Source organism: Strongylocentrotus purpuratus, unplaced genomic scaffold, assembly GCF_000002235.5.
Source record: "Strongylocentrotus purpuratus isolate Spur 01 unplaced genomic scaffold, Spur_5.0 spur5_scaffold_1, whole genome shotgun sequence".
Classification (NCBI taxonomy): Eukaryota; Metazoa; Echinodermata; class Echinoidea; order Camarodonta; family Strongylocentrotidae; genus Strongylocentrotus; species Strongylocentrotus purpuratus.
The window spans coordinates 46,865,778-46,937,866 of NW_022145594.1; the positions used below are offsets into that span (position 1 = coordinate 46,865,778).

Here is a 72,089-nt window from a genome sequence, read left to right on the forward strand (position 1 = left end):
CCCATTGATTAAAGCCTGTATACATACACAAGGAGGAAATATTTTCACTCTGGACTAAGAGTGCAATATCGCTTTCCTCTGGTCACGGAAACAAATCAATAATCCATTCATTGCATTGGTCAAAGAGAATGCAGGACAAACCGCAGCGCGTCCTTTGTTAATTGACTGTTGGTCAAACTAGGGATGTGATGTTTACATGGCGATCCAATGTTTTCCATTTTAATTAGCTAGTTTCCACAAGGTCTGATTCGATTGATGTCATTCGTGGTATATTATCTGACAATTCTTTTCGACAAATCAACTCAGTGCCAATTTCAATACTAAAAATAAAAGCACATTTCAGCAGGTTCAAAGCTATTGAAACTTCTTTTAAAAGCTGATTTCGAAAATCTTTGCGACCATGTTCCTTTACAACGAATATAGTGCCAGACATGCAACATGTCCTATGGATTCGTGGACAACTTCTTCATTGGGCTTAACCATCCCCGGACAGTATCACCTGGACAATTATCCCTAGGATATATTACCCCTAGTTTGACAATTACTTTCCAGACAAATACGTACCGGTTATCCAAACCCTTAAGGTCACCATCCGGACAACTATACACATAGGCACTTACACAGGACATTTACCACCGAAGTGTCCTAGCTAGGAAACACGCCAGATAAAAGCCAACCTAGCTAGGGCAATAATCATCCGGACAACCTTATCCCATGACAATTATATCACATTTACACACACTTATACCAGAAGAGTATACATTTTCTTACATGCATGCCAATTATTGCCTTGCACTGTAGCTATCTGGAGTTCATGGGTTATATTAAATATCATTATATTATATTATTATTATGGGTGATCAGGTTCGAATACACCGGTCCACTTTCATATTGACATTTTATGCATCCATTTAAATAAAAGGTTCTTCTTTACAACCTAAAGGCTCGCCCGACATAGCAACACATAATGGATGCAGAATGGATTCCAACTATCGTAGTTCATTAATTAATAGCAGATTAACACAGAGTACCTCGTCAATTATTTAGGTCCCCAGGAAAGAAACATTATTAGTTGTATAATTACGTTAGTAAACCGGTCTATTTGCGAAGTTATATCGAGAGGTAGCAGCTGTCATCAAGGGGTACCTGTCGTTTTTCGAAATTCAACTCAATTCATTTTATCAACGATATAAAAATAACATAATTAGATAGAAATCATAATCATAAACAAGGCGAGATATGTTGACATATTCATAAAGTTAACATTATCGTTAGGGGCAACCAAAAAAGAGATCGAGATCTTGTGAACTGGTGCTCCTTTTACCAAATTAACAAATTACAAGTAAAACAGTAATAATGATCACACGCAGACACACCCTACACAAACGCACACCCTCTTTATCTTTAACAAGATAAAGAGAAGGGAAGGAGAAAGAGAGATTACAAGTGTATAGTGTACGTATATGAGGTAAATTAACATTATTGAAAATGTGGAGAGCAAGATATATTTATCAATAAAGTGACTTTTAATCATAGATGAATATTGTTCTATATACTCAAGGAGTTAAAAAATATTGATATACCCCAGCTATTGACCTTTTGTACTGACTATAATATGACAAAATACGGATTCACGGGATTTGAAAATGAATCTTTTTTGAGGGAAAGAAGTTTTAGCAAGCAGTTTGAACTTCTCAATTCTTCGTTTCAGGCACTTTGCTTTGCGCTCTTGCGAGCACGATTGTCCCGTCGCGTTGACGTTCTATCGTAGCCGCCTCTTCATGAATATTCATTAGCCACTTACCGGCCTTAGCAACCGTCCTACACAACGCATACACAATAGGTCCCAGGTCACAGTGTTCACTGATTGCTGTTGGTAGTAACAGGGTGTACAGAGCGTAGCAAAAACCATTCACTCGCCCAGCTTGTAATACAGACCGCGAAACATAATAGTTACACGAGAAACATATATATGTTTCTGTGTATACTTCCTTATATTTCTAGCATTTTATTCTCGATATTACTCTTTTATTCTGACTAGGAGTATAATTTGAACTTCAACTGACAGACGGTTGATTTTGATGCTTTGATACGATATTTTGCTGAAAAGGATAAATAAGAACAGATTTATCGAAGCTTGTTCGTGGGACGTGTACTCGTGTTGACCCGGCCTTCATCGCCAAGCCCCAGCCAGCGAACATCTCAAATACTACCACTCTGCAACGCGGCGTGGAGCGCATTGCTGTCGGGACGTCCTACTAGTATTACAAATTACTATGGCAACGACATAGAACTTGGAGTCTTGACGATTTATAAGGGAAACGCTTTGTGACGTTGGAGTTAAATAATTCTTCGTTTTGTACTCAAAATCTTGTGAAAACAGACAATTTTAGCCAAGATGCCTGCTTCGAGAAGTATAGGAACTGCTGGCAGCATCGACACGGATATTCTCAACATCGAATTTCCAAAGTTTACATGTATTTGTGAGATATGCGACTGTGGGTGAGTAATAATATAGAATATAATAATTAAAGATTTATATAGCGCACATATCTGGCTATAACGACACTCAAGGCGCACAAAAAGATTCACTACTAATATTTGAAATACAACGATCAGTTTGCTTCGTTGTTATCTCTGATACATTTCACCTATTAACTTTATTTTCTGGCGATTCTGTGAAACATTTCCCGGATGACAAATTTATTTCTTCTTTTTTCAAATAAAAATAAGTATTATGATAAAGCGGATAAATAACTAAATATGACAATAGTGTTATTTTCTTTCTGGCATTACTATTACGACTACAGAGCACAAACTATTTGCATCAGGTTGATGAATATTGGTGATCATCATCAAAATTGACTGATTGTCATTATGATAGTAATCAACGACAATCAAATTAATTAATCAGATGACCGAGGCAAGAATATGTAAAGCGCTTAGAGAAGGCATTTTATATCAAGAGATATATATCCAGATTTATCACTATTAAGTGTGTTTATGTCTTGTCCTGCATACAGAATAATACTTGCTTTAGAATTAGATACTTGCAGAATCGTAATTCACTATTTTCTAAATGTACATGATTACTTGTACAATTACTTTGTTTACAAATATAATTTTGTACGCATAGGTAGAATTATGTTTAAACAAACATATGTTTACCATGAGTTTCATATTAATAATCATCATCTGTCACCCGTAAGCCATAATGGGGAACCTGCAGATTATCAAAACAAAACTAGATTAAAATATGTACAATGTTTACCGATACACTTGATTTATCTTAATTGTTTCGATGATGTGCCCCATGCATCGCGTCATGGCATATGCTTGTGCACCTATTTAATAGCTCTATACTCTTATCTTCAGTGGTTATTTGAGAATACTGCAAATACACTTTTGGGATATTTAATATCCGATAAGGAATACTTGTAGATATATACCGATGGGGATAATTTGAAGGTGACATCTTTGACAAGGCTGTCTTATTAAACAATTGATTCTTATTATTCATTAATATCAAACAATGACACATGTACCATGGTAATACAGGTATCTCATACACGAACCACTAATCCTTGTCCACCGTTCGACCGTTAAATAAAGTTATTTAAAATGATTCTTCCCCATAATTCACTCAAGTTGATGGACCTGGTGGTTTTATCTTGTATTCGAACCTGCAAACTCAATGACAAACTTAAACACAAAATATAAACTGCTTGAAAATATTCATCGTCCAAAGTATACCATTCTAAGTAATTCAGACTTTCAGAAAAGAAGAATCTCTTGCAGTCACTGCACGAAGTCTTGATGTATGCCTTTTTATGATATAAATAGCAACAACAACAAAATACCTTTAGCCGAAAGTTGACAGTCCATGAACATTATGTTACAGGGTAGTGGTAATAATATTATTGAATAACATTAAAACTATTAATACGATCATAAAATATTTTGAGAAATCACCTGAAAAGTAATTTCAATACCATGTATAGTTTATTACATACTATAAATTGTATTCGGATATCTGGTTACATAATTATTGAATGTTTCATATTAATGTTAGCATATTGCAATGGGTGTTGACTAATATACTGAAATTGCCCCCACCGAACTCGGTAGCGATGCATGCCCCGATTGTTAAAAATAAAATACCAATAGAATGATCTCCAACATGTATGGGTTTCGTACTCTAAACAAACACACACTGTAACTGGTAGCTAAAATGTTAGTGTTGACTTGTAAATTTGTTTCTGTGTGTGTATCACCAAGTTGTCAGTATTCAATATTGACATCGCCCGACTCGTACACAATCACCGTAGTAACTGCTATAAGCCTTTAAGAAAACACACCCTCAATATGGAAGGGATTAATTATTTAGATCTCCCTCTTTTCAACCAGAAGTAGGAACCTCGAGAAAAAGAAACTAAAATAAAGACAAAAAGAAAAAAGAAATTTAAACGACAAAGTGACAGACAGTTTGTGAAAGTATCATAAAATGTATGCAGTATCGGACATACTATTGGGAATAAGAAGAATGTATCTTTGAAATTAATTAAACTGTATCCAGTACTCTCTCTCTCTCTCTCTATCTCTCTCTCTCTTCTCTCTCTCTCTCTCTCTCTCTCTCTCTTTCTCTCGCTCTCTCTCTCTTTCTATTTCTCTCGCTCTCTTCTCTCTCTCTCTTCTCTCTCTTCTCTCTCTCTTCTCTCTCTCTCTCCCTAGGCACTCCCTATATCCCCTTTCTTTCCTTTATTTTTTAATCTCTTATCTAGCTTTGTTACGTCGCTGTTATACTGTAACATGATACCAATGCTTTTATAGATACATTTTGAAATACAACCTCGAGAACCGTAGTTCATAATGATGTATTTTTTGCTTGAATTATTATCTACCTACAAATTATTTTTAGGCTAAAAAGTAACGGGGTAATAGGGAGCACTGCATGGCGGCGACGAATTGTATCGAAAACATGGAAAATATATGTAGCAGAAAACACGATCACGAAGGATGTTCGACAGCCTTCTTTTAATCGAATCATGATCTATATGTAGCCTACTCTGGCATTGAATAATAATGATGATGTCGCTAAATACGACCCCCCCCCCCCTCTTATTTTGGAATTCGGTCTTTCTCTTCGCCATGTCCGTCGGAAATGTCATTCAAGGCAGATCAAAAGGGTCAAAAGAGGGCACCTGCCCACGTTTCCGTTTCACCTCTGATGAATGCAGAGTTCAAACCGTACAGGCATTCATGATTAATCAATCGCAATGCATGTTGGTGTAGTTTTTACCCTTCACTTGTATTTTAAACGAAAGAATTACATCATTGAATTCTGCTCTATAAGGAAAACGTAGTGAGAAATGATAGAAAGTTATGTAAAACAAAAGGAAAATCAATCTCAAATTAATGCTTTGAATTGTCAACTGATTTTTTACAGCTTTTCTAATCATCAATAAAAAGCTGGTGTTGGAATTGTTTGTCGTGATTTTGTCTCATGGGTTGATAGTCGTAAAGACATATGTCAAATACATGCCGTTATGATCAGGAATCTCGTTAAATATCATAATATTGATCTTAATTTAAAGCCCCATACTCTATATAGAAAACAATGCCAATCGGTGACCATTGGTCCCCCATGATCCTCTTTTTCTTATGTTAATTGAGAGCTGAGTTGATGAGATAACCACCTGTCCAGTGACCTTGCAGTGTGGTCTAATCCCTCCTATAAACTAGTACAGATAAGCTTTAATAAATTATCCGAAATGTGTAGTTGTGATATTTTAAAGCATGATTATCAGCTCTGTTGTTCTCCATAACATATAACGCCATCTAATATGTCCTGCAATGCTATTACTCCGGTTCAATCCTGTCCTAGCGGACTCTTTGAACAATCCACCGTCACCGGCCCGCTTCACGTTGCCTAGCAACACATATCCACCTATTCGACGGACAAGGATGCTATATCAAACTTTTATGTTCGGCACTAGGCCTTGAACTTCGCACCCATATATTGATTTTAGTGATGCTCTCTCTTTATGTTACTGTTGCTATTGACATTTTTCATTAATATTCAAAGTGCGAAATCCAGGCAATATTCGAGTGTAGCTTTTCGTCATAAAAGCGGTGCCGACAAACATGTTGTGTTCCGGAGTCATGTCTGTCGAATGTATGAGATATTTTTAAAAGGCTGTTAGGTCGAGTAGACCTCCCAAGGCACAGAGCATGCAAACAGTAACAGGTGATAACATAGAAACGGGAAAATTAAAAGGAACATAATATATGTTCATTAGGTGCCTAGAAGTCCGGAGTTGAACAATGGAAATTGATTTATGCTATGAAAGAATGCAATCATCATGATTATCAACTCGAAGTTCAATGCGAATTTGTAATCTGATTAGAACACACCATAATCATATGCACAAATATATTTCCATTTATGTTAAACTATCTTTGTTGTGGTCAGTGTGTTGCCCATATATGGACCGATACCTAAATGGGGACATTGCAGTTATATCGAGAAAAGAAAATCGCCCAGCCTCCGCTCCCTTCTCTCTTTCTCTCTCTCTCTCTCTCTCTCTCCCTCTATCTCTCTCTCTCTCTCTCTCTCTCTCTCTCTCTCCACTTAGCTTGTCCGGGGGAAACTTGGAGGATTCGGGTAATAAAAATTATATTCATGGGGAAAAGGCATCATGTCTAAGTGGTCAAATCGGGAGAAATCGTCCCTCCTATCTGACAATCCTGACCAGTACCGTAAACTATTTCTACAGTCATAGCTAAATTTCCTTCTTCTTTTTTTTAAAAAATTCCAGACGACACAAGCATCACCATAACTGCAAGAGGAAACGTCGACCAGCCGGTGCCGACCGCCCATGTGACCTTAGCCACTATCAACAGACCTTCACCGCTTATCCCAATGCTCAAAGGCAGCTGCCCCTCATCCCTCCTGCAACGCCCCGGGACCCCAACCCACCAAGAATGGTGTTCGACACCACACAGCGACACGACTTCATACCGACAGGAGAGATTACGAAGCCTCAGAAAGTAAAACCGGTAAGAAAAATGTTATAATCTTAGCAAATAGTAAATTTTTAGCAGACACGTTTGATTTAATGAGCTAGAGTACATGGTCATTTCTAGCTCAAGTCAAAATTAATTGGTTTTCATTAATGTATAAAATAGTACGTTTACAAAAATTATGAAATCCAGAACAGGACTTGATCACTAAAGAACAATGCATGAATGAGGAGATAGAAGAGCTCATAAAAGGCGAGAGTCTGCTGCCACCAAAAATAAGCTATCGGTAGCAAGAAGGGTGGGGGATATGCAAACCATAAGGGGGGGGGGGGGTGTCAGATCGCTTGATCGCCACAGGCGGGCGTCACCCCTGGTAACGTTCCTTTTCATGAAGAATAATTTCATCTTATTAAACTCGTTCAGAAGAAGGAGGGGGAGGAGGAGGAGGAGAAGAAGAAGAAAAATATCAACCACATCAATAGCAAAAGAACAATTCGTCAATATTCGACTTCGTTACCATATGACATATAATAATTTTAATTCAATATTTCTGTTTGATGTAAACAGGTTGAAAATTACCAGCCGACCAAAGCGCCTCTTGACGGTGAAACGGTTTACAAGGTCACGTACCCCGGTCATACACAGTTTCCTCAGATCAGCCAGGCTCGACCACCGAGCCATAAAGACTATCGGGAAAGATCGGCAAAGTTCGACCAACGAACAACGAACAAGGAAGAATACCGAGCATGGGTAGCAAAGCCTTCGGTGGCGTTCGGGGAACTCCCGTCATTTGCAGGTAAGAAACTGGTATATATGTTTTGGCAGCAATGTGACACACAAACCTCGGCAAAAAGCGATCTAATTTTTATAACAACGCATTAAATATATAAACAAAATGTTTATTGTTAAACAAAACTGGTACGTAGAAAAAGGATGAGGAAATATTCTTTTAAAAGGAATATAAACTTGAGTTGACAGGAGTATCGAATTCTTTTCTATGATTAAATAAAGTATAAGATTTTATCTCTGGTTGGTATCTGCGATAAGTTGCCATGCAATTGATATCCCATGAATCGATGTTAATATGATGTAATATCTTACAATTTTTTTTAAGTTATATTATATGACACTCTAAAATGATCTTTAATGTTGATTTTCGAATTCCTTTTCAGGTTCCATCTTGTATCCGGGTGATAAGCAAGAACTGCAGTCGATGACGCAACAAGACTTCGTAGAGCGACCGATTAATAAATCCGAAATGATTCGGTCTGGAGTTGGAAGCAATATCCAAGTGAGAGAAGGTATGTCATCTTCTAGATCTGTCTTCCCTTTTTTAAATGGTAGTCTTCCGGGACACGATTTTTGTTGCCTTGTCATTTATTGTCCGTTGTACATGAGGCGTTATTTCGATCGGGTAGAAAAATACCTTAATAATCAAAGCTGAAGGCAATGAGCGAATGCGCCAAAATATATATATATATATAGCAATATGTTCACTGATAAAGTTAATGTGCATTTGGTTTATAAACGAGTTAACTCTCACTTGGTGCGCCATTGGCTGACGCAGTCTTACGTCAGGCCAATGCCGCCTTGTGTGCAACCCCCTGAAGTAGTTCAGAGTATGTGTCGTTCGCATAAACGTCACCAATTATTATTACTTCTATTCAGCGATACAAGATATAAAGTATATATCGCGCAAGGAAGCTCTCTTGTTATGTGGCGTTTTGGTTTGATAAATCACAACTCAAAAGAGTGAGTGCCACACCTAGATACACGATTCATAATTTGACATGATCTTTCATTTTCACCTTTAACAGGCAAGTTTGACCATAACACAATCCACAAGATGACGTACAAGGATATGGGCCCCGGTCACACAGCAAAGAACGCTCGTCCTAGCAACCAGTACCCCTCGGCGGCACGGAGAGCAAAGTTCGACGGAGTGACACAGTCTAGGAAAGATTTTCCCGGCTATCAGAGCCAACCGTTACCGCAGAAGCCTTGCACACCGCCTCCAGTGACAATCAGGCTCAGCATGGACTCGAAGTAAGTTTGATTGTATATAAACCATTCTACCAAATAAACAAATAAGTTCCTTTTAAAGAAAAGCTCCGTGAAGCTGAAAAAATGAATGGAAATGTAAACAAAAATATTCCTTATTGTTTAGTTTCTTGATCTTGAAATCGTATCGACTCCCTCTTAAAAACAACAAAATATCTGACTTTATTTGAGATCTCAATTCTTAAGTGCGTGTTGTCTACACGGGATTTCAACATTCGATTCCCATGAAGTTATCACATTTATTGGTAGATTATATGCATGCAAACCATAAGAAGCTTTAGGAAAGTATAACTGTCACAAAATTAATGATCGCAAGTGAAGCTTAAAATGTTAGTTTAAACATTTGAATTGTGGTTGACTAAAGCATAGTAAAAGTTTGTAGGATGCTACAAGTGTCTTAACATAATGATAATGACTATGTAATAATTAATTGCATGTTCTGTTTTTTTCATTTCATTAGAATTGATTTCGTGACGGAGAATACGCATGAGTTCCAAGGTCACGACGTCCTTTCGAACCCTAAACGTGCCACAATGAAGAAAGACTCGGACACTTACAATCCACCAACCATCAAGTTTGCGACAGACTCCAGTAATAAGGTAATTCATTCATAATGATTGTGGACTTGTGGTGCTGATTTAAATCGGTATAGGGCGTGGGAGAAGTTTCACTAACGCTGAAAGTGGCAGAGGGCAGTCAATTAATCGGCGAGATGTCTTAAACAATATTTTGTACACCAGAGTGGTGATTCTGAACTGTCACCATGCAGTCTGTTGCTATTCCGACGTCAATATTACCGACAGGACTATTTTTAACCATGAAAAATAAGCTGTAACTGAGTACTATAAGCGATGTAATTTTACAGGCTCCGAGGTTGGAAAAGTTTTGTTAAAGGCCAGGTCGATATGTTGGCTCTCGGGTCGGCCATACAAATTGAGGTTGAGTAAGGCGTTCGCCTTATCTTTTTAGTGACAGTTCGCCGATGCTTACGCTTGAGTCTTAATCAGGGAAACCATCTGGCTAACATCCTTGTCAAGTCGGAGATATTACAAATGAATATTTAGCTGTAGAGTGCATTTTTTCAATAACTTCGGTTTTAATTAATCTATTGTGTAATTTTCAAATAATCTGTTTTCAGGTGGATTATCGTCCGATCGAAGACAAGTCCGCGTATCTCCAACCCAACCGTCGACCGCACACCCAAGGCGGCGCCCGCTCAGCCAAGTTCTACGACCAGACAACGAACAATCGCTTCTTCCGCAACTGGGGCGCCAAGCCTCGCATTCGCTACGGCGACTTCCACGAAGCGAAGATCTACATCAAACCCCGCGGAAAGATGGAAGTGGAAAGTTGGAACAGTTCAACCTACAAGTCCCTCCCACTTGATGAACCCACGCCGAACTACAAACCTCATGACGAGCCGGTTGAGCGATCAGGAGAGCAGGACTTTACCACAATACACAAATCAACGTACAAAGGACAGCGTCCGAAGATGTGTAAGTCACAACTGTATCTGCTTCAGCAAGAGATGAGGAGACGGAAGGCTTTGAGGGACAGGCAGATGAAGGAAGGAGCGGCAGGAAACATTGGCTTACAAGCTGTTGGAAGGACTGCTCTATCTGGTACTGTCTGAAAACCACATTGCAGTAAATGATATTCTCTGACGGTCAAGCTAGGACTCATCCCGTCGGATTGCTCGACCGTTTTGGCAAGAACACTATACACACATCGGACGTCGAGTAGGATAATGATGATAACGAGCCAAGTGAAAGACACACCAACACTGAAATGAACATTGAAGACGCCACATGGACAACCATTACAGTGATGACGTTCGATTCGGCCAGACAATTCACAGGCATACAAAAGGTGTAGTGTCTCCCCTGTTTGAATATCCGATGAACGAAGGATTCTCGCCATTGTACCTTGATAGTTCCTAGGTTCATGGAATGAGTGTGAACGCTGCTTCTGTTCAGTTGAAACAAAAAGAATTCGTATATTATGCGTCGGTCGATCTTTGATAAGTACTTGACTAGACGAGAAAATGATTTAATAAATATGATTATTAAAACCATACAATGCATGCTTCCCAGCAGCAATATAATTTTACAACAATGTTTTGTAAGAAAAATATAAACCGTCCAACTTGAGGTTGGTTTCTAGAAACACTCTTAGTTGTTGTGGATTAAAATAGTTTTTTTTTTCACACAACAATGAGGTTCGATTTTATATCATTCGTGCATTCTCCAAACTTAAAGTTCGCTGCTGCAGTTGAAGACCTTACTGACCCTGTGGAAGTGTTTGACATGATCGGAACACATTATTTTTGTATTCATGCATGACATTTTTTTATCAAGTAAGGAACATAAGACGATAAGCCAAAGGGTCGCGTTTGTAAGTTGTTCGATGCACTCTTCAACCAAATCCGTCCAGCACCCGAGCTATTATACACATCATCTGTTTTCCAATTAAAAAACGAAATCTGTCCATTATACTCGTGTTTTTACAAAATATGCTTTCACATTTTATTTTTCTGTTGTAAAATTGGTGTTGATGGCGATTCTAATGGTAGCATTTTAGCACAAAGAAATATATATATCTCCTTACTGTTTGAAGGGCTCAGTATTTTCCCATACGCTATGACCATAAGTATTACTTTAGTCACCGGTTTAAGGCTTGTACAGATACGGCGCGGGAATACTGCGGCTCTTTTTGCGGCGGTGTACCGCTGCATAACAGGGATTTTTAGATTCTGTTTAACGTCGACTACCCTTTTAAGGCAATGTGACGTCCTTTTAAGGCACTGGCAGTGACGTCAGATTGCCTTTAAAAGGGCAGTCCACCTCCTCGTCGTGCAAAATCTAAAAGTCCTTAATATCTGAACAAGCCTCTATGTTCTCATTTCTTAGATACGCAAACTTGTAGATAGTTAAGGATGACAGGGTATGATCGCACGTGGTTTATTCTTAACGAAGTTTCTTTGTTAAAATGAAGAAGAGTCTTTTCGCATTTTATTTTCTAGGTTTCTCTGTTTTCAACTTTTTGATTTCTATGCAGTTGAATCTCCCGCGTAATTTATTGCACCGATTTTCATACGGTATATTCCATTTCCATGCATCTGTTTAAAGGATTTCGATAAATTTATCAAATTTTCTATTTGATGAACTTGACAAATACCTGAATCTCTTTTGATCAGGTAGAAAAATATTTACACGTCTTTGCTATTGATTCATTTTCTCTCTTTCGGCGAGACAATTCTATTGCTAAAGTCTTGAAAGCTTGTGTGGGTTTATGAATTTGATTTTCTTAATTGCAAAAGATTGTGTTGACATAGGTGTATGAGCTATGCTGATCCAGTATTTTTTCGGCACAATTTTGACCTTTTTCCACCTTCTTTCTTTCTGCTTTTTTGATGGCTTATATCTATTTTTAGATTGAAATATATGTAAATACTTGATCTTGTATCATCTCAATATTGTAATTTCATCTCATTGAATTATTATTTTGAAAAATATTATATCTTATCTGTTCTCTTTGTTGTTGAGTGTGCGAAAAAAGAAGAGCCAATAAACTTGATTGCACTTAATTATTACATACATTAGCTTCAGTTGGCCAGTATTTTATTACATAGTGAGTTAAGTGGGAATACCTGTTTGATAAGTGACACCGGTGTAGTTGTTGATCATGGTGATGATGATGGTGATGATAGTGATAGTGATTTTGATGATGATGATGATGATAATGAGAATGAAAATGATTTCTGACGATGATGATGATGATGATACTGAGAATGAAAATGAATTCTGACGATGATGAGAGTTGGGATGGTGATACGATAGAGGATGTTAAAGGGATCGTTTAACAATGTTAAATCTGAGATACACGGCCCTACATGTTATCAGTGTCTGTGATATGGTGTAATATTGAAGCCCTAAAAAAAAAATGGCTTCAAAATGATCAAGAAGTGCCTCAAAAAAGTAAAAATCTTTGAGTACCATACTCATTTTCCCCAATAGACTGTAGTGTTATGAAAACCGTCAGGCGAACGGTTTTCAAAATTTGTAATTCCAATCATAAATATCTTGATAATCAGACAGGCGATCGGCTTGTAAAAGTCATGGGTTTCCTGACTGACCTAAAGTTTTATATTTATCATTGCATCATGAGCTAAATCCAGAATTTTGTTTCAGAATCTGAGACAAAGTTACCGGATCCCTTTAAAGGGTGTGTAGCATGGCAAATACTGGTTAACGCCATCCGACTTCTTTTGGACAACTGTACGTAAACGAATGGACTTGATTGGTGGTCATGCTACACCCCTTTAATGGTGATGATATTAAACGAAGAGTTGTAATAATGATAATGATCATGATGATAACGAAGAGTGGTAATGATAATGATGGCAATGATGATGATATTGATGATGATGATATTGATGATGGTGATGGTGATGATGGTGATGGTGATGAGATAGGGGGTGATAATGGTGATGACAGTGACCGCTTTGCCTTAGTCCACTCATGTGGCGGTACTGGGGCGATTGGAAATGGTCGGAGGGGGGGGGGGGGGGATACCGTTTTTACTCTGAAAATAAAATACGAATTTACAAGGCTAGGGCTACTGATTAAGGGATGGGGTCCAGGTGTTTTTTCCTCTTCCCCTTTCCTTTCTCTCTCTTCTCTCTTTTCTCTTCTTTCCACCACACGACCAGGGGGTGGGGGGGGGGGGGAGGGGTTGAGGGAAACGTGCCTTCCTTCTCCCTATTTCCACCGCTGATGTGCTGATGTTGGAAAACGTCTTACGATACCCCCGTTATAATAGTTCATCGACATTCTATTGAAAAGTATTTAACAAGAATGAAGTCAAAAGAGGATGTCGGCAAACTTGTAGCCTCAGTCTACATATATTTTGACTGGTGGTGGTGATGATGATGATAATGATTGTGGTGGTGATGATGAGGATGATGATGATGATAATACGATGAAGATGACCATGCTTGGTGACGAATTATTTTCCTCTTCTTCGATTCTCCTCCTCTTTTTCTTCTTCTCCTTCTTCTTTTTCTTCTTGACTTATTATCATTTCTATCATTAGTTTAATGTTGTTATTATCATTATCATCATTATTATCTTTAATATTTTTTCTTTCTTATCTGTCTGTAAATATTACTATTTTAACTTATTAATTTTGTACATGTCTGTCGGGGACCCTACTGGAAATAAGCTCTCGAGCTCTCGTGGGTTATCTTGTTCAAGCTGACTTAGTTTCATCTGTTATTCTTGTATATTGTATGTTTGAAGCTTGACGAATACAAATAATTCAATCAATCAATCAACGGCGGGTGGCGATGGCGATGATGATGATGATTTCTTTTTCCTGAATTAATTTCATTTTTTTCATTGTCGATTATAAACATAATACAAAATCATACTCAAATTAAAAAATGAAAAGGGAGCTACTCATGTTATCCATTGTCATAAAAAAAATCAATGAGAATGATCCTTTATGTTTGGATTATGAATGAAACTTTTAGGCCTTGTACAATCGTAGTACCCTAATATTAAAGCACATAATATGGAAATGAAGATCAACGAACAATAAACAAATTACATAACAAGGGAGAGATACTTTTTGTTAATTATATTTAACAAAATATGTTAATGGTGATGATGATGATGATGATGATGATGTGTAGGTGGATTATTACAAATTACACACAAAAAACATCATAATAATTTGGGGGAGGGCGGCAAGGAGCTAAATCCATTTTTATCAAAATTGAGCTTTTTGTCTTAAAATACATATTTTCTACATGGGAATAAAATGCACTTTATCACATTCTCAAGTTTCATCTTGAAATAAAATAAAAATTAGCTACAAAACTATGATTAATTCCAAAGGAGCTAAATCCATGAAGAAAGAAAATCCATGAAGAAAGAAATATTAACAAATTAAGCAAAAATAAAACATACTTGGTAGATTTTATTCTAAAACCATATATTATCGTTAAAGGGTAAAACAACTCTAATAAATGTACAAAGATAAACATACATTACTAAAGAGAAAGTGGTAGAATAAAAAAGGTGATTTACTCGAAAATACCCAAAGTGGATTTAGCTCCTTTTTCATATTAAAAAGTTCGCAGTGTTTGCAAGCGCGCCCCCATCGTTCGTTTTCTATACCGTGCACGTCCAAAGATCAAAAGGATAGCATACGAAGAGCGGCACTAGAGGTCGGGGCGTGGCCGAGTCAAAGGATACGTCACACTTCATGCATATTCATTATACAGCGCGCGCGTAATACAAACGCGACATAATACTAGTCATAATGCCAGTGCGGCATGCATGTACTTCTCAGATCCTCATTCGACCAAATACAATGAAAACGATTACCGGTGCTCTCAAATTTAGTCATATTTTGTCATAAAATAATGTTCCGCTTGTGATTCATTCATTCATTCATTCATTCATTCATTTTGGTTTATTGTGTCAAAATTCAATGTTAAAACAGTCGGCGACTGATACAAACAAAGATTACAAAGTTCAAAGAAATAAAGAGAAATTACAAATAATCATGTACATCAATATGGAACGATCACATATTAGTTTAAGGAATAAATTAACAATGATGATAATGGTAACTTCAATATATTGCAAAGATTACAAAGTTCAATAAAGAGAAATTACAAATACATGTACATTAATATGGAAACGATCACATATTAGTTCAAGGAATAAATTAACAATAATGATAATGGAAACTTCAGTATATTTCACATCATACATAAAACAAATCGAACTTACATGGATGAGTGGGTAAAAAAAAGGTAACAAAGAGAGAATGGACAAAGCATTTCATTTCCTTTTCTCGTAATATTTAGATTTTGAGCCTTTACATTTTAAACACAATTAACATAAATTGATAGGTAAAATGTGATGGTGATATTAATTGTGATGTGGGGACATTTTTAACATATTAATCGGATTTACATGTTTTAAAAATAAACAACTCTATACTCAAGGGTGTCGATTTGTATCCGTGGTTGGGGGGGGGGGGGGGATGATAGGTGCCAAAATATTTTCGGCAATGGATCAAAGCAACCAAGAGGTAGAAGTGTGTGGCGGGTTGCACCCCCTCCCCAAGCCTAGCGAAGTCCTTGTCTGAGTGCAATTCCCCCCGCCCTCCCGCACGAAGCGCGGAAGCTTTGACGTTACATTTGATTATTACTCTTAATTCACGTCTGAAATCATTTTCGCCCATCCCACGCGTAGCGCGGAAGCTTTCACGTTTCATTCAATTATTAGAAAAAGAAGACGATTCGTTGTACCATTCTCGACTTTTAATCCTTGTCTGAATTCAGTCCCCCCACCTCCCGCGCGGAAGCTTTGACGTTTCCTTAACTTATTAGAGAAAGAAGACGATTCGTTGTGTCCTTGTCTGAGTGCAATTCCCCTCGCCCTCCCGCGCGAAGCGCGAAAGCTTTGACGTTTCAATAAATTATTAGATAAAGAAGATTCGTTCTTATTTGGGGGGCTAGCGCCCCCAAGCCCCCCCCCCCCACCAGAACGCAAGTGACATAGGCCTGTATCAGCTTTTTAATAAAACAAAAATAAGTTGTGACATAATAATCTTTCTCCAAAAAATGTTTTAGGGAATATCAAGAAATAAAATGAGTGAAAAAAACACCAATAAAGATACAATGACGTGAATTTTAAAAAGGGTGAACGGAAACAACTTAACAACATTAACTACTCTCACCGGGCTCTCATCACTAATTTTTCTCTTAATTTTTTTTGTTTTTTTGAGACGGTGAATTATTGGGGGGGGGGGATATATCCCCCCCATCCCCCCCCCCCCCCGGGATCGACACCCATGTCTATACTAGTAAATATGAAGAAAGTTGGAAATTAAGAAATGAAAAGGGCACCTGTAGAAGATCTAAAGAAACACCTCAAGTTCCGCTCCTTTATTAATGTGTTCTTTATATCACAGACCCGACCGCTAGTGCCGCTCATACGACCTCTAGTTCTGCTCCTTTATTAATGTGTTCTTTATATCAAAGACCCGACCGCTAGTGCCGCTCATACGACCTCTAGTTCTGCTCCTTTATTAATGTGTTCTTTATATCACAGACCCGACCGCTAGTGCCGCTCATACGACCTCTAGTTCTGCTCCTTTATTAATGTGTTCTTTATATCAAAGACCCGACCGCTAGTGCCGCTCATACGACCTCTAGTTCTGCTCCTTTATTAATGTGTTCTTTATATCACAGACCCGACCGCTAGTGCCGCTCATACGACCTCTAGTTCTGCTCCTTTATTAATGTGTTCTTTATATCACAGACCCGACCGCTAGTGCCGCTCATACGACCTCTAGTTCTGCTCCTTTATTAATGTGTTCTTTATATCACAGACCCGACCGCTAGTGCCGCTCATACGACCTCTAGTTCTGCCCCTTTATTAATGTGTTCTTTATATCACAGACCCGACCGCTAGTGCCGCTCATACGACCTCTAGTTCTGCCCCTTTATTAATGTGTTCTTTATATCACAGACCCGACCGCTAGTGCCGCTCATACGACCTCTAGTTCTGCCCCTTTATTAATGTGTTCTTTATATCACAGACCCGACCGCTAGTGCCGCTCATACGACCTCTAGTTCTGCCCCTTTATTAATGTGTTCTTTATATCACAGACCCGACCGCTAGTGCCGCTCATATACGACCTCTAGTTCTGCTCCTTTATTAATGTGTTCTTTATATCACAGGCCCGACCGCTTGTGCCGCTCATACGACCTCTAGTTCTGCTCCTTTATTAATGTGTTCTTTATATGACAGACCTGACCTCTCGTTCTGCTCCTATAACCTGTTGTGTATGGTCATAATTTACTGTAGTATCTTCTAAAAAACTGCGTTCTAACCATTCATTCCATAAAACTTGATAAGATCATGTTTTAAAGTTTTGTTCCCACTTAATTTTTGCTCATTTTAAACATTCAACTACATAAACATTTACATGTAAATCAATTTCAACAACCTAAAAAATAAAGATCACAAACAAATATTCTGCTTGGTTGAGTGTTATTATATTGCCATTAAGTTCACATTATAAAATGGTAATGTATCGCATAGATTATGTATGGAGTTTCTAGACTGAACCGATGAACGTTATTTTTTATGTACTTAACAAAGATTTTGTTAACAAACTTCTCCATCAACTCAAATTTACACTGGAAGAAAAAAACTGTGACCTGATAAAAAATAGAATGTGCTTTACCACAGAACTAGTTTTTAATTAAAAGTTTGTTTTCTTTCAAAGATTGGATCAGAAAAAAATTATAAATATGCTACAAACCCTGTGATCAGGGGCGGCGATCCCGGGGGGACGGGGGGGGGGGGGGACACGTCCCCCCCTCATTTTTTTTAGGGGGGGGGGGAATCGTCCCTCCCTGAAAAATTGAAAAAGTGAGAAAAAAAGTGTATATCAAATACTGACTAAAGACTGCAACAAACTTTTAGGCTCTGGAGGGCCCTAGAGTGCAGCGTTTAGACAAATAAAAATGCAAAAATCTTCTCGCTCCGGAGCTACGCTCCCTCGCATAATATTCTCTAAAGTGTACAGTAAATATTCTAGAAAAGTGAAGTGTGAAAAAGGTATATTGCTTGTTTTTATACTATTCTTTTGCTAATTAAAGTATGTAATTTGTTAATACAACAAAACTTCAAAAACCTGTGAGGGGATAGTCACTTCCGTAACCTCTACCCCTCTCGTTCACTTTGCCTTCTCGCCTTGGCGTAATGATGAGGAGGGGGGCTTGGGGGGCAGTTGCCCCCTAATAAAATTCAAATTTGATTTATTTCTAACTCGATACTGTGATTTACAAATGTTGCTGAAATGGTATGGTTTTTCCCTGAGCTTCTGGGGGCTCTGCCCCCTGGACCCCACCAAGGGTCCTATGGCTGGCCCCTGTTTGCTCATCTGACCGTTATTAAATGCCTAAAACCCCTGAGCTTCATGGGCCTACGCCCCTGGACCCCACCAGGGGCTCTAAGACGAGCCCCTGGATGCTCATCTGACCGTTATTAAATGCCTAAAACCCATGAGCTTCATGGGCCTACGCCCCTGGACCACACGCCACTTTACGCTCCACTTGCTATGCTCCATTTGCTCTACCTAATAAAATACTTTAGCCTCCCCCTCTATGAAAAATGTTCCGCGAGGCCTGCATGTACAATGTTAGAGTGGGGATGCGGATTCCCCCCCCCTCGTTTTTGTTCAATATATACGCCACTGCTCCCCCGTCTCTTACATTTCGTCCCCCCCCCCCGGTCATGAAAAGAAATCGCCGCCCCTGCCTGTGATACCACATACAGTATTGGATTGTACAAATTTAACTTTTTCAGCAAATGACTTTAGTATCAAACATAATATGCCCAGTCTGACAATATAAAATATCAAGTATCCAATATCAAGTATTTCACAACAATAATAAAGAATAAGTAATCTATTTCCCTTTATTATGTTAGCTCCCCCCCCCCAAAGTTCTTATGGCTGGCCATACAAAATATTACAACCCAAAACAAAACAAAACAAAAACCACACAATTATTCACCATCTTGTGTGCAGGGTTGGGTTAAAATATAATCGAGAGCAGAAAGAATGACAGTATCATCTTTCTGACGACGTATTTGGGCTTTTCAATAGCTCATGCTAAAATGAATTTATGGGCTATATATTTCTTAATATATATTTATATTTATATCTATTTTGTTTTCAGTGATATTTTTTATATATATTTGTCTAAACTCTTAAACCTCAAATTACAACACGTAATTACCAATTTGACTATCATTATTTTTTTGATTTAAAAAAACAACAACTAAGAAATGCATATAAAATATATGAGATACTGAAACACTTACTGATGCATTCATTTATAGAGCCAACATCGATAATAAGCACGAGTTGAATACTTGTCGGTTGTCAGTCAAAACAAACTTTACAAAGACATGAGGAGTATAATCTTGAAATCACATCAACACATATGTATAATACTCATGCTGGTTTCTATATGAGCAAAAAAGGAATCATCTTTAACAGCGCTCAATGAAACTATGAAGGGTTTGGTTCAATTAAAAAAAAAAAATCATATTTATTTGCTCTGACATATTTCCCTTTGCTTTTTACAACTTCATAGTCAGGCCCTAGTAACTGATTATTTTCACTATGACATGAATTGTTGAAATGAACAGATAACCAATACTATAACTTGTTCATGGATTTGAATATTATATGTTATTCGATGGAAACTTGAATACATACAAACTCATTTTTTGGTTTTGGTTAAGGGCTGAGGTTGACTTTGCCTTTCCAGTGCTACAGCATCAAAAGGAATTCAGGTCGCTGAAGCTCATAGATTTATATCCTGAACATGTCAAATGTACCACTTAAACATATTTTCATAGATGATACAAAAATGTCCCCACATCACTTAATCACATAATACTGGACACTACTAGTTGCAGGACATATTTGTGTCCAGCTATTGTTATGCATGCTGAGTAATAAAGGAGCAAACGTAAATATACTGGACCTCAGTAGGGACATCAAAGGATACATAACCATCTGTTTTATTAGAATTTGTATTTTTTCTTTAATTCTAAAAAGAAAAGGAAAAAAAAAAGATTCTTGTTGTTGTTAAAAACCTGCATTGTAAGTAATGGTCACTGAACCGATTGATCAATGGCTGAACTAAAATTCATATTAAAATTTCTCTTTTATGATTAAACAAAGTATTTTGGACATCTATCCTCAACATCAAGCTAGGGATGAGCAAAATATAAACCAGCTGTTACATACCGTACGTGTTCGAGTTTGTATCGCGCGCGCTGTATAATGAATATGCATGAAGTGTGACGTATATTTTGACTTGACCACGCCCCCGACCTCTAGTGCCGCTCTTCGTATGCTATCCAGATCAAAATGGCAACAAAGAGTGAGATCGAAGACGAGGCGAGTGCGACCACTCCGGTCGAGGAAAAACCCTCCAAGGAATCGTTAAGTCAGATGGTGGACAGTGAAAGTAAAGATGACACAGATCTTGATCTGTTGTTGGACAGTAAGTGCAGATTTTATTCCCACATGAACGTTAAATCTAACGCTATTTTAAAGGGGCGTTAAGAATCTCAGTCCCACATGCTTATTTTTTCGTTGGGTAGAAATGGTTGGGGTGATGTTGGTTCTGCTTGAAATGCAACTTACACGCGGTGTACACGGAAGCGAACAATAAGGGTTAGGGCGGTCGTGAAGGTGAGGAATATTGCCCGTAACTTTTCTCTTTCCAGGCTTTTTTCTACTTTGGCTGGGCATGCACAATCCGGAGAATTAGAATCTAGATTCTACCCCCCCCCCAAAAAAAAAAGATCTGATAATGATATGACTACGAGTTGCCAATGTGATACGAGAGGGCAGTGTCCACGAGAGGGCACTGTCTCAAGATCCAGAAAGAACACTGCAGACTGGATGTTAGAAGTAAGTCTTTCAGCAGACGAATAATACAAAACTGGAACAGTTTGCCAGAAAATATTGTGGTCTTGGCAACAACGGACAAATTCAAAAGACACATAGCCTAGGCCTAGATAAGCATTGGTGGGAGTATCGCTTCGATCTCCCATGACTCCACTCCTGTGCATGCGCATACACTCAGTAATAAATCCAACAGGCTAAACCTACATTATAGAAGCAGTGACCGGGAATTACAGGCCAACGCCTTCTACCCGTACTTGATGATGATGATGATGATGATTATCTTATGATGATAGCAAGTTAAGTATACCAAGGTGCACGCACAGAGTTCGCTGAACTTGGCGAACTCATTGCTTGCATCTTTTTACACGATTTGTCATTGCATTGTGGTTTTTTCCTTAAAAATATCTAAGTTGTGAACCTTATTATTTAGGTGCTTTGGGTGATTTTGACAAACCTCTGCAACCAGCCACATTGGAAAAACCAGAGGTTGCATCATCAAGTCCAGGACTCAATATAATGACTACATCCAAAGAACAGGAGGGTGAAAAGAAGACAGAAAAACAGACAAAAGAGGTTAGTATCAGTCCTTTATTTCTCGAACCTTCTTTTAAAATATTTTCATATAAGATTTTTTGAAGAGTTTCATAGAATTACTTGAAATTGCAAGAAATTTGTAGATTGAGAGAGCAGGAGAAATAGAGGGAGACAGAGAGAGAGAGAGAGAGACACACACACACACACAAAGAGAGACAAAGAGAGAGAGATACTCTTTATCAGTCTCATTTGATATCTACTCTTCTCTGTGCGTATTTTCCTATTGATTGATGTAGTCGTTTTTTTAATTTTCTCAGGGGCCATATATATCTCTAACTTGTATGGTATTGCTAACTTATGTTTCCCTTCTTAGAGGCCACGTCAGGGACCCGTTTCACAAAGCCTTTTTTCAATGACAAATTACAAAAATCAGTGACAAATCTGTTAATAACCAATCTAGCTTATAACAAAAATTGTTATTGTCACTGATGACAAGTTTTGTGAAATGCCCCCCTGGTAGCAAATAAGGGTGTGTTCCTACAAGCTAGAACACAATATTAGTTTTTGAACAGTCTTTGAGAAAGTCCTCTCTTATCCAATACATATTTCCTTTTTCTCTGTGGCTTTTTATTCTATTGATTAATTGTCTTTCTAGGGACCACAACTCCCGCCCAATCAGGATGCGCTCTTCGAGGCCCTCTTCAATGAGAGCCCCGGAGCCCAGCAGTCCGTTGCGGACTTTGAGAACGTCCTCTCTGGTCTGATGTCTGAGCTTGGTGAGGGTTTCGGGGGAGACCCCCAGATGGCCTCCGAGATGCAGAGGATGTTCCAGACCATGGCCGCGGGAGCAGGAGCAGGAGCAGGTGCAGGAGCAATGCCAAATCCAGCTGCAGGGACTCCTGCATCCACAAGTAGGTATTAGGGCGCTTTAGTAATGAAACAGAAGGCAAAGAGGATGGGAGAATTCACTCAACCGAGATCAAATAATGTATGCAGTTCGGACTCTGTCTTTTGAAATACTGTTATTCTTATCAGGTGAATGAAAAAATTTGTATTGAGGCACTTCACAAAGATTTATACATTCAATTTGGTTACTTACGAAAATGGTCTATTGTACGGCGATACAACTCTTGCGTCGAGTCTAGGGAATGAACGCTATTATGGCTGAGAACGGTCATGAAAATCAACAAGACGGGAAAATTCTGGTTCGCACATGCACAGATTGATTATTTTGCTCGGTTACCCTCGTCTTTGCCTTCCGTCATTTTCGTAATGTAACCAAATTTAATGCATAAGTCTCTGTGAAGTGCCTCAATACAAATTATTTCATTCACCTGATAAGAAGAATAATATTTCAATAGACAAAAATCTGAACTGCATGCATTATTTGATCTCGGTTGAGGGAATTCTCCCGTCCTCTTTGCCTTCTGTCTCGTTACTAAAACGCCCTACTGCTAAACTGATGACCCAATGACCCAACATTTTCTGGAATGGACATGTTCTCTACAGTCAGTAGCATGTAACCAAATCTCTAACTTCAACCCTGGACCAAGTATTATACTTAACTCTCATCCTAATCCTAACACTAAACCTAACCTTAAATATAATTGTAACTCACCCCCTTTTTCTTTTAATCTTTTGATGAAATTTACTTTATTATGTGATGTTTTTTTTTCTTTCTTTTTCTGTTTTTCCATTTTTGATCAAATTGCAAATTTCACAAACATATCATATTAGTTCCAGGAGACCCTCGTGTTTGGAGCTGCAATGCACTTACTTAGATTGCTGTCAATTATGATAATCTTCCTTTAACTCATTTTTCTGCAGCTAGCAACACAAGTGATTCCAACACAACTCAAACCCCGGAGGATGTGACTTCAACACTCACAGATACTCTCACCAGACTAGCACAGAATGCCAAGGACCTACAGGTATGTGCCATTTATTCCCTGATACGGCACCAGTGTCCTTTGGCAAGGCATTAATCTTCATTTGCCACACTCGACCCAGGTGAGGTAAATGGGTACCTGGCAGGAATTTATTCCTTGAAATGCTGGAGCACTGTAATGGCAGCTAGGCTAAAGCCGGGGTAAAAATTAATGTGCCTCGGAATAGAATTTCTTGATAGACAGCGCTATAGAAAAGCCTATAATTATTAGTAATATTATTCATTATGGCCTTTTCGAGAGTGTTGATGAGAATGCCATCCCGTACCGGCACATCTAGCTAGGTATGTACTATCATAACTAGAGAAAGGTGTTTAAGATTGAGGTGACCGTGAAAACCGAGGTGGACGCTATTTCTGGATTCTGAGATGGTAGAAGACAGGGTAGACAATGTGGTGCATTCGCACATCATTAGAATGACGTCCTCATGTCACAGTTCAATATCTTGACGTGCCCTTGAAAAGCCCTTATAATAGAGACTTTTAGATTTGCACGACGTGAACGTGGACCGATACGTGAGACATCCTTTTAAGGCAATGTGACGTCCTTTTAAGGCACTGCCGGGCACTGCCAGTGGACAACTAATCATTCAAAATTGTTTTTCTTTTACCTCTTCTTTGCCAGCAATTTTTTGATCAATTGAATTGGATTTTCTCAGATTACTTTTGATTTTCTTTTAATTGTAAAATTAATAATGAAAGGTCTTCCAAGGGAATAAATGTAACTTCAAGGGTATTAGTTTTTATTTCAGAAATAAGCACACTATTCTTGATTTGAGTACCTGTACATTATTATCTTAGGCTGGAGCTAGTTCTTGATGGGTTCAAATCAGCTCTAGAGCTGTCTTCCCCTTATAATTAGATTTAAGCTAGATTTACACTAAAAAATGAGTACATGTAGGTAAACCCAGACCATCAGTGGGTTTTAACGGATGTCAACTATATCCTAACCAAGTACCCCTCGTAAACATACCGTAAATCTCTGTGTATGAGACGCACATTGTTAATATTATTTGTGACAAGTTCACAAGCACAAATCGGCGCCTTCAACCTCACCCCACAGCAAAATGAAAGTCACTTGTTTTTTTTAAACGTACTACAGTGTCTGCTCAAGCAAAAAAAGAAAGAAAGAATTTTATTTTTTTTAATATTTTTTTTTAGGTCAACCTCATGAGTGAGTTGCCAATTTCTGTAGTGATTTTCAAAGTTTTTCATGTCATTAAAAATTCATAACTTTATTATTAGTTATCCGATTTTGCTCAAACTTGTTTTGATTGGTTTATATAATTTTTCTGCTTCTATTGGAAGTAAGTCATTTTTGGAGTGGACTTGCCCTTTAATAATAGGGGTGCGTCTTATACACGGAGATTTATGGTAGTTTTATTTTGACTGTACAGGAGGGTGGGGTGCCTGATGAAGAGCTCTTGAGATCGTTTGGAGGTATGAACATGGAGGGAGACAACGCTGAGCTCCTACCCATGGTCCAGACCATGATGCAGAGTCTACTCTCCAAAGATATACTTTACCCTTCATTAAAAGAAGTAGTAGATAAGGTAAGCTCTCCTGAGAGAGAAAAACCTGTTCATAAAGACATCCTGCCTATAAAGACCACTTTTCTTGTCTCCTATGGGTGGTCTTTATAGACAGGTTTCACAGTATATATATATTTATATATATTGTTTAAATTCATTGATTGATTTCTGCGTGGTTCATCACATTGCATGATATGATCAACATGAGATTAAACAAACAAAGCAATAGACTGTGAATAGGTAGTTACGTACAATTACAGTAATACTGCACGAAGAAAATTAATTATGACTGTGCTGCATTAAAAAAACATTCCTATTAAGTCATCTGTGATTTATGGTGTACAGATATATTTGTTTATTTCTGTTTTCACTTCAAATTCAATGTCGAATGAAGTTCAGGTTCAATCCAGTGAGCTTGGTAAGAAAGGGCACAAAAGCACACTGACTCGTGACTGATGCCAGCATTTTTGTTTATAAAGATATTTTCTTTATTTTTACTTACTTTTCCACTTGATGAGTCGATGCATACTTCATTACATTTCTAGAATATTTTATTTAATATTTGATGGTGATGAAGATGAAGGGGATGATGATGGTGGTGGTGGTGGTGATGGTTTGATCATTATGATGATGATTGTGATGATGGTGGTGGTGGTGATGATGGTCATAGTTACTTTCTAAAAGGAATTATATTATGTTGCCAGTTAATGTTCACACTATGCTTCATTTAAAAATTCTATCCTATTTGAACAGTACCAGGGATGGTTAGATGAAAAGAAACCCACACTTAGCAGTGAAGATCACCAAAGATATACGGAGCAGCACAGACTGATGTCAGCACTGTGTGTGGAATATGAGGCGGAGCAAGATTCAGACGGCAGTACAGTCAAACAGGAGAGAATGGGAAGGATTATGGAGCTTATTCAGAAGGTAAGGTACATAGTTACGGTGGTGGTGGTGGTGGTGGTGGTGGTGGTGGTGGTGGTGGTGGTGGTGGTGGTGGTGGTGGTGATGGTGATGGTGATGGTGATGGTGATGGTGATGGTGGTGGTGGTGGTGATGATGGTGATGGTGGTGGTGGTGGTGATGGTGGTGGTGGTGGTGATGATAATGATGATAGTGATGGTGGTGGTGATGGTGGTGGTGGTGGCATTGGTGATAATAATGATGGTAGTGGTGGTTGAGGTGGTAGTGGTGGTTGTGATGATGATAATCATTAATGATTGTAATGATGATAATGATGGGGGTTGTGGTGATGGTGATGATGCTGCTGTTGATGATACTGATGATAGTTGTGGTTGTGATGGTAATTATAAGGGTGGCACTGTTGATGTCCGAGTTGGTAATGGTGGTGGGGATAGTAATGATGGTAACAGAGCTTGTGGTAACTATGAAGAGTGGTAGTCGGGTAGTGGAATATTCTAAAGTTCACAGCTTTGATGAAACACCCCCATGCTTCCAACTTTGATTGATTGATTGAACCAGTTTATTGATTTTGTGTAATGTTTGACAAAATACAGTGATATGCACAGTAATATACAAAATGGGAAAAATATTGCGCACAAAAAATACAGGGAAATGAAAATGAAAGATAAAGTTTGAAATAGAGGAAGGGGGAGAAATTTAGGTGAAGTATTCAAATTAATTTTATAACAATTGCACATTATATTTACTCAGGTATGAGAGCCAAAATAATGGGGTGTTTAAAATTCAGATTTATTGGCAGTAAATTTACGAGATATGGTTCTCCAAAAAAACTTTGACTGGGCGTGTCATTCACGTACAGGTACCTAATATCATTGGATTGTATAATTGAAATGATTCAACTCAATTAATATTTCCTCAACAGATGGAGAGCCTAGGACAGCCCCCGGCTGAGATCGTTGGTGACATGGTAAGTGATCTTTCTTTTATACTCTTCAAGAAAAACACAAAATACCGACTCGCTTCAAGATTTAGTTGCGAAAAGTATAGAGGAAAACATCTTGAAAAACAACTCTTCATAATATCTCTGTCCATAATTATTTTACTTTTTGTATCTGTAGGATGTGATAGGGACGGTACTACAGTCATGTCAGGTAGCCATTCTGCTAGGTTCAGAAAGGATACCAAGGGGAATGCTAGGGGGAATAAATGTAATTTGGTCACATCCTTAATGAACTTGTCATATCATATGATAAGGGCTTCATAACACAGAGCCTTCTCTTAAAAAAGAGTGGATGAAAATGCACCATTTCCCATTTGTAGTACTGTTTATACTTCATATTTTCTTCATATTTTGAATGTTTTTTTTTGTTCATTTATATATAATTTTGATATTATTATATGTTATGATATTCCATCTTATATCTTCGTATGTATTGTCATGATGATGGAAATAAAATGTCAATTCAATTCAAAATTACAATGAAGTGAGATCTATTGGGATGTTTTTTAAGACAGGCCTAGAAAGTAGTAATAATACTGATATTTAGTCCTGTTTAACCTTTTGTCTAATGCAATTTTTAATTACCCTGGGATTCATACATGTAGTATCATATTATATATTCATATTCATTATTATATTCATGTTTCATCATCATCCAAACATTTGAGAATATACTCATATTGATCCTGATATCTACACTAATCAATGTTTATCAATGCTAATGTTTCTTTGCTTTATGTTTATTACTTGTCCATACAGAATGCCGGTATGCCTTTTGATGAGAATGGCATGCCACGGATACCGGGAATGCCCCAAGGGGACCAGTGCAGTATTATGTAATCAACCAATCAAACTTTTGAAATGACTGGAGAAAAAAAATCTATGAAGCTTTATTTGATCATCCATGATGATTGGACCATCGGTACTCGAATGCCATTGGTGATCAGGGCGCCGGTACGTAATCAACTGTTGCATCATGGGTAAATGGAATTCCATTATGATAGTGGACCAGCGTGTAATCAAGGATTGCACCATGGATACCTGGAATGCTTTCATATGTATCACATCATCTTTGTGGCTTTATGGTCTCACAGATATAAGATTACCAAAGCTGCACTATGATCATAATCATTCTTGGAATCGGGAACTATGAAAGATTCTCCAAGAAACAGATCCTCTAAAATTTGGGACTCGCTTAGGAGCTGACCAGAGCGAATACAACTAGCCTGATGCAATAAATTCTAGTTAATTGGACACTGTCTCCAAAGCGATGGCATAGAGATTGGCTTTGGCAGGAAAGATAGAGGGAAGGAGGGTGAGAGGAAGACAAAAGATTGCTTAGCTTTAAAGAAGAAATATGATAATTATATAAAACGCACAAAATAGAGATGATTGGTGAGGACTGGTTGCCTACAGGTGTATGTCAAAGAGAGAGAGAGAGAGGATGGGAGAGTGAGAGAGAGAGGGAGAGAGAGAGAGAGAGAGAGAGAAAGAGAGAGAGAGAGAGAGAGAATGGGAGGAGAGAGAGAGAGAGAGAGGGGAAGGAGAGAGAGGGGAAGGAAGATTTCAATTCAAAGAGTCTACCAAAGTACAGGCCATGTTCACATGTAGACTTGCTACTGCTGCACCAGTCGCTGTATCACATGCTTCACAAATTATCCGAAATCTTATCTTAAGTTCTGTTAATGAAATTCCATTTTGAGAGAATGTTGCTTCTGAAGTTATTCTGAATTATGAACATGTATCTGTTATAGCTTCGTTGTTTTGACCGACAAAATACATGTATATAAAAACATATTGGCCCAAATTCACAAAGGAGGATTATCAACAAACCTAGGTTTATATGCGTCATATGAATCGTTTTGACGCATTTTTACAAAACCTTCTTTGTGAATTCGGGCCACAGAGTCTTACTGACATTGCATTCTCTGGAAAAGCAAAATCGTACGTTTAAATTGTAAACTTCATGTTATTCTGGTGGATTGGGACAACAGTCAACTATCTAAATTTGGAATCTTCTGCAACTCATTCAGGCTTGTTCACACGCCGAGTTTTAAGCGCACTTGAGCTTTAATACAACACTTCACATTCTTGTATGTTATACATCCAGTGTTTTGTGTCGGACCATTGTTGCGCGCAGGTACTTTTTTCCATTCCCGTTGCCATTCTTTTACGTTTTCTTTTATGTTTTCTGCCTTAAGTCAGTGTGAAAATGCTTTTCTAGGACTGTTTTTATATTTTCTACCTTACCCTTATGGCAGAGATAATTAATGATCAGTCTTAAACAGTCAGTTTAAGTTTCATTTGATTTTTGGTCTTTTGTTTTCTGTCGTCAGATCCCAAAGAGTATATCTTGAGGTTTGTGGAAGATTATAACGTTGTTTCTTTTTAACCAAATTATGATTTCTTATTGTACATCATAATATATAAATTTTGTATAATGGAAATAAATTATTTTATTGAATTCAAACTCACTGCATGTATCCCTATCTTGTTTGTTCATGCCATGGCTTATTATAATTGTAGATAATATTAGATTTTGAAATGTTAGAATTTTTCATTCCAAAGTAATCTTCTTCATCATATAAAAAGGTCTAATATGAATACTAATTATGTCCCATTTATGACGGAGTGGAATGCAGAAAAGTAAACAAAAAATTGCATATCAAAATAATAGTTTAATTTCAAAAGGAGCTAAATTCATTTGTGTAACTTCAGAGAAAAAAGACATTGTTTACCAGATTTTGTACAGGCGTCTATGGAAAAGTGATATTAGAAGGTGCATTTTTCATAATTGCTCCCCAAATTTAGGTGAATAATTTTGTTGAAAGACGGGTACTTGAGTGAGCAATGTTCTGATATCAATAACTCAATTTCATCAGAAGCGGAATTAGCTCCTTTTGGAATTAAGCTCTTTAAATACAGATTTAGACATGCTGAAAGAAAATGGTAAAACATAACCTGTACTTTCAATGTTACTTTCTGTTTACTTTTCTAGATGAGGCCTAAGTCTCTATGTCTTAGTTGTAGTAATTTTATAATTATAATAATAATAATAATAATAGTGAACATTTATAATGCGCCATGTCTGTCAAAATTGACACTCCTGGCGCAGTTGTGTGAAAATGGTATAATTATGCATTTTTTATTTTTCTACAAATGCCCACAGCAGTGACGACATGAATGCTAATCAAAGAAATGAAACATCACAAATTGGTTATTATTCGTAAGAAATATAATTTTCTGCACATAATGCTAATCAATAGTAATAACAATTTTGACACAATCATGTCATCAGTATTACAGTCGACCAATAGGTGGATAGAATAAGATCATTGGAAAAGTATAAACTACAATAACTTTGTCATCCCTTTTTACATAGTTTGTAAATCGATAATTCACCTTTATATTACAGAGAAACATAATTTTTTTTTCAACTTGTCTGTTTTAGAAAGCCAATTGAATCATCATGATAAAGTTTCTCTGGGGCTAAATGAAAGTGACTCTCCTCTTTTGGAAGTAATTTTGATTTGTGTACATGTACAGCGCTTTGAAACTTGCATCACAAGCGCTATATAAATTTTCCATATTATTATTATTATGAATTTTTTACTAGACCATCTCCATGTACATTTCTCACACACTCGCTAACGCTCCTTCTGTGGGCAATGGTGCAATTGAAATAATATTTCATCTGCAGCGGGTCATATGCATAGTGTAGAAGTGTAGAAGAAGTATTTAAAACCATTCTTGCACCCAGTAACCCAATAGAATAAATCCTGAACCTATACCACATTAAAATGAATAAACATGTACATTTTTTGTTTCATTAATACCACGATTGGAAATACAGCAACCAATATTCAGCTAATAATTATTGCGTCTTAATATCAGGTATCTTACAAAACATATTGTGTATGCATACGATTACAATTTTTAAAAATTCTTTCATATGCAAGATATGTATCATCTTTAATCATAACATAGTTCTTTGCTCACATGATTCATACAAAATTTTGTTCATTTATTTAGTATTATATACCTCACTTAAGTAATCCAGCCATCTGATTGGTCGAAATTGCATTCATAAACTTCAACTGTTCCTGTAAAATTCCCGGTAACCATGCATAAAACATTTAATATTTTTAATAACCATGGTTATTAAAAAAATAGGTCAGCCTCCATGGTTACCCCATAGGTTTACATGTTAAAAAATGGTTTGAGCGATCGAGGATACCGTATGTGTGCGAAGGATTGGTCGGTAATTTCAATACAATTGAATCTCGATCGATCTTACCGACAATTTTATCTTGCATTGTTGACATGAAGACGAAAATAAACTTCCAAAAACAAAAAAACAACATCTGCCGATAGATCTTGATCTAAGTTCGTGCCAATATGCATTGGAAAAGTAAAAGAAGGGTCCGTTTAATGGAGCTTTTGCGAAGCATTCATCACGCCGAAGCCGGTTTCAATCCATTTTAATGTATATATTGTACAAAACTGCCTAGCACGTGAACAGCGCGCGATGGACGAGTGGTGTAAGGCGTTGGTGTAAGATTCATCACTCATTGTACGCAAGAGTTCGACTCTCACCTTCGACAAAAAAAAAAGTATTTTTTATTTTTTATTTTTTAGTCTATTTTTTTTCGGCATATAAAAGTATTAATGACTGCTTTAATATTCGAGAAATAGTTGTTTTTATACGCTCTCGGGAAGGTTACAATTGGGCTATTCCCCTCGGCACGCCTCGGGTAATAGCACAATTCTAACCTTCCCTTGAGCGTATAAAAACAACTATTTCTCTCAAAGCAGTCATTAATACTATAATATAAATTTAGGAAAGAAATTTACATAAAATATCAAAAGAGTAATCTTTGGGAATATTAACTATCTAGTACACTATAACGTCATAGAAGAACCCTGCAAGGTAGAAGCGCACAAAGAAAGCAACACATGATCCAAGTACCTGTGAGGAAGACAGAAAAAATTGTTGTCAAAAGTTTATTTAATGCTACAATTGTCATGAACCTAACCTATAACAACATTTTAATGCAAGCCCTGACCATACAGATGTGGTGGCATAAATTCTGACACACATATTGTTGGAGTAAATGCTAGAGAAAATGTCTGACCACCAGAATGTTATTGTTGTTGAGATTTATATGGCGCTCTTCATTCTTCTAAGATTATCAGCACCACAAACTTACCAAATTAATTACAAGACAAGATAATTCCTTTTTTTAATAGTCTTTTGACTTTTGTGCCGGTTCGTTGTTTTCTTTTTGGCATTGAATATCCGGTTCCAGTCGTTATAATGTTATCTGTCATCCCTTAAATCTCATTCACACATGTACCATGATAAACCACTTCTGAAAAAGCTAACAATGCAAGGTTAAATGCAATACATGTAATGGGCTTCACACATTTGTATCTAATAATAATATTAACTAGATGGAACTTCGATTGCGCGCAATCGAAATGATGCCTCCGTCATAGAGCAATTTACAAACCAAAACAGAAGAAATTTTTCAAATTCAAGTTCAATTGTAATCCATTAAAGATGAAATTCAAAGAAAATCAAAAATATGTCAACTAATGTATCACTAGAAACTGGTAAGCTAACAGATGGCCATCGTACAAGTATGAGGTCAGCTACATATCGGGTGATTTATAAAAATAAAAATACAACCACCTCCATAGCAGCTGGGATATACGAGAGATTCGCCAGAAAAATAACGATGTTTTAATGACGTCACAACAGGGACCAATACTGCCCAAGCAGACAACATCCCATAAAGAATGAACATAATTGCAAAGCTATTATTTGTCAAATTATAATGAGTTTAGTGTATATAAATGTACTGGCACGTCAAACCGATCAAAAGGGGACATGACCCGATTCTGATAACTAAAATCTTTTGCTTGTAAATACACAGGATAGGGGTTAATTAACAATCAAAGAAACCAGCCTTTCAAATTGAAAAGCCCCCGGATTGATATTAAGGACGGCATTTGTTCCCTCTTAAAACGCCGAACATACCGCGGTGTCTGCAGCTGAATATACAATGGCGTCTTATTTTGTTTACAAGCGACAGATTCCTTTATTTTTGTATCGCTGCATTTGTCATCAAAATAAAACCATGCGCGGGGTTTAGAGTGAGGCAATAGATTATACATTTAGCCTGGCGGTAGTGAAGTAAGTGAAAGAACTCAAGAGAAAATGAAAATACAGGCACTGAAAATGTGTGAGATGTCATGGTACATCGTCTGCTTGTGCAAATCATGTCCCTGCTGTGATCTCACACATCTCAGCAGCGTTCGGAGAGCTATTCAGGTGCTATGCCGGGGCTGTTTTTAAGCGTTTTGTAATTTATAATAATCATTATTTCGAATGTTTCCAAGCATTGAATTTTGATAACCTTGTCGAATCAAAGTTTCAACTTTGCAATAATGAAAATAAAGCTAGATTTAAAATCAATGAATATCTACTTAAACAGGTTCTCAGAATATTGTGATTACAAGCAATTTCTCATATACATATATGACCCTTTGATCTTTGACCTCATGACCCTAAAATCTACTCAGTTCATTGGCTCTGCAAGATGTCCCGAGTTAAATAGTAATCCATCTGTCAGTTCTAATGAGAATGTGTTCACAAGCTATTTTTGCATACATAATGAGCCCATGACCTTTGACCTTTGACCTCATGACCAAAGAATCTACTCAGTTCATTGGCTCTGCAAGATGCATACATGATCTAAGTTTGGCAGGAATCCATCAATCTGTTCTAATGATAATGCGATCACAAGCTATTTTTGCATACATAATGAGCCGCATGACCTTTGACCTTGACCTCGTGACCCCAAAATCTAATCAGTTCATCGGCTTCGCAAGTAACATACATGACCTAAGTTTGGCAGGAATCCTTCAATCGGTTCTTGAGATAACGCGATCACGAGAACGGGACGGACGGACGGACAACCAGAAAACATAATGCCTCCGGCTACTTCGTAACGGAGGCATAATAATCTGTTTTTTTATATAGCGCTCAATACACCGATCCAACAATGTGCCTAAGCGCTTCACAGATATATTATTACCCCGGTCATCGGATTCAGGCTTACCCGCACACAATGTGTGCACATTTTCCACTCCCATAACGATAAGTAAACAGGGTGCCCTCGTTCAGTTACTTTTTCTCACCTGATCAAATTCATTTACACAAAATCTTTTTAAAATTTGTATTTGTTTTTGTTTAATTTTTATTTTTTTGCAACAGCATTTTCAATATGTTAGTTTACTGCATAAGGTCTGAAGAAGGCTTTACATCTTCTGTCAAGCAGAGTATCAAGCCTTGTTCAGACCTCATGCAGTAAACTACTTCATAGTTTAGTTTTGTTGCAGAGGGTGCCACACAAACAAAGAAGATTTTGTCATTTAAATTGTATGTTCTATCAAATTTGACACTCAGTTTTTCATTATCTCACAAAAAATTAATTTGTGTAGCGCCCTCTGCGACAAAACTCAACTATCCCTTGAAAAATGTCCACTGCAGCATTTTTTGAGGTGGTTTACTTGTATAATGTCTGAACAAGGCTTTACCTATACTGGGGGTGTTTCACAAAGTTGAACTTATCTCTAAGTTGGACTTAACAATTATGGAAAGCCGTTGGCATCTATGAAAATATTTTGTAAAAGTTTGTTTAAAGGCTTAAAATGTTGATTCAAATCATTCATATTTTCTATTATCAAGGAGATTTCATGTTCTTGATATGGAATTTATAAAAAGTCTAAAATACTTGATTTTTCACTTTTGAATATATTTTATTTTAAGGCTACAAATGGCTCTCCATAATTTTTAAGTCCAACTTAGAGTTAAGTTTGACTTAGGATCTTTGTGAAACACCCCCCATTCTAGCAGAGTATGGAGCCTTTCTCACCTGTATGAAGAGCATGACAAGAACCAGGTTTCTTTCATGCATTGGACCCGTTATCTTCAAGACCAGATTGAGGATGGTGAAGTTACTGCACTCCGTCTCCTCCTTGTCTTCTCCTACTCCTTCTTTAATGTGTATCACTCCAACTAACCCACATACCCTCACTGCTAACCTCCCTACAAAACAGCGAGGAAAAAAGAAGAAAAAACAAACAATGTTACCCAATAATCGACAGGATCTATGTGATTCCTTTCTAGGCCCTGTTTCATAAAACAAGTAATCCACAACAATGTCTTCTCCCACTCTTTCCTTAATGTGTACTATTCCAACTAAATCACATACCCTCACTGCTTACCTCCCTACAAAACAGAAGAAGAATAGATGATACCAATGTTAAAGATAAACTTGAGTTCCGGTAAAAAAATAAAATAAATTTTCACAGAATCAAACGAAACTTACACTCAATGTGCAAGATTCCAAATAAATGTCATTTGCCAAACAATTTTGGTAGAAAATGTATACCGGCTGAGTAATGAGCATAGAAAGATAAGGAAATCAAGGTAAGTAGCCCCGAAACCATTTGTGTAGTCCCATATACATCTTTCTGTGTACAGTGCTTGTTACTTTACCAAGACTGGGCCAAATTTCTTATCATGTTGATGACTCCAGAACCTTCAGTACACACCAATACTTACATGCTACATGATCAACTTTTTCTGATCCATTTCACACCTTTTCTTTCACAATGCAATCGCATGACCAGAACTCATCGTTATCTTTAACCCATAGCCTTCTAGATCCAGGAGATTCCTTCCAGATAACTGTTCTATTTAAAGCTACTGAAATCGTGGCATTTGATTGGTTATCAGCAGATTTTTCACTGATTTTTGTCATTGAAAAAAGGCTTTGTGAAACAGGTCCCTGGTGATTCCTTTCTGGGCCCTGCTTCATGAAACAAGTTATCCAAAACAAGTTACAATAACTGTTATAAGCTACTGAAACCGTGGCTTTTGATTGGTTGAGAGCTAATTTCACATATAAATTTAGCATTTGTTATTGAGAACAAGTTTCATGAAACAGGGCCCTGACGCTTACGGGAATGAAAGAATTTCATAACCAATAGGTAAATAAATGAACACTGTGAAGCTTTCACAATACTTCTCTGAATGCCAATAATGTGGACTCAAAACTTTATTGAAGAGTGCCAGTGGATACATTTTCCACAAGCCAATTGGTATTAACAAATTGTCATGAAGAGTACAAAGTACATGATCAGAAGGATGGCATCCATATTTTTGCATTGTTGGAGACGTACTAAGCCAGGAGCAAGACCCAGAAGTCCCATAAAATAATGTGACCTAACTCTATTTGCTTGAACAGTTGATATAAACTCACCTATAAAGCCAAGGTTCTTCATCTTAAATCTTGTATAGCTCATTCCTAGGGTATCTGTATCAGGATTGAACCTAGAATAAGAAGATATTCAAGCTGTCAAAACACATTCAATAGCACTACACTGTAAGTCCACATCAGACAGAGAACAAAATATATAATGCACAGCTCACCCAACTGTCAAAATGAGGTCTGGATTTCTCATTCATCTTACTTTGCCCATTACTAAGTTATTCTGCCATATCACGTTTGTATGTATCATTATTAATACAGTATTAATACTGATGAGGCTACCCTGTGTAAACAAGACATTTTATTATGATTAAAATCATTTACTTGTAGTATAGAACATTCAGTGTAAATTGATTCTGTGTTCATATTTTCTGTCATTACCAGAAACTGAGATTACCTTTTATCCTGTTGAAGATGGTCTCATTTTCATACAAGGTGCATATTTAATGTGTTTACCGGTAACTAAAAGTTTTATTTCACCTTGTTTCAAATTTAACAATTTACAGTTTTGGGGAAACGTATGTTTGGGAGTAGGTGTTTCACCAGACTACTGCATATTGGTGCAATTCCAATGTTTGGTTAACCTCCCTCCACGCCGTGTACTTACTTTGGCAGTCTATGCCGGGGGCAGGGCACAAAATGGAAGAGCTGAGGGACGGAGAAGACAAAGTTGATGACTTGCGGGATGAAGAAGAGAAGCATGGTCTTGCTGAAGTGACCTAAGATGGCTACCACGGCAAAGGTCATGCCAGCGAAGTAGCAGAAGGTGTCCCCCACGAAGGCCCTTGAGGGATACCTGGAAGACAATAAGGATTGCAGCATGTTGTAACTTATCTTCATCAAGTAATAGATGTTACATAAATTAATTTTAAAAGTTGTTTTGAAGCTGAGCCAAGTCCAAACATCAGAGGAACAAGATTTTGTTCAATTATTTTATTGTTTCCATGAACAAAAATAACTGTTTTTTTTTCTTCTTCATATAAAGTCTTCTTTCAATATCTCTCAAAGCATTAAACAGTATTAGCAAATATACAATAGAACAAACACAAACAAAACACATGTAACAATGACAAGGAATACACAAATATGAGGTAAAATAATAAAAGGATAGAAACCATCGGCTTTTGCCTGGGAATTACCAAACAAAATCTTGTAAGGTTCTACTCATTAGCTGATAGTGTAAGATTGATGAAAGTTTGAAAAAAAAATGATATCTGAAAGTTGTAATCACAATACAAATGGGAATTTAAAATTGGTGAAAAGTGAGTGAGCTTGCTTTACGTCCTAGAAAAATAGGGCAAAGGCAATTAAAATTGCCTTCACTAAGCAATTAACCAACTGAAAACTAAGCCTAAAATAGCTTGGCCTGGTGCTAATGAAGAAATTTACATTATATCATTCCACTGGGATACATTATGGACTTGGTGTCAAACCAAGGATCTCCCAGTACCAGGACCTATGAATACTTAAAGGGAGATGGTCCTGAGTTTCCATGTGTGGTAGGTGATAATTTGTTGACACCAGTCTTGGTGGAAATACCATTTACGTATATACAAGTCTAGCAAACAGCAAACCTGTGGTTCCATCAAGATATAACCGCTAGTCTCCTGGAGAGTCTTCTGATTAGGGAAATGTGAGGTAAATAGGTATGGGGTGATTGGGTAGAAAATGCAGACTGTTAAATAAGGCCTGTTGGTTTTTAAAACTGAAGGCTAATTCCTGGTGATTGACAACACCTGGGGCGGTATTCTGAACCCTGTGTTATCTCTAATATTGTTGTATCTTTGGAGATAAGATAAAGTTGGTATTCTGAACACTGTTGTAAGTTTTGTGTTATCTTTTGTTGTATCTTTTCTCTCATCTCATTGGCCGCGCCTGCGCTCATAGTTTGGTGCGCTTGTAATTGTGCGTATTATTAATAAAGTGGCGTTTAATCCTCATTTGCATATGCGCACGAGAGATAATATGTCGAGATAATTGGTATTCTGAAAGTTGTTGTATCTTTTATCTTATCTTATCTTGCATGGTATTTACAACAATATTTACAACAGGTAGGGGGTTGTTGTATCTTTCGTGGTGACATAATGGCGGCAATATTTCTTGCCCAGAACCGACTTCGTGTCAATAGACGACTTAGAAGAAGATTTTGTGTTGACCGGAAACATCACAGATGAGAACTTTCTAAGAAATTAAATGCTAGGATATGACGATTTTAATGCTCTCATCTTAACCAATATAGTGAAAGCGTGACTTGTCTTCATGATCCACATTCAACAGCGCCTAATGATGACGTGCGTAATAAGCACTCAAATAACTAGTTACGCCCAAGATTAGTATGCGCTAGGCGCATCTTCAGATATGGCATACAGTATTCCTATTGGTTGGCCTACTTATCATGCTTATATAAAACAGATTTTGATTGGTAGGGTCCATACAAATGGGCGTGTCAACAGTGGTCAAAGATAAGATAGAGGCGGTCCTTCAAGAGATAACACAGGGATAAAATGATGTTCAGAATACCAACTTACAACAATATTAGCGCTGTGTTATCTCTGGAAGATACAACAAAAGATAACACAAAACTTACAACAATGTTCAGAATACCACCCCTGTTGTCGGGTACCCGTAGACACTCGGATGGTGTCGATTTCCCCATGAGAGCCCACTACTATAAGCTAACATTTCTCATCATTTATGCTTTTTGATCAAAGCTTGAATTAGATGCTTTCCAACATTCCTAGAAAAACTCACCAATTATGATAAAGGAGAGCCAGGCAGACAGCACAGAATGGCATCATGAAGTACAAAGAGAATAGATGAGCTTCACTCCAATTTCCTAGAAAGAGATCATAATAATAATAATAGTATGTCTTGTTTACCCAGGGTAGCCTCATCAGTATTCATACTGTTCTCTCTGAGGGCCCTGCACTCATATAATTACCCCGGCTTTAGTATAACTGAATGTACCATGATAAGGTGCTCAAGCATTTTTCCTACGGGATAATCAACAAATTCTTGACATAAAGTCCGGAACTGTGTCTTTTCATCTGAAAAGAGAGGCTTGTACTCTCCAGAGAAAGTCAAGTTTTATTCACTCTGTGCCTGAAAACTCAAAGAAAAGCTGAGAATGTAGACCTAAAAGTGATTCTCAATATGTCCCACGGTTCTTCAAGTGGGACGATATTAAATGCGATTGTGCTAATTGATGATAGCAAACTATATTTGAATTGAAATTTGCTTGTCAACTAATTGTTGCCAATTTAAAGAAGAAACAAATCAATCTATGCCTACAAAGAGCAAACTACTTGTAAATCTCAAATTAAAAATTGAATTGATTCACCATTTTTCCTGCATACCTGATAACTGGACGATATTGAAGATGATAACACTGATACAGATGACCGCTGACTGACCGCATTCCAAGCCATTCACTCCAGCCAAGATGTTGATTGCATTGGTGCAGAAGACGGCTAACATCCCCATATAGATGTAGTACAAGACTCCTACATACAAAAGATGGATCACATTGTATATTGATGTACAGAAAGGATAGATAATGAACGGTTAAGGTGCAGAAGACAGATAACTTCCCCATGTAGATGTAGTACAAGACTCCTACATAAAAAAGATGGATCACATTGTATATTGATGTACAGAAAGAAAAGTTGCCGAACATTGATATTGCAGATGACATTTTCAGCTCCGACAGCACTAAAAGGGTTAAACAGTTATAAGAGAACTTTAACTATGATTTCTTATACTGTGCAAAACATTGTTTATTGAGTAGTGACTAGTCATATTCATATGAAGTGTTGTAGTCGAGTGGTTTAAGCACTTGACTTGAAATTCAATGGTCATGGTTCAATCCCCAACACGGCACTAATGTCCTTTGCAAAGGCAGTAATCTTCATTTGCCACACTCAACCCAGGTAAGGTAAATAAGAACCTGGCAGGAATTAGTTCCTTGAAATGCTGGAGCGCTGTAATGGCAGCTAGGCTAAAGCCGGGGTAATAATTAGTGCCCCTTGGAATAGAATTTGTAGATAGACGGCGCTATAGAAATGCCTATTATTATTATTATAGTTATGTATCTGACAAGAGAAAGTTATTATTAATGTTGTTTATACTCTGTACACTCATGTGGACATGTCCCTTTTTGCTGAAAGTTTATCAGATTTAATCATCCACTTACCAAGGTTAATATCATTGCCGATGTATGCATTGAGTGGTTTTGGGACCATGATAGTGGTAGAGCCATAGTTGACGACGTAGACCATGAGCAAGGGCAAGGTCGCCATCGTGGGAAGCTGGAGCTTGTGGCGCCATCTTAGGTCCAAGACATCGTCAGCGAAGCCAAGGAATATCATGCAGCATATAGACAGAAGGGCTGCGATGAACTCTACAAACTGAAATGTTGGAAGAGCAAAATATGTTATATTAAAGATTGTTGTTGAATTTTATTGGGGGGGGGGGGGCTCTTGACAAAAATAATCTACACTTCTAAAGTGTTTCTAACATCAAAATACTTATTAAAGAGACAGTCTGATTGAAATATAGCTCTCTTAAAAAAAATATCAAAGTTTGTAGGACATTTTGGAATGTTTTTATAAAGCTCTATGAAAGTAAAGAAATTAAAAAGATGCACATAGTATCTCTTTTTAGGAGGTTAACAATTACATTTTCTAATCTCTAGAAGAAAAACGGATAATTTTTCTTGTATAAATTCCTGAATAACTTTCTGACAGAAGAACAAGTTTGTGTTCCGTGACCAATTTGGACAATGATCATTTGATTTCATTCATTGGCAATAATACAGTACCATCTCCTTCTATATACAATTCATTTGAAGCCATGAAAAGCCGGTTCACATATACTGCAGGAAACCAAAACGCATGTTTTTTGTTTTTGTTTTTGTGTACTGAAAGAATTGCAAGTGGGGATAGCATAACAAAGGTCCTAGGCATACATCTATCTGTGTGTGTTATAAGATACACAAATGTGAAGCGCAGTTTGCTTTAAAAACCCTGCGGTAACTAACATATGTGAACAAGCTTATAGTGGACATCAAAACATTGAACCCTGATGGACGATAGGTATGTCTTCATCAGCTCGAATAGCAAAATAGCCTGCTATTCCTGATTTGGGAAATAATCCTGAAGTTACAAATAGCATCTTCATCAGCTTGAGACTCGACCTCCAAATTTGAAACTCGAGCTCAGGTAATTAGCTCAAGATATTTTGCTCAGCGTTCGCGCATAGTGCAAGTCTTCGGGCTGGTGAAGATGCACCGGACAAACAGCGGGATATTTTGCAAACTAGGCCAAGATTTCTTGGGATGATCTAGACCAAATATCCCGCTAATTGCAATTCGGGGCTGATGAAGATGCAAAATTAACTGGATAATTTGCGATTGGGTTAGTTGAAATAGCGGGATATTTGGCAATCTCGAACTGATGAAAACAGGCCTATTGAATGCTTACCCTGTCATGAGGGAAGTCTTCTCTTGTATCTGATTTCCACATTCTCCAGAACGGAACGGGGATGAAGAGAAACATGACAATGAGAAAGACAGCTCCGGTGATCACTCCAAGACCCTCGGGACTAAAAGAAAACAGAGAGTAAGAGTGAGCAGGTTTTTCAAGATATGACAAGAAATGGAAAGGAAAATAAGGAAGGGGGAGAAGAGCCAAAATAGAGAGGCAGGGGAGAACATCTCCCTTGAATACAGAAGTGATTTTACTTTTATTAGTCTTTCCACATCCTCCAGAATGAAACAGGGATGAAGAGGAGCGTGATGATGAGAAAGACAGCTCCGGTGATCAGTTCAAGACCCTCGGGACTAAAATAATAGAGAAAGAGAATGTGAAAGTGATCATAAGGACCCCGTTGCACAAAACTTACCATTGATGGTAACTTAGCCATCAATGGAAAATACCATGGAAACCTAGATTTTGATTGGCTGTATAGCCCTGTTTCCATGGTAGTTGTCATTGATGGCAAAGATACCATCAAGGGTAAGTTTTATGTAACAGGCCCTCTCTTTTCAGGATATCATTAGATTCAAAGGGTGAAAGAGGTCGAAGCAGAGCAATGAAACAAAGTTGATGTGGAAAGAATGTCACATGAAGTAAAACCATTTCCACATCTTCCAAAATAAAGCAGGGGTGCTGAGAACAAGATGATTAAAAAGACAACTCCAGTGATCACACCAAGAACCTCAGGACCAGATGAAAAGAAATAGAGAAAGAGAAATAGAAAGTGATGAGATCTTTTCAGGATATCATCAGATTCAATGTTTTAGGACATTCCACTGCATTAGTCAGACCCATGCTTCTTCCTTCTTCCCAAGAACCTATAAGGATTGGAACAACCTCCCACATGACCCAGCCCAATACCCCTCTCTTGATGCCTTCAAGGTCATCTTGAGTGGGATGCAGACGCATGTCTAAAAGACTGGGAATGTTTTTACTTACACATGTATATATGCACCTGTACAACAAGAACAAAGCATTAAAATGTGGAATAACAGGATATGTGAAAGTATCCACATATACACACACAATCAGTGCGTTTATCTTCATCACCTTGAAGCAGCACTTACACTGGAAGAAGAAGAAAGTGTGAAAGAGTTCAAAGCAGAGCAATGAAACAAACTTGATGTGGAAAAAATCTCACATGAAGTAAAACCGTTTCCACATCTTCCAAATGGTGCAGGGATGCTGAGAACAAGATGATAAAGCAGACAGCTCCGGTGATCACACCAAGAACCTTGGGACTTACAGAAACAAGATAGAGAAAGAGACATTGAAAGTGATAAGAACTTAATAAAAGATATCTTGAGATTGAACATGTGAAAAGGAGGATGAAGAACAAAAAGAAAGGATGAAGGGGAGAAGACCTCCATTGAATTAAAAGGTAAAACATGGTAGAAGAAGAGCAACAAAATTGAAGAGCTTAATTCCAAAAGGAACCACATCCACCTTATTGATACCAGAACATTGTTCACTTAAGTACCCGCCTTTCAACAAAATCATTTACATAAATTTTGGGAGCAATTATGAAAAAATGCACCTTCTAATATCACTTTTTTATAGACGGCTGTACAAAATCTGGTAAACAATTTTTTTTTTCTCCGAAGTTACAAAAATGGATTTAATTCCTTCTGGAATTAAATTCTCCAAATATAGAAGGAGAAAGTATAAGGCTCACACCTTCATATAATGATGAAAAATAATGGAGAAATATGTCATCTTAATATCTTTCAATCTTAGATTGATAGGCTATTAAGATATTCCCTCATGGTTTGCTCTGATCAGTGGTTTACTTTTTGTTTTAATGGGATCGTTTAACAATGTTAAATCTGAGATACACGGCCCTACGTGTAATCAGTTTCTGTGATATGGTGTTATATTGAAGCCCTAAAAATACGGCGCTTCAAAATGATCAAGAAGTGCCTCAAAAAGTAAAAACCTTTGAACTGAGTGACCGGTTTTACCATACTCATTTCCCCCCAATAGACTGTAGAGTTATGAAAACCGTTTGGCAAACAAAAAATTTGATTTTGATTTCCAATCATAAATATCTTGATAATCAGACAGGCGATTGGCCTGTAAAAGTCATGGCATTCCTGACTGACCTAAGGTATATAATTATCATTGCAGCATGATCCGTAAGATAAAGTTACCGGATCCCTTTAATGGTTTGACCCTAATGCACTTACACTTTCTTTGGTTCTTGTCCCTTTGGTATCTTCTTACTCATGTCCTTTCCGTACATGTCAGCTGCGATGAAGAGATCATAGAACCTTGGGATGAGACGCACAGTCAGGACAAAGGCACAGATAGACATCGCAGCATTGATGTACAGAGGCCAGTGGGTTATTTGCTGTCCTTCCATCTGAATATGGTAAAAAGAGAAAGAAGAATGCACAGATACTAGAATTACTTTAGAAAAAAGGGTTCTTAAAAAGCTCATGGAGCATTTTGGTAAGCCCTCATCCCCCCCCCCCCCCAAAAAAAAAGGATTTTTTTTTTTTTCTTCTTCAATATTTCTTTATTTTATATGAGAAAAAATGAACAAACAGACATTGCAGTATTGATGTAGAGGGGCAAGTGAGTCATCTGTTAAAGAAAGAAGACAGAGTATTCATTGAAAAGGTCCTTAAGTCACATGTAGACTTCTGCCTTCTCCAAAAAAAAAGAAGAGTAAAAAAGAGTCAATGTTTTCTTTATTTTAGTAGAGGTAAGGCACAGACATATATATATATATATAGCATAGAGGCTGGGTCATTTGTTGTCCTTCCTTCTTCTTCTTCTTCGTTTAGTATTATTTATAATGGCTATTGGTCAAATTTAACTATTGTTCCCAATTTCATCGCATCTCTTTCTTTAAATGTCTTGGTAAAATTGATGTATGGTAAAGAAAAGAAAACAGAGAAGAAAAAAAGAGTATGCAAAGGATTTTATCAATCCTATTCATCATAGAAGGTTCTTAAAAATCGTTTGATGAAGTGATTAATAATCACACACTTGCATTGCTGTTGGAGAACATTTCTCATTTTCTTTTGCATGTCATATAATTTATCAATATAACTCTGAAACTTACTCATTCATTGTACAATATACTTGATTAACCTTTCATTTTTGTAAATAACTCATCAGCTTGTAATAAATAGCTTTTTTATTCATCATGGAACAGATCAACTTTCAATTAAAATTTCAACCATTCTCAAGAATTTCTCTGTAATTTTTCTGTTAACCATGCCATAGGAATGCTAGTTGTTCCAATAGCTAATTTTAATTTATGTGCAATTAAAAAATCAGTTTATATCAATTAAAATGGTGAAAATGAAAAATTAACATGTTGCATGTTGTTGACGCTTCTTCTTCTTCACATTCACACGTTAACACAGTGTAAAAAAAGGGGGGAAACAGCAAACACAATAATGAAGGTGTGGGACAACACAATACGATCACAAATTAGCTCAGCTACATTTTAAGGCATATTATGAACTGAGAAGAACAAATGAAAGGCTACCATACCTTGCTTGCGGACTAGGCAGCTTGATCGTCAGGATAAGAAGCGACTTTAACCAGAAATGGTACAAAATCAGCGGTGCGACGTGTCATCCGTATCAGTTTCTGACGAAATCCACACTTTATCAATACAAATACTAGTCTTTTTCCAGTCGCTGTTTTGAAAGGATATGCACTGAACTCTAATTTGATATAGTCGAGCAGGGTATAGCGTTTCTCGAAACCGTCATAAGTACAAGTTCACCGACATCCCATTGAAATGCGTGATAAACTTAATACACGCGTGTCAATGGGATGTCGGTGAACTTGTACTTATGACGGTTTCGAGAAACGCTGCCCAAGAAGTTGCTAGTAACTTCTTGGTTCATGTGGCTATATTGCTAGTTCTCCGCTAATCATGTCACAATGATTTTCTTTTCTTACTCGCTCTCTCAATCAAGGAAAGTATAGGGGTCAAGACAGGGCGAAATGGAAAATATTTAGCACCTTCTTCTCCCATCCAAAAATCCACCTAAAATTAAGAAATTCAAGTGACAAAAATGCCCGGCCCTCGCCCCCCCCCCCCCCACTCCGTGAACGGAGGGGTACCATGCGTGTTCCCAAACTCTCCGGCTCGTAAAATAAGAAAAAGGTCTACCCGTATTGATTTTACACACCAGACTTTTGCTGAAAGGGGGGGGGGGGGGGGGGTCGCTGGGAACACGCATAAACACCGAGTGGTGGGGGGGGGGGGGGCGGGCAAAAATGACACGAAGGAGAAATATATACATGTATATGGGAGCTAAGGATGGGCGGATCGAGAGCTGAGCATTGATCTAGCAATAATTAGGCTCATTAGTATGCTCTAGTCTAGACTCTACATTATGATTGCCTGATATTAAAGTATAAGTAGTCAAAAGAATTAAGACTTTTGTGCAACGGGTCATCACAGCCGAATTGCAACGAGTCAATAAGTTATTTTCATTATTCATCGTTATTCTTATAGTTATAGTTACTATCATCGTCGTCATCACCAGAGGAGGGATCGAAGGAGGAAAACTGAGAGAGATCGGGAAAGAAAAGGTAAAAAAAAAATGGAGATTGATGAAAGACAGAGAAAAAATAGAAGATTGTAAAGCATTCTGGGAGAGAGAGAGAGAGAGGGAGGGAGAGGGAGGGAGGGAAGGGGGAGGGTGAAGAGTGAGAGGGAGAGCCTGGAGAGAGAGAGAGAGAGAGAGAGAGAGAGAGAGAGAGAGAGAGAGGGAGGTAATTAAAGTAAATAAAAGGATCTATATATATGCATTTTCCACCGTGACCGCGAAAACCAGCCGATCAGTGCCCCCTTCAATATAGTAATGACCGATGCAAATTTCACTGGCCGAGTTATGAGTAAAAAAAAGCCCCCCCCCCCCCTTCATGGAAGTCCGTTTCCATGGTCTATTCCAGCTTCGCAATGCAAGCTATGGTAGAATCTAATTAGGCGCTTAATACGGGTGTTTCTAAGCGCACCATTGTCTGACTTAAAATTAACAACTAAAACTTATAATAAACACACAGAATATAAATCTGTTCTTTATTCAATAAATCATGCATATATAATAACAAAAATGAGATCAAACATAAGGTCAAACATTATCAAACAAACAAGGAATAAGATGGTGTGCACCTCCTCTGACCGACTCACAACTGCAGGTGCGTTTTAACTCGATCTAGTTGCCGCAGTTCATGACCCCTGGCCCAGGCCCAAGTCAGTGCGAAGTAAGTTCGTTTAACTGCGTTATGGCTCGGTGAAAGGTATCCGGAGCTGAGTAGGTCCCTAAGGAGATGACAATACTGCATGATCTGCATGCGTTTACACGCGGACATGTCTGGCCGAGGCTAAATGGCATACACCGCTTACTTTATACTCAACACTTTTCAGGTGCAAGTGCACGTCCCCGGCCTAGTGCTACCAATGCAGCCAAACTGTATATGACGTTTAATAACTTCCACAGGAATATCGTTGACTTCTGAAATAGATAAGGGAGAAATGCACTAAACGTGTGGTCGATGTCGAACTCATCATTGTCTTTACGTGACGACAAGGAGGTCGATTAGGTCTTTAACTTGGCCTTCGATAAGGTCGATGACCATGGATCTATTTCGGAGTAGGCAGCTCATGCCCAAGCTTTTGGTGGTGATATCGGGTTTGATCTTCTTGTATTGTGTGTTCGTGTTGAAACCGGCACCAAGAACTCGACCGCCAACCACAGGTATGAAAAACATAAAAACATTTAATTTGTTCCATTTTGCGTTGAAAATAATTATAACCGTTTATCATTTTGTTTACGAAATATGGTTATAGGTGAATACAAAATAAATTGTAGCTCTTAAAAATCAGTCATTATCAAATGTCATACAACAGTATCATAAATGTATGGCTACGTTTTCCCTTTCCTTATTCAGAGGCGTATACGTGGGGAGCTTGGGCGGTGACGGTGACCCCCCCCCCCCAGCCGACTGACAGAAAATAACATACCCCCCCCCCCCCCCCCTCCCGAATGCGACTAGTCCAGGCCTGGACTATAGTCACTCACGCTCGGCCGCTCTGTCTCGGACATCAATACAGCAATAGTGCAATGAGCAATCTAGAGATACTATAATGATAATATTCTATCATCATAATTCATAATGATGATTAATATTCCCAAATATCATAGTTGTGAAAAAGGGGAGAGTCTACCAATTGATTTCCCATGTTTAACCTTAGTTTCAATTGCTGTCAGTATTACGAGGTGCGTATAAAGGCATAGAGAGCGCCTTTATTTGCTGACGAATCAAATAACTCCACCGAAGCGATCGAGGCCTTGCCCTAGATTTTTGTCATACTCCTATCATTTTGCTTGAAACATGAGACGCTCTAGCTCTGACTATGTTATCTGAAGTATAGGATAGGCACAAGCGAATCAAACATCTGTCTCGATTTGTGAGAAGGCTGTCATTGTCACTTTGGAGATAACTTTAAGATTTCTGTTTTGGTTTCTCTCTCTAGTGCTCTCTCTTTCTCTCTTTTTTGTTGATTTTGTTTTATTTATTTTTCTACTCAAATATCTACACATTAAAATGACATATATAAACCATATAGTATTACGAAATAATAGAAAGAATGAATTATTGTACAAGTCTCTCTCTCTTGCTCTATATTTTTGTTGTTGATTTTGTTTTATTGATTTTCTACTCAAATATTCACAAATTAAAATGACATAATAAACCATACAGTATTACAATATATAATAGAACGAATGAATTATACAAGTCCTTGGAGCACTTGTCCACCTAAAGGCGGATGTAATTCGAGGGATCACATGCAGCGACCGAGCCGGGGGGGGGGGGGGGGGGGGAATGAAGGGGTAGGATCGTTTGGTTTTTACTTTATTCACTTCATTAAATACTTTCACTAAAAATATACAAAGGAAAACAAACATATACAAGTTAAAATATAATATATATCATGAGAATAACACAAGCGGAGAAGACATGTGGAACAAGGGGATAAAAACTAAATTAAACATGTACATTAATGAAAGTATTTGGAGACTAGGCAGAAAGGCCGGGGCTCAAAAAGTCTGCCTCCAGTGATTCTATACAAAACTAATTATATCATTTTTTTTATTATTATTTTTTTAAATAAAAGAAAAATTCCTTTCTTTCTCATTTTGTTATCTGCTATGCTAGGGGCGCGCACCCCTTATAATGTACGCTACTGGATACAAAGAAGTGGCGTCGTGATGTGAAACTTTAACCATATTCTGGGAACATTAATGTGGTTATGTTAAACAGGTTTCAATCCTATTATTCAAGCTTTAAACATACCAAATCAGGCTCGGACGCGTTGTGACTGGTAGACCTATTTCGTAGCAGATCATGACCGAACTCCCATTATAATTTAATATGTAAGTTTCCAGCGACCAAGGACAATTTAAACGAAAGTGGCAGAAACTTGATTTCCGTCTGACTGTCTGGAATCTCATTTCACCCTTGACCTGTAAACAAAACGTCATTAAGAATATAGGTCTCAGAGTGATTGCAGCAGTACAATTTATGACTATCATTAGCAAAGTGATATTACGATCATTATGATCATAATAAAAGAGAATGATAACGGTTTTCAAGATATACAGCTAACTTCCCCCACATCCCTCCGACCCGAGCCGCCCCTCCCGAGCGCATAATCGTGACAATCAGGCGCGTACGCAGGATTTTTTCAAGGGGGGTGGGGGGGGGGGGTTTTAACATTTATAAATCGGGCCGAAAATTTCGCAACGACTCAGCCAGCTGCTGAATAAGCGGGGGGGGGGGGGGTAAGAGGACACTTTTTTTTGTCTTGAAATTTGAAAATTTGACATTTTGCTCCGTTGGGGGGTGGGGGTAAGGTAAACCAAATAAAACATCCAAAGGGGAGGGGGGGGGGGGGGTTTACACACAGAAAAATACCAAAGTGGGGGGTTTAACCCCCCAACCCCCCCCCCCTCCCCTGTGTACGCGCCTGGTGACAACACCTTCCTCAACACTTTGTCTGGCTCCCCTTTCTCAATTTCAATTCAATTTCAATTTCAAATTTATTCATGTTTCCAACAAAACATTACAAATCAATTATTAGCATTTAAAACAAATTTAAGAAAAACATGTTGGAAACAGAGGGGTCCACTGAAAAGTAATGCTTGTTTCTCTCTCTCTCTCTCTTGTCTCTCTGTCTCTCTTTCTCTCTCCATCTCTCCATCTTTCAATCTCTCTCTCTCTCTTTCTCTCAATCTCCATCGTATCCCATATGTCTATCTTTATCTATCCCACCCTCTCCCTTTTGACTCCCGTTGTTCCTCGTTCCTCCTATCACCTTCTCCATCGCATTTCACTCAAAATAACATAAAACCAATTAGTATAACATTACGAAAAGAAATGTCTCATGATATTGATCAATGAAAGCGATAAGGAAGTTAGGGAAGGAACTAGAGGTCGAGTGGGTATTATGCTAGCACAGACCTGGTAAAACATTATTATTATCATTCCCAACATTACTGTACACCTGCCAAGAATGGATACCAGGAAATACAAAGACATAACAACAACATTGTATGTACCTTGGCACCATGAAGTTGTATGATCTAATGCAAGTTAACATTTAATATTTCTTTAATCTTAAGTATGTTGAATATTAATTTAAATTATTTGTATGCGCCTTGAGCATCTCTAGAGATGGATATGTTGCGCTTTATAAATATTGTTATTATTATTATTATCATTAACATCAACCTGAAAATGTATACCACAGCTGTTCTGCTATTTTGATCAAGAACACAATAATTATAATTAATAGTTATCCATCGCCCTCTTATGTCCTCAGTCTCAGGGGCGGCCGAGCGACTTCCAAAGTGGGGGGGGGGGCACCAACAAAAAAGGGCACTTTCTGGAAAAAAGGGGCACCTACATTGGGAAATCTCAAAGCGAAAATATACCATTTTTTAGACATTGGTATATACCCCTACAGTGTGATTACATTATCAGGGATGATTTCATTATTTGTTTCTCTTCATACATCATACAAAATATCGCTTAAGCATCATACTGTACAGTTGGGTGTGATGTCTGAATATGCATTTACGAGCGAGCGAAGCGAGCGAGAAAAATTTTAAAGATCTGTGAGGTCGCAGTGCGAAAATTACATCTTATAAAGAGGAAAAAAGCCAATCGTGATGGGGTTATAAGCACATTCTCATAACGGAAGACTGAAAAGACCTTTGATAAGTAACATAATTATATCATCTTTACATGCGAGCGAGCGCAGCGAGCGAACTTTGGGGGAAAATTGCTCTTAGTCGCTTTAAATAAGGGGCACGTTTAATGATTACATGAAAAGGGGGCAATTATCGAAAAGGATAAGACACTTATTAGAAAAGAAAAGGAGCACGTGTCAAAGTACAAAAGATAATTATATTAAAGAGATGAAAAAGAAAATGGGAAATAGGCATTTGTATGATTTGTTGACGGAAAGGGGGCACCCATCAGATTTTGACAAGGGCATTTATAAGAGGTGAAAAGGGGATAGGTCCCTTATTAGAAAGGAAAAGGGGCACGTATCGTTATTAAAAGGGCAATTATCAGAGGTGAAAAGGTACACTGACCAGATATGAAAAGGGGCACTTATAATAAAGGAAAATGTGTATTTGTTGAATAAGAAGGGGGCACGTTTCAGATTTTTAAAAGGGGCAGTTATGAGAAGGGGAGGGAGCTCTTTCTTTTTAAAGGTACTATGTCCCATTTGCAGGCCAAAAAAATGAAAAAGTTAAATTCCAACTGCATTTGAAAGATAATACTAATTTAGAACTTCCTTAAAAAAGTTGGGGCTTGAAAATGTCTTCAAGTGGGAAAATAACGACTATTAGTTGTCAAATTGACTTTAGGGCTATAGAGCCCCAAAGTAATAGTCTTGATTTTCAGACAATTGTACCGAATGGTCATACGTTTTATGCTGCGCAAAGATTAAATCAGTTTAATCTTGGCTATCACAAGAAGTGGGTTATTGATGTAGACAAATGCTCATGTATACCCTTTACAACTCTTTCCATGTATGTTATTACCAAAGAAGAAAAAAGCCAGTCACTCACTCAATAGTGTCTGACAGTGAAGTCTAGCAAGTAAACGGGTTTCCTTGCATAATTTGAATATGAGGACACTGCTAACGTTTAAATTTCACAGATAGGACATAAATGATATATTCATAATTCCTGCAAAGTTCTACAGCATTTGAGGTTGGCTGCAAAAGGGACATAGTACCTTTAATGGGGGCACTTATCATAAGGAAAAGGGGCACTTATTAGAAAGGGAAAGGGGTAGTTATGAGAAGGGGAGGAGCTCTCTCTTTTTAATGGGGGGTACTTATAAGGAAAAGGGCACTTATTAGAAAATAAAAGGGGCACATGTTAAAATGAAAAGTGTGCTCATCGGAGTTTAAAAAAAAGGGGTAGTTATTAAAAGAAAATAGAGGCACTTCTTACAAAGGAAAAAAGGGGCAGTTGTCAAAGTAAAAGGAGCACCTTTCAGTTTTGAATAGGGCAATTATCAGAGGTGTAGGGGCACTTATCAAAAGTGAAAAGGGACACTTCTCGTACCTGAAAAAAGGCACTTACTAGAGATTAAAAATGGCACTTATTCAAGACAATTTCAAAATTGATGAGAATGGAAAATGGACACTTATTGCAAAGGAAAATGGGAACATGTCGAAGGAAAAGGGGCACGTGTCAAAAATAAAAAGGGCACTCGTCAGAGGTGAAAAGGGGGAAGGGGCACGTTTACTAAGTAATAGGGACACTTGTCAAAGTAAAAGGGGCACTTTTCCTATGTAAAAAGGGGCACTTTTGGGGTATCTGAAAAAGTGGGGGGCACTGTGCCCCCCCCCCCTGCCCCCCGGGAGGGCCGCCTCTGCTCAGTCTGACCAGTGCACTTGATTTTAGGCCACCTGTGTATTTCCCCCTACCAATTATAATATTGGATTTGATGACAATTTAACAACGCTGTTTACCTTATCTCATACTTTCACCCCTCCCTCCCCGGCCCTCCCTCCCTCCCTCCGTCTCTCCATCCCTCTCTCACTCCATTCTTCCCTTCCTCCTCGATCCCCTCCTGCCCTACCTCCCTGCCTCCCTGCCTCCCTCTCCTCCCTCCTTCCCCTCTCTCCATAATAAATTCCAGTAGGCACAGATCAGAGTTGTTCGGTATACCTTCTTGTTTTGACGCTGCATGATGTGAATTGACCTTAATCCAGACCTTCGTCGACCTTACGTGACCTTGCATCTTCATGGAAATGAAAATAACATCTGTTTCCTCTTTTAGTCTACCCGCGATCCGAAGCAGTGCCGAGGCATTGCCTCTCTGATTTCCAGGTGTGATGTGTTTAAAGGGGCTGGTTGAGCTAGCTAGGGCAGAGGGGTGGATCGAGTAGCGGGAGGGTCGCAACAGGGGGGCAGAGGGAAGGAGGAGGAGTTAAAGAGGAGGAGGGGGGGGGGTCTGAAAGCGAGCGAACAGAATAAGAATAATTATAGTCAGTGTAAAGCTTTTAGCTCCGTGTAACTTGACTGTTGGTTGGATTAATTTACGATCATTCAAATGCAATACAAACATCATAACACATAAAGAAACAAAATAAACAAACATTATTTAACATGGACTATTCTAGAAAATAGATATTAAAATTAAAAGGATGATCGAAGGATCACCCGCTTCAGATCAACGTACATAGACGATCTGTTCGTAATTAATAATTAATCAATGATTTAACAAAATCTTGAAACAGATTGCATACATGAGTGAAATCATAACAACAACAACAATTTATACCCAGAAACTACACCACCCACCCTTTCCCAAAGGTAATTTTGATTTAAGTTTTATGGACGGATCTGTAACTGTAATTACCCACATCTTTTTTTTTCTCTCTCTCTCTCTTTCACTCCTGCTCTCATTATCATCATAGTCAGTCTCTTTATATTGATGGTATTATGACTTTATCATGCCAGTGGAGACCAATGTTTTGTGTTTAAAAACATCATGATAACAGTGGGTTCTTTAGGGAAAGTTAGCGCTCATGACTTTTGTATATATGTCAAACTTGACACACGTGGCGCTCTACAATTTTATTTGAAACCCCGGCTTTAGCATGGCTGACAATTATGCCACCCTCGTATTTCAAGGAATTAATTCCTGCCTACCATTTACCTCACCTATAGGTGGAGGTGTAGTGCTGCGACAGGGATTCGAACCCCATACCTCATGGTTCACCATCCACAGACTTATCCACTGTACCACAACACCTCCAATACGGATTAATGAATATAATTTAATCTGAAGCTGAATCTAATGTGAACTGTCATCTCCTTTCCATTCCTTATCCATCTTCTGAACTTTGAGCGCCCAAGCTCCTGTACACGTTTCTTTGCCACACTCAACCCAGGTGATGTCAATGAGTGCCTGGCAGGAATCTCCCTCTGTGCCTCAGAATAGTTTACTAGATCGATGGAGCATAATAAATGCTGTATTATGTTGTTGTTTTTTGCAATTAAATATATATTTTATTAAAAATAATCATTTCAAAATTATTCTCGCTCGCTATCCAGGAGAACCCGTGGATTGGCAGCATCTACCCCCTAAGCCTCAGTTCCCAAAACACGAACCCATCCCGCTCCCTTCTCCCACACCAGTCTCCCCCGGAATGATCAACCGTTTCAACCAGGGCCTCGACCCGGCGCTCTTCACGACAAACCGGACCATCGATGACGAGCATACGCGGGACCGGTTGTACCGCCAGCTCCAGATCGTGACCGCGTTCTCTCAGAACCATTACAAGGAGGCGTTGGGTCTGATTGGGACGGTCCAGAAAGAGATGCCGGATAAAAAGCTCTTGATTTACGATCTAGGGATTGATCCAGATACAAGATTCAAGGTATACATGATTGTGCATGGGTCTGTCCTTTCCACTGGCAAGGGACGGAGCAGGACTTTGTACATTGTATACAATAGGGTGATGTAAATGGATGCCTGGCAGGAATTAATTCTTGAAATGCTAGAGCACCGTAACGACAGCGCGCGGTGCAAATTATAATTTTTGTTGCTGATTTAAAAAAACAATTACAAGCAAATTAAAAAAAAATATCGGATTTCTGGGTTTTTTAAAGTTTTTTTTTTTTTTTTTTTTTTTTTTTTTGGGGGGGGGGGGGAGCCTTTGAAGCCCAACACAAAAATGAAGTTAAAAATAAACTATTAATCCGTCTTGCTCAGCTTATAAGACTGGCAAAATGGGCTCCGAGGCTTGAAAATGTAGCCCGAGTCCACGGCCCCCAATCGGACGAGGCACCCCTTCTGTGATATATTCGACCTTCTCAACAATCTCTTTGGGTCATTATCACAAAGTGAATTTTTTTCTCCATTGTTTAAATGCTTTACTATGTTCTCTACTGTCACAGAAGGTTGTGTCTATGCACGTGCATGTGTATGGGCGGGAGGGGGGGGGGGAGGGGTCCATTCTTGTATTCTAACATCTAACCATAAACTATTATTTTGTAAACCGAGAAAAGACTAATTTTGAATCTACTTTAGATTACGAATTCCCTTTAGTATTTTTAGTACCATATCAATATTTTCTAAAAAGTGTTCTGTTCTACGTTTTGTTTTAATATTATTATTATTAGGTTAAGAAGCTGTGTCATGTTGAGTTGAGGAGTTTTCCTTTCGATGAGTACCCACCACATGTCAAGGATCTGCACACATACGCCTGGAAAGTCATCATCATAAATGTAAGAGAAATTACTTGCTAATTATTCATCAATTAATCATAATCATAATTAATCAAAGATACAATTTAGCTATATATCTCTTAATAAACATTTTTCAATAATCTTTTCAAATACTGTAGCCATACTTTTGAATATTAAATCATATTCTCGACGCGATTTGATTAAAAAACATATAGACTATCATATAGACTGCTTATGCTACGGTCACAAAGTTTAGTACGAACGATAATTTCGTACGATTCTCCTTGTTTTTCCATTGTCTTCCCGAATTTCCATTGTCTAAAAATCGTCCGTACGGCGTTCGTAGCAGTTCGTAATGGCATTTGTGACCGAGGCTTTATTATACGGTAGACCTGCAGATTATAAGAATGTGCCATCAGTTTATCAATTTTCGTCTTTCCTTTTCTCTTTAATGTTTTCAGACGACTCTGCACGAATTCGGTTCTATATTCTGGGCGGACTCTTCTATTCGCTTCAAGACATCGTTACGTCATCTCATCCCCTACGTCACACGTCACCATGGATACATGACACATTTTCACTCATTCGATCCCCGTGGAACCCAAGACACGCCAAAGGGCCACATTTATTACTTCACCTATCCAAAAATGTTTCTCGCTCTAGGAATCAAACGAACTGACTATTTTGCGTCACGGAATGTTCCCCCGCATGCGTCAGCGAACAGACAAATCTTTATCGGGAATCCCCTTTTGCAGACAAAGTTGGTTGACCCTTATTGCGATGCGCGCTTGATCGCGCATGTATTGCGCCGTCGGGCGCGCGTTTGGGGAGGCACCGTTTCGATGCTTCTGCTTTGTCGTTACTTTTGTATAAGAACATGAGGGGCGAGTGGTCAGAAGCGAACAATGACAATACAATTTTCGACGAAGTTGTTGATATTCGACGAACTACAATAGACTGGCATTTAGCTCATTATTGTGAGTCGACCCAAAACGATAAGTTATAAGCCTCCTGTGGACTTTTTATATATTTTTAAATTAATTAATTTAATTTTAACCTGTGGAATGCGCATTATCTTGTTTTGTTATCAGTTATGATGGTCAATAATACGTTCTTCAAGACGATGCTAAGATAGACACACTGTGGTCTGAAAGTACAGAGAGTCATCGAAAGTGAGAATACTGAAGGAAGAACTACATACAGAAAACTGAAGAAAGAGAGACTAAGGCAATTATTATTATCTCATGCAGCAGCGAAAAATGCTTTGCAGTAGCTGCATCAAAGACTTGGAACAGCATCCCTCTTTCCATAAGGGAATTAATTACCTGTCTTACCGCCTTCAAAACCCACCCTTTTCCCCAATGATCATGAAATACTTCCTGTACTGTACATTTTTGTCGTCTTTTCATAAATTTGTATTGTTAGCGCTCCTAAATATTCGATATCATTATTATCATTATTATTATTATTATTATTAACAACAATGTAATAATCCAATCCAAAAGATATTTGACATAGCGCCTTTTCCTTGCAGTTACAAAACGCTGTGCATGCACACACGCACCACAATTTTTGGGCCACTTAAAAACAAAAGTTAGACACTTCTCAGAGAAGTAGGCTCATAATAAAGTAATTTCTTGCAGAACTTATAGCTGTGACTTGAGTAATAAACCAGCTTCGCATAACCGAGACAGTATACCCTGAAACATTGCAATTACGAAGCACGATGCCAGTTTTGCAAGCATATTTCTGGAAGCTGTGGACTCTTTTTTCACCTCTCTAATTTTAGCTCCGAATTACACTGTAGAAGTCACAATTGTGATAAGCAAAACTTGTTGTATATAAGAGCCAAATGTTTGTTGGTAATCAAAATGCTGATGTCCAATTAAATTACAATTATAGTTTTCATCTTTTTCAATTAATTTATACTTTGATAAGTCCTTGATAAGATACATTTATTTTGCAAAGCAAAAATATCGATTTTATAAAATGAAAATGAATTTCTTCTAATCATCAAATCAAATTATTCTGTCTGTCATAGGCTTACTAATAAAATGAACGATGGCAATTTCTTTTATGTTTCTTTTGTGTGCGTGGGGGAGGATGTTTTGTTTTTGTATGCATGGGAGAGAGAGAGAGAGAGAGAGAGAGGGGGGGGGAGGGGGGAGGGGGTCGGGAGGCAGCCGCTAGTAGCCGGGAGTGAAGGGAGAGAGAGAGGAAAGAGAGACTGAGAGATTTAAAAACAGAAAAGTGAGAAAAAGAAAGTGAGAAGATAGAGAGATAGAGAGAGAAATGGGAGGGGGGGGGGGGGGGTCGGCGGGAGCGAGCTAACGCGCATAAAGAAAGGGTGCGATTGTTGTTGTTGGGTTTATCGGCGCTATCCATCGATTCCGATGATTTCCGCCAGGCTGTGTGTGAGGGCGTCTTGCTCTCACTTCTGCTGCTCTACGTTTCTGTGATTCTGATACTTGCCCAGTGTGTGAGATAAAGATTTACCTTGACCTTTGTTATTGGCGAGGTGCAAGGTTATGGAGTATTACTGTGCTCTTTACTCATTATTTGTTAGTCATTTAATGTTAGAGCTGGTTGGAATTACTATCATGAAGTTTTGGTGTCAATAATAGAGTTAATGATAAAAAAGGGGTCTTATATATTTTAATAGTAGTATGCGCATTTAATAATCGGCTGCCATCATTAATTTTATTCAGGCTTCGTATGTCCATCAACTCTTCCGTCACTCTGTTACTTTTATGCCTTAAGGCATGAACAGCACAAGAATGATAACAACACAATGCTATAATACACTTTATAATTCTCTATATCTTCCAGTACCTTTTATAAAGGCTAAAATGATTGAGCAGTTTTCTGCTTTTCAAAGTAGGTTTTTTAGGTTAGGATTCGTCACAATGAAGTCTGCGATAGGCTACATATACGATTCCTCTGTCTTTCATAATTATTTAGGGCATGATAACATACAATGTTCGATAGTTTCGAAAATGTGACAAAAATTATCGTCGCAAAGGCCCGTATCATGCCTATTTATTGAGAAATTGTAATAATTAAGTCTACACTTACCAAGACGGAATTGGTGTCAAATTCTTTCATCCTTACGACAAAAAACCTTTAATCATACACGCATATTTTACATCTCGTTGTATGTTGTAGAGAAATCTGCCTTTCTCGGCAGTTTCCCATAATTTCTGCCACTCAGTTTTGTAAAAGTCATTTATATAATTCACTCAAAAAATTCTTGTCTGTTTTTATTGACAAAAATGTCTATATTGTTCTTGGAAGCCTCTTGTTTAGCTAAAGCGTCTGCCTCCTCATTGCCTGCTAGGCCACAATGTGCTGGAACCCATTCGAAATGTACTCTTATTCCAAAAAGATTTATTGTCAATAGTTTCCCAGGATGTTCATTTCCCACTTATAGCAGGCCTAATACATGACAAAAGGAATTTATTAAGTTCAATTATTTTACCTATCATTCGCTATTGAATCCTCAAAATAGAAATAGGCTTCGTGTTTACTTTCCTAAGTATCACTGGCGTACTGGTTGGGGGGGGGGGGGGGGGGGAGCTTGGGGGCTGGCGCCAGCCCCCCCCAAAAAAAAAAAAAATAAATAAATAAATAAATAAATCCAACCATTATTTTCAAAATTCCATACAAGCGATTAATTAATGTTCGTGATATCAAATGATTTTCAACAAAATGCGCGTTTCTCCATTTTTGTTGCAAACTGACACATTCCCAAATAGCCAGGAAGAGAAAATGTTTTTATAGTCACTAATGTGACACTTACAGTAAACTAGTAGAAAATTCCTTTCCAGAAGCTACTGCGACAAGCACTATACCCACCACTCGGGCTGTGCATGCACAGATTTCCGAACGAACGTTCGAGACGTACATCACTGCACGTGTACCGGTAAGGGCGCAGTGGGGAAACTGAACTCAGAGAAGGATTAAAAGTATCTGCAACGAATCGTCTTCTTAAATGAAACGGCAAAGGTTCCGCGCTTCGCGCGGGAGGGGGGGGGGGAACTGAATTCAGACTAGGATTGAAAGTAGAAAACGGTACAACGAATCGTCTTCTTGATTTAATGCCAATGAAACGGTAAAGCTTCCGCGCTTCGCGCGGGAGGGGGGGGGGGGTTGCAACTGAATTCAAACAAGGACACGATACAACGAATCGTCTTCTTTCTCTAATAATTTAATAAAACGTGAAAGGGATGGGCGAAAATGAATTTAGACAATGATTAAGAGTAATAATTTAATGAAACGTCAAAGCTTCCGCGCTTCACGCGGGAGGGGGGGGGGGGGCTGAATTCAGACAAAGACACGATACAATGAATCGTTTTCTTTCTCTATTGATTTAATGAAATGTGAAAGCTTTCGCGCGGGATGGGCGAAAACGAATTCAGACACGGATTAAGAGTAATGAATTTATTGAAACGTCAAAGCTTCCGTGCTTCGCGTGGGAGCTTGGGGAGGGGGGGGGGAGAACTGAATCCAAACAAGGATTAACATTCGAGAACGGTACTAATTAATGAAACGTCATAGCTTCTGTGCTTCGCGCGGGAGGGGCGAAACAAGAATTAAGAGTCGAGAACGTTACAACGGATCGTCTTCTTTCTCTAATAATATAATGAAGTGTCAAAGCTTTTGCGCTTCGCGCGGGAGGGGTGAAACAGAAAAATAACTTAGTTCCGTTGGCCCAGGTTAATAGGGTTAAATTTGTAGACATTTGGACATGGGCATAAATATATTTGTCGGTAATTAATTGGTAATCGGTGGCTTCTACACGTACCCCCCCCCCTCTCCCCCACTGAAAAAGGTCTGGCGACGCCCCTGATAAAAAAACATTTTATACACTCAAGATAGTTTTTGCAAGTACTACTGGTGAAGTACCGGGCCACCGTCTTTGTGCATTATGCAGCAACGAAGCATATACAACGTCTCACGACGTGACATATCACTTTTCTCTAACTTCTAATCAAACAGAGAAGGCCTCATGTTTGTTTTTTAGGGAAGTGCCGGTGGACAATAATGCGCCAAATGTGGTTCTCAAATTGCAAAAGATCCCTACTCTTGCTTGGAGGGGGTAGGAGAAAGCAATTTTACGTCATATTACTTCAGGGAATGTCTCCCTCGCCGCTGAAGCCTCGCTCTGTCGCTTCATCGTTTTACATATATTTCACCCCGTGCCATGTTGTGCCCCCCCCCCGGTAAGAAATTCCTGGATCCGCCACTGATGCCCATACCCCTTGAACTTCGGGGCTCCACCCTTGACCCCCACCGGGGCTTTACACCTATAGACCCCACTTTAGTTGAAAAAAAGTTCAGCGGGGCATGCATGTAAGAGAGGGGTAATGTGGATTTTTTTTTTGTCAGCCCCCCCCCCCCCCAAAAAAAAAAAGTTTTTGCTCATTACGCCACTGCTACATGTAGGTATAATAGGAAAAACGTTACGCTACATAGTATGCAACTATAGCTTCTTTATTCAAAACAGTATTCGGCGAAAGCCAAATTTTATGACGTTTCCAAAAAGTAGTATAATATTTGCTAATATCCATAAGGTCATCCGATTAAACTGACTGATCTATCATAACGTAGAATTAATCCCCAAGCTCCGCCATTCTGTCCGGATCCATTACATTAGAAGCCAAAATAAGTCCTTGCATAATTCATGAGCCTTATGAATTATGCATTCTGTAGGATGCTCCCCGCGAAAAGCGTTCTTTACCATGTTCACTACATGGCAAAAGACAATACGCGTATCAGCGTAATGACAGAGGTCAAATAATCTACTGTACGGAATTATGGGTAATTTATTCATCACGCTGCGCGGATTATTCTCGTGCGATCACCGTTAGGTACCCAGGATGCATCTGGGAAGTGGACCTTAAAGATCCACTCGTTGTTGTGTTATTTGAGTTGTAATGACATGTATCATTCATTTATGAATATTTACGCCAACTAACTTAAACATCATTACACCTCTACTTATTAATATTCTAGCATTAGATTTTTCTGAAAATCTCTTTATTGACTAAAAAAAGATAATAACCATCCATTTTCAACTCATTCTCTGGCTATGATTATACATTTTAAATATGCTAATGTATTAAGTTTCCTTATTTTAGACAAACAAATTATGTGGCACAGTGGATGGATTTTCCCCATCCACTCTCATCGTGACCTTAAAAAACCACTTTCTCTCTCTTTCTCCATCTTTCGAAAATATCTTCTGCAAGTTGTGTTCTCTTAGTTGACTGAACAACCTGTTGCAATTTTTTCTGTCTCACTTTCAGTCGCCAGTACTTGTTATTACCACTCATTTGCATGCACTCGCTATCAACTACGATCAACCATTCTATATTCACTCCATTACCCTCCACATTTATTATTATTATTATATTATTTGACCAATCGGAAAAACATACAGTGAGTATAACAATCAGTATTACATAGACATTTCATAATACATTCAAACAGCTTTAGGAAAGTGGAGAGGAGATAGAGAAAAGGATACAATCTGCTGGTCAGGGGTGACAAAAGCAATTTAAATTGCTATTACTCGAAAGCATGTCACCTCACTTGGATTCTCTTCACTTTTCCTTTTTGCAGCCTTCGCAGGAGCTTTGAACATTTTTAACGTAGAGACCAGAGAGATCGGAAAGTATGTTAATCATTTTATTTAAATGTTTCAACTTGAAAAAAGGAAAGTGAAACATTGTTTAATTTCATCTTGACATAAATGATTTCTTTTTTTTTAAAGACAATTGAATTTAACACTGGAAATTTTGAATTGGCCGGGTTGCCTGCCACCCCCCCTCCAGCCCCAAAGAAAAAACAACAACAGCAACCCAGAAGTGGTACCAGGGTTTTAGTTAGGAGACCCTTGTCCTTTATAATTTTTATTTTAAAGAATAATTTCTCTTTTTTATTAATTTTACATGGGTATACTGTTAATTTCACTGGGAAACCTTCCCTTTCCCTTAACAATAAACACTGCAATTATACTTATAATATTACTTTTCAGTTTCAGTTTCAGTTTCAGTTTCAGTTTATTTTCATATTTCTCACATGTATAGTACATCATTACATATAGCATGTTACATTTTGAACTCATTTTAGGATGCTATAATTCAAAACGTCTTCACTTTCTAGATCCTTCTATAACATTATAATACAAATAATAAATAAATATCATGTAAATATTCAAGTTTAAACCCATCTCTACTGTTCTCTTTCATTTTATGAAGACGTAGTCCCATGTAGATGTCTCCTGCATTCATCAATAAAGTTGTAGCTTAGTTTTCAGAAGGGCTGTAAAATTAAATGATAACCCAAGTCTGTTGAATGGAAAATGAAATAAGATACAATGTATAAGAAAATCAACAATGACTAATAACATACACCGTGATACCTGCTCTGACAAAATGACGAAGGACTGAAATTCACTTGGGGTTCTAGTGGGCAAACCTAAACTATTTTTCCTACAAGACTATAGTTACTGACCACATCTTAGGTTATTTCTGATGATCCCATTAAGACGATAGGCCTGCTGGAGCTTGGATCACACAAGGTATGAAATAAGTAATACGTGTACAATGTACTTGTATTGTGAACTTGTGCTCATTATTGAATAATACTCGGTTAAGTATGGGACATAAAACAACTTGGACCAGAGAATGTACTGGAAATAATGATATTGAAACATACGTAATGTAGACTTATATTTCATCTATATCAACATTTTATTTTAAATCTAAATCACAATTGTGATATTCAATCAAGTATTCTTTACAAGTAACGGACAGTGAAAAATATCTTTGTCAGATCTATAACTTTCTGCATGATAATGTGTTCTACAATAGTTTAGTGGGGGTACCTACATTGTATATTAGCACACTTGCTCGTATGAAGTGTAGTAGGCCCGCATCTCTAGATATGATTCTGTCAATATCTGTTCGTTGTTCCTCTCCTGGGTTTGTAATCAGCATGCCTTCATCATCCACTGTAGAGAAGCATCATCCTACATAATAAAAAACAATGTACTTGGTACTTCAATTAAAAAGTGATAATAATAGATACATATCAACCATAATACATCCTATAAACAGACTCTTATGTTGTGTTCTTCTTCATCTTCATTGCTCAAGAAGTGAAAGGACCACTTACAAAAATAAAAGTAATGAGGGGTCCTGTGTATCCCAGGTCGAAATTCCAATAGGATCCGATAGCCTATATGGACCATCAGAAACCATTAGAGCTATTGGTGTCTATTGGTTTCAATAGGGAAAGTGAAATATTGGACCCAAAGAACCAATAGAAGATATTTATTGGACCAACGCAAACCCACAGAGAAAATGCTGATGGACCAACAGAAAGCTTCTATTGGACCAACATCCACCCACGTCTTCTATGGGTTTCTGTTGTTCATTTAGATATTTTCTTCTATATGGGTTTCTGTTGGTCCAATAGAGTTTTTCTATGGGTTCCTGTTGGTCCATTAGAGATCTTTCTATGGGTTTCTAATGGTCCCATTTTCTGAATTCCCTAGTGGTTCACTAGTCCATTGGCTTCTATTGGTAAATCAATAATGATAAATCAATTTTTGTTAGCAACTGTCCACCAAAAAGGTATATTCAAGTCTCAGTTGCATTAACTTTATCACAAAGATCACTTGAAGTGAGTTTAAGAATATCCTTTGTTTAACTATTAAAGATGGGCCCCTGGATGCTCATCTGATCGTAATCAAATGACTAAAACCCTAGAGCTTAATGTGGCTCAGCCCCCTGGACCCTACGCCAATAGGTGACCTGCCAGTGTCACAAAGAAGGTATCAAAATATGCTCATCTGACCGTAATTAAATGCCTAAAACCCCTGAGCATCCGGGGCTTTGTCCCTGGACCCATCAGGGGCCCTAAGACGTGCCCCTTCATCTGACCATAATTAAATGCCTAAAACCCCTAAGTTTCATGTGGCTCAGCCCCCTGGACCCCACGCCAATTAGTGACATGCCAGTGTCACAAATAAGGTATCAAAATATGCTCATCTGACCGTAATTAAATGCCTTAAACCCTTGAGAGTCCGGGGGCTCTGCCCCAGTACCCCCACGCCAATTAGGGACATACCAGTGTCACAAATAAGGTATCAAAATATGCTCATCTGACCGTAATTAAATGCCTTAAACCCTTGAGAGTCCGGGGGCTCTGCCCCAGTACCCCCACGCCAATTAGGGACATACCAGTGTCACAAATAAGGTATCAAAATATGCTCATCTGACCGTAATTAAATGCCTTAAACCTTGAGAGTCCTGGGGCTCTGCCCCCAGGACCTCACCACGGGCAATAAGACGGCCCCTGAATGTTCCTCTGATCATAATAAATGCATAAAACTCCTGAGCTTCATGGAGCTCAGCCTCCTGGATTCCACGCCAAGAAAAGGGGCACCGAACAGATTTTAATAGGGGCATTTATCGGAGGTGAAAGGGGGCTTTCATCAGATGGGGGAAGTGCCTCTTATTAAAAATCAAAAGGGGCACATGTTAAAATAAACGGGGCACTTATCACAGATGACAAGGGGAAATTATGAGAAAGGGAATGGGCACTTTTCAAAGTAAAACGAGTATCTCTCAGAATTAAATAGGGTCATTTACAAAATATGAAAGGGGCACTTATGAGAAGGGAAAGGGGCTCTTTATTAAATGGGGGCATTTATAATTATGAAAAGAGGCACTTAGTAAAAAAGGAAAGGGGGTACATGTAAAAATAAAGGGTTAAAAAGAGGAGTTATTAAAAAAAGGGGGAAGGGACACTTTTTACACGGGAAAAGGGGATCTTGTCAAAGCAAAAGGGGAACCTCTCAGATTTTAATAGGGCAATCATCAGAGGTGAAGGGGGCGCTTGTCAAAAGTGGAAAGGAGCGCTTCCCGTACCTGAAAAGGGAACTTACTAAAGATTAAAAAAGGCACTTATGAGAATGGAAAATTGACACTCATATAGCAAAGGAAAATGGGAACTTGTCAAAAGAAAAGGGGTACGTGTCAACATAAAAGGGGCACTTATCAGAGGTGGAAAGGGGAAGGGGCACTTAAAAAATAATAGGGGCACCTGTAAAAGTAAAAGGGGCACATTTCCTATGTAAAAAGGGGCACTTCTTACAAAGTTAACGGGGCACTTTTCCTATGTAAAACGGAGCGCCGCCTATGTGACATATTCATATTTCCTGCAAAGTTCTACAGAATTTGATGTTGGCTGGACAAAGGATACATTACCTTTAAGGTACTATGTCCCTTTTGCAGGCCAACTAAATGAAAAGCTTAAATTCCAATGGAATTTGAAAGATAATACTAATTTAGAACCCCCCTTAAAAGAATGGGGCTAGAAAATGTCTTTAAGTGGAAAAATAACGACTATTAGTTGTCAAATCGACTTATTGAGAAAGGGAATGGGCACTTTTCAAAGTAAAACGAGTATCTCTCAGAATTAAATAGGGTCATTTACAAAATATGAAAGGGGCACTTATGAGAAGGGAAAGGGGCTCTTTATTAAATGGGGGCATTTATAATTATGAAAAGAGGCACTAAAAAAGAAAGGAGCTATAGAGTCATTAAGTAATAGTCTTGATTTTCAGACCATTGTACCGCATGGTCGTACGTTTTATGCTGTGCAAAGATTCAATCAGTTTAATTTTGGCCATTACAAGAAGTGGGTTATTGTAGTAGACAAATCCTTTACAGCTCATCTTATGTATGTTATTACCAAAGAAGAAGAAAAAGCCAGTATGTCACTCAATACTGCAAAGTTCTACAGAATTTGAGGTTGGCTGCAATAGGGACATAGTATCTTTAAAACAGGCTACATCCCTATCAAAATCGGCCCGGTGCCGTCTTAGCTAAAGTCTGTGAAATGTCCCATAAGATTAACGCCCTCTATACTTAAAATAGGGGTCATACCATAAATACAAACCAGAAGCAATGAAAGTTCATATTCATGAAAAAGATGTCAGCCCAGGCGCGGATCCAGGGGGGGGGGCGAGCAGGCCCCCCCCCCCCGCAAAAAAAAAAAAGGAGAGAGAGAGAAGGAAAAGAAGGGAAAGGGAAAGGAAAGAGGAGAGAAAGGGAAAAAAGAAGAGGAAGAAGAAAAGAAAAGAGGGAAGAAGGAGATCGGGGGGGGGGGGAGGACTTGCCTCCCAGGCTGTTGCCTTCCCCCCCCCCCCCCCCCCCCCCCCCCCCCCCCCCCCCCCCCCCCCCAATCAAAAAATAAAAGAGAAGGAAGGAAAGGGAAAGAAAAAAAAGGAAAAGAGGAGATAAAGGAAGAAAAAAGAGGAAGAAGAAAAGAAAAGAAGGGGGATATCAGTTGCAATTTTCCCGCCAACAAGTTGTGGATCGGGGGGGGGGGGGGGAGAGGGGGCAAAAGGCCCTTGCTCCCCCCCCCCCGTCCCCGCTAAAAAAAGAGAGAAGGAATGAAAAGGAAAAGAGGAGAGCTAAAAGGGAACAAAAAAGAGGAAGAAAAGAAAAGGGAGAAAAGAAGGGGAGATCAGTTGCGGTTAATCCCGTCAACAATGTGTGGAGCGGGATGCATGGGGATTCCACCTAGGACCCTAAGGCGGGCCCTTAGATGCTCATCTGACGGTAATTTAATGCCTAAAACCCTTGATTTCTGGAGGCTCTGCCCCCTGGACCCAACCAAGATCCCTAAGGCGGGCCCCTTGATACTAATCTGACCGTAATTGAGTGCCTAAAACCCTTGAGCTTCCGAGGGCTTCGCCCCCTGAACCCCACGCCAATTAATGACCTGCCAGTGTCACAATTAGGTACCAAAATAATGGTCATCTGACCGTAATTAAATGCCTAAACCCCTGAACTTCCGGGGCTCTGCCCCTGGACCCACCTAGGGCCCTAAGGCGGACCCCTGAATGCTAATCTGACCGTAAATTATTGCCTTAAACCCCTGAGCTTCCGGGGGCGGACAAGGTATCAACATATGTTCATCTGACCGCAGGCGCGTAGCCAGGGGTGGGGTGGGGGGGGGGGGGTGGGGGTAAGGTAGTCCCCCCAAAAAAAGAGATAAGTGAAAAGGAAGAAGACGTAGGAAGAAAAGGGAGTAGACAAAGAACATTTTTGAAATTCAGACAGAATTAAGAGTCGAGAACGGTACAACGAATCGTCTTCTTTCTCTAATAATTTAATAAAACGTCAAAGCTTCCGCGCTTCGCGCAGGAAGGTGGGGGTGAAACTTAATTCAGACAAGGATTAAGAGTCGAGAACGGTACAACGAATCGTCTTCTTTCTCTAATGATTTAATGAAACGTTAAAAGCTTCCGCGCTTCGCGTGGGAGGGGAGGGGGGGCTGAATTTAGACGAGGATTTAAAGTCATAACGGTACAACGAATCGTCTTCTTTCGCTAATGATTTAGTGAAACGTAAAAGCTTCCGCGCTTCGCGCGGGAGGGGAAAAATAAATTCAGACGAGGATTATTTTCGAGAGCGGTACAACGAATCATCTTCTTTCTCTAATAATTTAATGAAACGTCGAAGCTTCCGCGCTTCGAGCGGGAGGGGAGGAAACTGAATTTACATTTAAGTGTCGAGATGTACAACGAATCGTCTTCTTTCTCAGATGATTTAATGAAACGTAAAAGTTTCCGCACTTCGCGCTGAAGGGGGGAAACTAAAATCAGACGAGGATTATTTTCGAGAGCGGTACAACGAATCGTCTTTTTTCTCTAATGATTTAATGAAACGTAAAAGCTTCCGCGCTTCGCGCGGGAGGGGGGGGGGGAACTGAAGTTAGACGAAGATTAAAGGTACTATGTCCCATTTGCAGGCCAAAAAATGAAAAAGTTAAATTCCAACTGCATTTGAAAGATAATACTAATTTAGAACTTCCCAAAAAAAGGTGGGGCTTAAAAATGTCTTCAAGTGGGAAAATAACGACTATTAGTTGTCAAATCGACTTAATAGTCTTGATTTTCAGACAATTTCACCGAATAGTCATACGTTTTATGCTGCGCAAAGATTCAATCAGTTTAATCTTGGCCATCACAAGAAGTTGGTTAGTGAAGTAGACAAATGCTCATGTACCCTTTACAACTCTTTTCATGTATGTTATTACCAAAGAAGAAAAAAAAGCCAGTCAGTCACTCAATAGTGTCTGACAGTGAAGTCTAGCAAGTAAACGGATTTCCTTGCATAATTTGAATATGAGGACACTGCTAACGTTTAAATTCTACAGATAGGACATACATGACATATTCATAATTCCTGCAAAGTTCTACAGCATTTGAGGTTGGCTGCAAAAGGGACATAGTACCTTTAAGAGTTGATATTGACACAACGAATCGTCTTCTTTCTCTAATGATTTAATGAAACTTAAAAGCTTCCGCGCTTCGCGCGGGAGGGGGGGGGGGGGGAACATTATTCAGACGAGGATTATTTTTGGGAACGGTACAACGAATCGCCTTCTTTCTTTAATAATTTATTGCATTGTCGAAGCTTTCGCGCTTCGCGGTGGAGGTAGGAAAAAAACTGGCCCCTCCCTGCACCCCCCCCCCCATTACGTCACTGCTGGTCACTATTACGTACCAATATTTGGCTCGCATAATTTCAAATTTGGGCCTCCCCCCTAAGAAATCCTGGATCCGCGCCTTGTCAGCCACCTGGATAAATGATTTATTGAAACGCTAGACGGCGGGGGGGGGGGGGGGGGGTGGGGATAGGTTGTTGTTCTCTTATGTACCTGTCCGGTCTGTTCACGATCACGATTTTCACAAATACGGCGCCTCTAATGATGTACGTCGCTATGCAGTATGCAAGCCCTGATTTAAAGGCAGTATCCGCTAGTGAACAAGGTCATGTAAGATTAGGTGAAAAATAAAGGTGGTGGCGGGGGGGGGGGGGGTTGTAAAGCGCATAGTCATGCCTGCCTACAACGATAAAATAGAATCGCACTAAATAATGGATAAAACAGTTGGGACAGCAAGATCATAATGTTGAGAAGATGTGAAAAGATATATTCGCTCAGTGGGGGGGGGGGGGGGGGGTAGGTTGTTGTTCTCTTATGTACCTGTACGGTCTGTTCACGATCACGATTTTCACAAAATACGGCGCCTCTAATGATGTACGCCGCTATGCAGTATGCAAGCCCTGATTTAAAGGTGGTATCCGCTAGTGAACAAGGTCATGTAAGATTAGGAGAAAAATAGAGTATTGAATTAAAATTTCAATTAAATTATTCCAGCCGGATGTTCTGTGATAGCTTTCCACTTTTAAATTGAAAAAGATAATCAAAAAAGTAATTCCAGAATAAGTCGATTTGAAAACACCATACGGCCTGCCTTTGCAGTTGGTCTTGCTATTGCCCGACCTTCATAATGTATGAGCGTATATTTTAAAAAACCTATATCGTTGTAAAGCGCATAGTCATGCCTGCCTACAATGGCTCCAACGATAAAATAGAATCGCATTAAATAATGGATAAAACAGTAAGGACAGCAAGATCATAATGTTGAGAAGATGTGAAAAGGTGGCGAGAGAAGAAAAATGGGTGCAATGGTTAGATTATACGGAGGATATTTGTTTGCACGGAAAACGAATTTCTAGTTTTGCGTCAGAAAATCATTTCCTCTTTTCATGCAAAAAACTAATGGTCTTCAGGGTTACACTAATGATTGCGTGTATTCTGATTGTTTAGTACAATATACAAACTATTTTGAATATATGGCAGATCAAATATTGATCAAAACAGTAGGTCTATTGGCAATGTAACAAAATTCCTTAAAATTGTGTTCATGCACTGTTCTCACTAAAACACCAGCTGTGCACTTGAGGTTCTTGTCTGGCACAAGGCATACTTCCCACCGAGTTTACGGGCCCAAGAAAGGGAAGGGGGGATTTTTTGTCATTTAATTTCCGCAGTGCTGAGTAAATGCCCTAAATTAGAAATATGATATTAATTGCGGGGGGGGGGGGGCATATAGCTTGAGTTACTTAAAGCTATTTTTACATTCCATTTCTTTTTACGTAATTATGCAAATCTGTTTCCTGATGCAATAGAGTACTAGTGAACTTCGCCTTTGTTGAAGCGGTACTCTCTAAAAAAAAATCGAGTGATCACGGACGTCACTCCTCTGGAGAGTGAAAATGTAGTGAAAATAGAGTGAACATTCACTCTGTTCTTCTTAGAGAGCACTCTAAAATCAATCGATTTGCACTCCTAAACAAGTGATCACAGACGTCACTCCCAAGAAAGTGAAAATAGAGTGAAAATTCACTCTTTTTTTTAAAGAGAGTATTGCTAGTAGTATAGCATCCTCCGATGTCGGCGGCGCTCTCCACTTTGTATATCAATATGACAAACAGATGCTTCGGCCTCATACACGTAGGCCCCTATTGAAAGAAAATGGGAAATGGGGCCTTCATTAATTTGATATTAACTGACCCAATCTCTCCCCCGCCTTCTCTCTCTCTCTCTCTGTCTCTCTCTCTCTCTCTCTGTCTGTGTCTCTCCTCTTTCTCTCTCTCCCCTCTCTCTTTTTCTCTCTCTCTCTCTCTCTTTCTCTCTCTTTCTCTCTCTCTTTTCTCTCTCTCTCTCTCTCTCTCTCTCTCTCTTTATATATATATATATATATATATATATATATATATATATATATATATATATATATATATCTTTATACCAGGTTTGGACCCTGCAGGCCCAGGGTTTGGCGGGAAACGGGTGAGGAACTTCTGTCGTCTAGACAAATCCGATGCAACTTTTGTTGACGTCATACACACTGACGGTGAACTGATCGCAATGGGAGGGCTTGGGCTCATGGATGAGGTAACTATGGAAACTATTGTAAAAGATGTTCCTCTTTTTTGTGATTAAAGAAGGGGAAATCAGAAAAGGG

General features: G+C 38.5%; 5 protein-coding genes across 5 annotated transcripts in view; 4 read left to right on the forward strand and 1 right to left on the reverse strand.

The window, feature by feature from the left end:
- Nucleotides 1-1,873: 1,873 nt before the first annotated feature.
- On the forward strand, nt 1,874-12,680 carry LOC115918436 (stabilizer of axonemal microtubules 1-like). Its single transcript, XM_030978356.1, has 7 exons — nt 1,874-2,502; nt 6,819-7,059; nt 7,591-7,819; nt 8,196-8,324; nt 8,841-9,069; nt 9,545-9,683; nt 10,223-12,680. Exons 1-7 carry the CDS (start codon nt 2,399-2,401, stop codon nt 10,715-10,717), a joined length of 1,566 nt encoding a protein of 521 aa, XP_030834216.1. The 5' UTR covers nt 1,874-2,398; the 3' UTR covers nt 10,718-12,680.
- Nucleotides 12,681-21,043: 8,363 nt separating this feature from the next.
- LOC115918437 (peroxisomal biogenesis factor 19-like) lies at nt 21,044-28,400 on the forward strand. The gene is made up of 8 exons (XM_030978357.1): nt 21,044-21,199; nt 22,040-22,182; nt 22,799-23,054; nt 23,971-24,074; nt 25,486-25,641; nt 26,374-26,550; nt 27,470-27,514; nt 28,307-28,400. The coding sequence occupies exons 1-8, from the start codon at nt 21,064-21,066 to the stop codon at nt 28,385-28,387; spliced, it is 1,098 nt and encodes a 365-aa protein (XP_030834217.1). The 5' UTR covers nt 21,044-21,063; the 3' UTR covers nt 28,388-28,400.
- Nucleotides 28,401-30,776: 2,376 nt separating this feature from the next.
- LOC590324 (UDP-N-acetylglucosamine--dolichyl-phosphate N-acetylglucosaminephosphotransferase) lies at nt 30,777-46,124 on the reverse strand. The gene is made up of 11 exons (XM_030978358.1): nt 45,933-46,124; nt 44,612-44,787; nt 42,372-42,492; nt 41,084-41,297; nt 40,248-40,394; nt 39,643-39,727; nt 37,499-37,687; nt 36,883-36,953; nt 35,491-35,663; nt 32,376-32,516; nt 30,777-31,580 (listed from the first exon to the last, which is right to left on the reverse strand). Exons 2-10 carry the CDS (start codon nt 44,785-44,787, stop codon nt 32,442-32,444), a joined length of 1,251 nt encoding a protein of 416 aa, XP_030834218.1. The 5' UTR covers nt 45,933-46,124; the 3' UTR covers nt 30,777-31,580; nt 32,376-32,441.
- A 1,585-nt stretch (nt 46,125-47,709) lies between these two features.
- LOC100893367 lies at nt 47,710-57,323 on the forward strand. Its single transcript, XM_030978847.1, has 5 exons — nt 47,710-48,157; nt 55,052-55,377; nt 56,123-56,227; nt 56,650-56,974; nt 57,280-57,323. Exons 1-5 carry the CDS (start codon nt 48,031-48,033, stop codon nt 57,321-57,323), a joined length of 927 nt encoding a protein of 308 aa, XP_030834707.1. The 5' UTR covers nt 47,710-48,030.
- Nucleotides 57,324-71,854: 14,531 nt separating this feature from the next.
- The window catches only part of LOC115921393 (phospholipase A1 member A-like), a 10,399-nt gene continuing 10,164 nt past the window's right edge, over nt 71,855-72,089 (forward strand). The window contains exon 1 of the mRNA XM_030978848.1: nt 71,855-72,019. Within this exon, the coding sequence (XP_030834708.1) occupies nt 71,993-72,019 (27 nt within the window). The 5' untranslated portion in view covers nt 71,855-71,992. The remainder of the gene's footprint in view (nt 72,020-72,089) is intronic.

Coding starts and splice junctions, on each gene's coding strand:
- LOC590324 (XM_030978358.1), bottom strand. CDS start 44,787: ATGGAAGGACAGCAAATAACCCACTGGCCTCTGTACATCAATGCTGCG. Junction 36,954..37,498: donor CCCCGGCATAGACTGCCAAA/GTAAGTACACGG, acceptor TTCTTATTCTAG/GTTCAATCCTGATACAGATA. Junction 32,517..35,490: donor TTGTCATGCTCTTCATACAG/GTGAGAAAGGCT, acceptor TCTTCCTCACAG/GTACTTGGATCATGTGTTGC.
- LOC115918436 (XM_030978356.1), top strand. CDS start 2,399: ATGCCTGCTTCGAGAAGTATAGGAACTGCTGGCAGCATCGACACGGAT. Junction 2,503..6,818: donor TGTGAGATATGCGACTGTGG/GTGAGTAATAAT, acceptor AAAAAATTCCAG/ACGACACAAGCATCACCATA. Junction 9,684..10,222: donor CGACAGACTCCAGTAATAAG/GTAATTCATTCA, acceptor ATCTGTTTTCAG/GTGGATTATCGTCCGATCGA.
- LOC115918437 (XM_030978357.1), top strand. CDS start 21,064: ATGGCAACAAAGAGTGAGATCGAAGACGAGGCGAGTGCGACCACTCCG. Junction 22,183..22,798: donor CAGAAAAACAGACAAAAGAG/GTTAGTATCAGT, acceptor TTGTCTTTCTAG/GGACCACAACTCCCGCCCAA. Junction 23,055..23,970: donor AGGGACTCCTGCATCCACAA/GTAGGTATTAGG, acceptor ATTTTTCTGCAG/CTAGCAACACAAGTGATTCC.
- LOC100893367 (XM_030978847.1), top strand. CDS start 48,031: ATGACCATGGATCTATTTCGGAGTAGGCAGCTCATGCCCAAGCTTTTG. Junction 55,378..56,122: donor ATCCAGATACAAGATTCAAG/GTATACATGATT, acceptor TATTATTATTAG/GTTAAGAAGCTGTGTCATGT. Junction 56,228..56,649: donor GGAAAGTCATCATCATAAAT/GTAAGAGAAATT, acceptor TAATGTTTTCAG/ACGACTCTGCACGAATTCGG.